Genomic DNA, 72089 nt, shown 5'->3' with positions numbered 1-72089 from the left:
CAGACATGGCAGAAGAAGGAACAAAATATAACCAAGCCAAATGAAAAATAGGCAGTCGCTGTGGACGAAAGAATAAACACTCGAGGAAAGACTGCTAAAGATGCACTGTGTCATAAATGTCAGAAAAAAGGACATTTTGCAGTAGCTTGTCGTAGTGAAGCAGCAGGTTTACGTGAAGTAACTGAAAATCTAAGTGATACAGACAGTGAAGAGCTTGTGTTCTTAGGGGAAATAGGAACAAACAGATCTGAACCCTGGGTTCAAAAGGTCAAGTTAAATGGGGAAAATGTTGAGTTTAAACTTGACACAGGGGCAGATGTTACTATTATGTTACTGTTATCTATTCCAGAGATACTGTACAGGCCAGACAGGGACAGAAAGCTGCAGAAGCCTAAAAAGAAACTACTAGGGCCAGGGAGTTACGTTCTTTAAAGTTAGAGGCTGCTTTGAGGCGCAGTTGGTAGTAAAAGGGCGCACTACGTCACAAGATGTCAACCTTGTGTCAGGTTTAGTACAGCCATTGTTAAGTCGACCAGCATGTGAGGCGTTAGGACTGGTGCACAGAGTAGACACAGTGAAACTGAGACAGATTTCAGATCAGCTCAACCTGATGTGTTTAAGGGTTTAGGCAAGCTGAAGGAGCCTTATCACATAGAGCTAGAGCAGGGTGCAATACCTGTGGCCCTGTCTGCCCCGGGATGTGCCCCCCTTCCGCTCAGAGATGCAGTTAGAACAGAGTTGCACAGAATTGAAGAAATGAGAGTTATTTCAAAAGTAACTGAGCCAACCGAGTGGCGTTCAGGCATTGTGGTGATTCCTAGACCAGCAAAGAAGCCCAGTATCTTCTTCTTGTTGACTTTTTCTCCAGGTACATTGAAGTAGTTGAACTCAAACACACATCAGCAGAAGTTACTATTAAAGCTGTCAAAGAGACTTTTGCGAGACACAGAGTTTCAGAAACTGTTTTCAGATAATGGGCCGCAGTTTTCGTCAGAGCAGTTCAGGCAGTTTGCAAAAGAATATCAATTCACACTTGTTACGAGCGGCCCCAGATCCCCCAACCAAATGGAGAGGCTGAGCGCGCTGTTCGCACCATCAAGGACTTGTGGAAAAAGGACAGTGACTACAACAGAGCGCCGCTGGCCTACAGGGCCACTCCACTGTAACATGGGTTCTCGCCAGTGCAGCTGCTCATGGGAAGAAACCTGAGTACCACCCTACCTCAACACACACCACCCTACCTCAACACACACCACCCTACCCCAACACACACCACCCATCCTCAACACACACCACCCTATCCCAACACACACCACCCTACCCCAACACATACCGCCCTACCCAAACACACACCGCCCTACCCCAACACACAGCGCCCTACCCCAACACACACCGCCCTACCTCAACACACACCACCCTACCTCAACACACACCGCCCTACCCAAACACACACCACCCTACCTCAACAAACACCGCCCTACCCCAACACACACCGCCCTACCCCAACACACACCGCTCTAACTCAACACACACCACCCTACCTCAACACACACCACCCATCCTCAACACACACCACCCATCCTCAACACACACCACCCTACCTCAACACACACCACCCTACCTCAACACACACCACCCATCCTGAACACACACCACCCTACCTCAACACACACCGCCCTACCTCAACACACACCACCCTACCTCAACACACACCACCCATCCTGAACACACACCACCCTACCTCAACACACACCGCCCTACCCCAACACACACCGCTCTACCTCAACACACAACCAAGCTGGATCCTACATGGCCGGATTTACAGACTTTTCGAAAAAAGGATGAGGAAAGGAGACGTGAGCAGGCAAAACATTACAACCATAGACACTGTGCAGACCACTCCCAAAACTATCATCTGGACAGAAAGTGTGGATTACCACTGAGGAAACCACTGGATCTGTAGTTAGACCTGCCAATGCTCCCAGATCGTACGCGGTAGAGACTGACAGGGGTTTCCTGAGAAGAAACAGAAGGCACCTCAGACCGACAAGGACTATTACTAGTCCACTCTGGTGAGATGCTTATGCTAAACTATGCTGTATATTCAAGTTTATGTGAGATGTTTGTGTTTACTTTAAAGAGTATAAATTTAGCAAAAAGGAGGAGGTGTAGCGGTAGACTACTGTTCCCAGAATGCATTGCATCTAGGTTGTTGGAACTTCCGGTTATTGGAATAAACTTGCTTCTAGACATAACACGCTCGTGTCCCGAGTCTTCTTCACACACTGCCAACTTTTAACTGGCAATCAAAAATAGATTTGTGGATTGTCAAAAAAAATCAACGACTGGATTCTGGAGGTTTTGGGCTTTAAAACGTGGTATGGGATATGTCTATATTGGTGGAGCTGCAGATAAGAATGTATTTGTATCTCGCAAATGTTTTGTATTATTAGCCTAACTTACCCCATTCAGCCACAAAGTGCTATTATTACAATACATTTAAAAGAAAATTTGTCTTACAAATATTTTAAAACATACTGTGTAAATGTAACTCATCACTACCAACGGTTTTGAGAATCTGACTGTACCTCAATAAAGCGCATAAACAGCAGTGCTTCTATTGTGCAAAAGCAGCTGCATTCACTCTCACAGCATTCTCTCTGGCTCGGAGTGGTAGGCAGGGCCCAGTCGAAAAGGCCAAACCAGGCCAAATGGTCCAGAAAAGAGCTTTTTAAAAAGGAACTTTCTCAGAATTCTAATGCGGCGCTCCTTTGTGTTTGTGTACTGGCTGTGTGCGACAACGAGAATGTCCTGCCACACAAAGCCTGGGAGAGCACAAAGCAGAAGAGAAGAAAAAAGGAAGAGGGGGAGAAGGAAGAATGAGGAGAGCAGAGGGAGAAGAACAGAGGAAAAGGGAAGCAGTATCATGGAAGACAAAGAGAGCGAAACGGAGGGAACAGAGAAGTTCATTTATTTATTTGAGACAGGGACAGTGGACACTCTACATTAACCTCATCAGGAGATATTGTTCCAGGTGTAGCTCAAGTGCTAATTTCTACTTGTAGTCTCTGGAAAGGCTGATGTCATTAAGTCCCACTGAAGGGTCCTCCCTATTGTACATGTTTTTAGTGGTAGGAGAAACCAGAGTACTCAGAACATGCAAACACCACACAGAAAGGCCTCACCGGGAATCGATCCCTTCTTGTTGTGAAGCGTGAGTGCTAACCACTGCACTACCATGCTGCAGAGTGAGGGCGAAGTTGAGCAGGGCATCACAGAGGAGAAGAGGCATACAGAAGACGGAGGGAGAAAACAAGAGAACAGAGGGAGAGGGGAGAGACAGAGGAGAGGAAAACACAAGGAATGATGAGCAGATAGGAAAGGAAAGAGGAAAAAGGAGAGCACAGGAAGGTGAGCAGAGAGGAGGACAGCAGAGGAGAAGGTTGGAATGGAACCAATGAGCAGCCAGGAGTGCAGGAGCAGACGAGCACAGGAAGCTAGAAGAGAACAGACGGACACAGACAAACGTAGAGGACAGAGAAGAGATGGTATTTTCTTTCTTTCTGGTATTTACTTACACATCATTGTCTCATTAAAGACAACAGTGTCAGTCTATCTCTCAAATCTCCCGCATAAACATCTGCAGTTGAGCAGACATATCCACTGAGGTCGGCAGTGCGACTCCGGCTCCCTCTGGTGAACACTGGCGTTGTGTCCTTAGGCAGGGCACTTACCTTATGTTTGTATACACTGGTGTATGAATGTGTGTGTGAATGGGTGAATGGTTCCATGGTGTAAAGCACTTTGAGTCCCTTGAAGGTAGAAATGCACTCTATGAATGTGAGCGTTTATGTCTATAATTACGTTGGTTGTAGCTGAGGTGTTTTTCTTCCCCTTCATTGGTCAGACTGGCGGTTTGTCATGTTACTAGAGCCGGTGTGTGTGCAGTGAGGTCTACAGTCTGTGCCAATTATGGACTCCTGCAGAGTCCATAATTGGAGCACTGTGCAGAGCCAGCCAAGGCTAACAATTCTCTGTCAGCTCCTGTCAGACTCTCTGCACCATTCACCCGACAACATACTCAGTCTTTTGTATTGTTTTCATTTTCTTAATTTTTTTTGCCTTCTCGTTGAAGAATGTTACTCTGGTCATTTTCACTCTACCACTACCGTTAGATCAACGTAAATTAGCTTTAGATCTGAGACGAGTGGATGACCTAAACATTGCCGTGCAGTCTGAAGTGAAAGAAAAAAGCATTTGATTCACACACAATATACATTATTGTAGACTTGTGTTGAAAGATGTAAAATACACTTTGGAGGATCAATGCCAGTCTGCTTGATGACCCTTTATTAAGAAAAACATTTCAAACGACATTTAGACTTGGGTGATCAAAATGACTAGGATGAAATGTTGACCGGACAGCCCTGAGCAAAGGGCCCCGGACTCCGTACTCCCGGAGCACCCCCCAAAGGACACCCCGAGGGACACGGTCAAAAGCCTTCTCCAGATCCGCAAAGCACATGTGGACTGGTTGGGCAAACTCCCATGAACCCTGGAGCACCCGATGGAGGGTATAGAGCTGGTCCAGTGTTCCACGACCAGGACCAAAACCACTCTGCTCCTCCTGAATCCGAGGTTCCACTCTCGGTCGGATTCTCCTCTCCAGGACCAGGAATAGACCTTATGGGAGGCTGAGGAGTGTGATCCCTCTGTAGTTGGAACACACCCTCCGGTCCCCCTTCTTGAACAGAGGGACCACCACCCCGGTCTGCCAGTACAGAGGCACTGTCACCCAACCGCAACACGATGTTGCAGAGACGTGTCAGCCAAGACAGTCCTACATCATCCAGAGACTTTAGATACTCAGGGCGGATCTCGGTCCCCAGCCTCCCCCGGGATATGAGAGAAGCTCTCCCGGAGGTGCGAGTTGAATACCCTACTGACAGAGGGCTCCGCAAGAAGTTCCCAACAGACCCTCACAATGCGCTTGGGTTTGCCAAGTCTGTCCGGCTTCCTCCTCCGCCAGTGGATCCAACTCACCACCAGGTGGGGATCGGTTGACAACTCTGACCCTCTCTTCACCCGAATGTCCAAGACACGCGGCCGGAGGTCAGATGACACGACAACAAAGTCGATCATTGACCTCCGGCCTGTGTCCTGGTGCCACGTGCACTGATGGACACCCTTGTGCTTGAACATGGTGTTCGTCAGAAGTCCAATAACTGAACACCGCTTGGGTTCAGGTCAGGGAAGCTGTTCTTTCCCGATCACCCCTCTCCAGATGTCACTGTCATTGCCCACGTGGGCGTACTCTGCACTGCTGTTTGGCCCGTAGGCCGACACAACAGTGAGAGTGTCCTGTCCCCCACACGAAGGCGACCCTCTCGTCCACTCCAACACGTGGCGGCTGAGCTGAGGGGTATAAGCCCACACCAGCCCCGCCTCTCCCCGCGGGCAACACCAGAGAAGTAGAGCGTCCAGCCCCTCTCGAGGAGATGGTTCCAGAGCCCAAACTGTGCGTGAAGGTGAGGCTGACTATATCTAGTCGATACCGCTCAATCTCCCGCACAAGCTCAGACTCTTTCAGCGAGGTGACGTTCCATGTCCCCAGAGTTAGCTTATGTGGCCGGAGATCTGGTCGCCGAAGCCAATGCCGTCGACTGCCGCCCAGATCACTCTGCACCGGCCCCTTATGGTTCCTCCTGCGGGTGGTGGGCCCACGGGAGGATTGAGCAGATCCCAGGAAAAACATCGGACATCTCGGTCCAGAAAAGTGCAGGAACAGCACTGTGTGTGTGTGTGTATGTGTGTGTGTGTGTGCGTGTGTCGCGCTTTATTGGTCTCTGTCCAATATTTTTGATGTTATATGCTACAAAATACAGTGTAGATGTGGTTTTTGATTGCTGGTAACCACTTCTTTATCATCAACTAGTGCAGGAAGCCCAATAATGACCTGAAGTGCCATTATTGAGCTTCCTGCACTACTATCAGTTCTTGCAACCTTCGCTTGTACACCTGAAAACCAAAAGCATTGTGTCACAGATGATTGTAGAACGATAAATACTAAAAGCCATGATGAATCGTATTTTTGGATTACTTGAGTACACTAAAACTAAGACTAATAAAAGCTTGACTAATTTGTATTTAGGCAGGACAAGATGTGATTTATTTTGCTGAACACTAAACTACTCTTTGAATACATGTGTGATCAAATCTAATCTAATAAAGAAAGAAGAAAAAGAAACAATCCGGCACACTGTCAGTTACGTTATTTGCCTGACGAAGGCCTAGTTTCCGAAACGTTGCCTCTCCACCTGCAAATAAAAATTCACCATGCAAGTAAGCGGGATGTGTTCAGTATAATGTGTTATAGTATCATGAACTAGGAAATATTAGACATTGTATTAAACGGTGGCAAAGGCGGTTAGCGCTCTTCCCTCCCAAGAAGATTCCCGGACCAGACCAACATCACATGATCTCTCTGGGTGGAGTCTGTATGTTCTCCCCGTGTTACCGTGGGTTCTCACCGGGTTCTCCGGCTCCTCCCACCATTCAAAGATAAGCATGTGGCCCTAGTGAATGGTTGTCTGTAATGGCTGAATGAACTCTTTACACTGTTTACTTTTGCCCAAGTTATTATTAATATATATTTTGAATTAGCGTTGTCAAAATGTCTCAGTTCCTTGAGACAGTTGATCTGTCAGATCTGCTGTGATCTGTCGTGATCTGCTGTGATCTCCAGGAGGACTACACAAAAACGTGTTAAATGTAAATAATGTTGACAGATTATAAATACACAGGTACTGCTTTTCCCAGTCATTTTTATAGCTAGTGCCAAAAGTTGTAGTTTTTATTATTATTATTTTCTTTTGCATAAGTATAAACCTAAGAATTTAAACATAATTGCCAGGAAAACATCTATACATATTCCATGGAAGTGGATCCATGACATTCATATAGAAATCAAGAATGAGCTTTGCTGTTTAAACACAGCACATTTATTACATTGTGGCTGCAAATGCAATCTCGAACTGTCCCTCAAATGCCCATGTGTGGACACAACTGTCAATCAAAAGTATACGTATTTAGGTTCATACACACATTCAGATCTTCGGATTATATTATCAACAAACATTCTTTTCACATTATTTCTCTAGTTTTCCTTGGGCTCTGTTTAACTTAAACATAAATAAAGTTTTATAAATAGTTTTGATGTGTTATACATTATACATTATGTCTCTTATAACATTTGAACAGAGATGCTTGTCCCCGAGGATCGTGAGCATGGCCAGTGCTCACCGTGACGTCAGGAAATTGAATAAGGATTTTATAAATAGTAAAAGACTAAAAGCACAGGCTGTCATTTTGCAAAGTCTTTTAGGCGTGAGTTTTTTAATAAGTTGTTTCGCTAGCGCGCCGACAAAAAACTGAGATCCAAAAAAAAAAAGTTTTTTTCTGTTTTCTATTAGGGCTACAGCTATCGATTATTTTAGTAATCCAGCAATCTACTGATTATTTTCTTTGATTTATCAGTGTTTCCATGGAAGTGTGAGCGGTTTGAAGCACCACAGAGGACAGAGCAGTGAAAGAGCACAGAGTATGAAACAGAAAGTCCACGATGACGGGGCATGACACGGAGGCTAAAGTGCGTTAACGGCACACGGAGCTAATGCTGCAACATGACTGCAAAGTTACAGCTCTAAACACCGAGCTCCTTCACTCTAAACTCTACTTCCCAGTGTAAAACACGCCGCTCTCTGTTGAGCTATTGCTCCTGGTGCTCCGGAACAATTTCTTGCGTGAAACAAAAGCACCTCAAGTCGTTCCGTGCGCTCAGCGTGCCACAGATTCACATGCTTTAAATCAAAAATGTAAATTAAATGACTCATCGAACCAATAGAATAATAATCAAAGGTTTTTTGTACTCGATTCACTTGAGTAATCGTTGCAGCTCTATCATGTCGGGATACAACACCTCAGGCCAATGTGTGGGCTCATTTTGCCACTAGGATTCTGGTGAGCTAAACGGACATCTCTTCACCCCTATTTCTCACAATAATTTCTCATTAATAATTTGTATCTCCCGCCTATATGTTCAAACTATATGTTTTCACCCTAAAGGGAGCGTAGGCAAAGGGAGCGTAGGCAAAGAGAGCGTAGGCGTAGCGCTAGCCCCATGTGACCAGAGACATCTATGAATGAAACCCAGGGCACTGGCTCTATTTGAGCCACTCCCCTCAGGCAGGAGGCCACTCCCCTCAGGCAGGAGGCCACTCCCCTCAAGCAGGAGGCTACGGTCCACAGTTTCTTTCCCTCTGCTGTTGGACTCATGAACACTGCCTAAGCACCTTACACTCACTGCACTGTCACTTCTTAATGCACTACATAACTTTATGTTCTATTTATGTACATATTTTGCCTATTTCTAACCTTTTTTAACTTTACTTACCTATTTTTATATATCTGGCAGCTGTTTTGTATTCAGTGTTCAATGTTTTGTTGTTTGTGTTGCACCGAATCACCAGGACAAGTTCCTATGTTTGCGAATTTTGTTCATTGACAAATGGCAATAAACCTTATTCTGATGCCAACTCAGCAATTAGCATAGCAGCTAGCTTAGCATTAGTGCACTGCATATTTCTAGTGTAACATACAATGTGCAATGACACAAAACGCACCAAATCAGGTAAAAACATCAACAGAAAATCTATATATAATCTATAATCTGACATAATACATGCATTCACGGTGATGTCATAGATCCGGGACTTCCCCATAGCGGCCATTTTCTTTACTACGGCATGATGAGCTACGAATACTTTGATTCTTTAGACAATAACGGCAGACTAAGGTACATGACACAGCTCTCATTCCTTGGTCCGACAACAGAGCAATGACCTTAGAGACGCAAGTTTTTGGCATTTTGGCCTCATAGATCCTGGATATCGTATGTAGTAGACGTGTTATTGTGCCCCTTTCAAAATGGCGGACTCGGTTGCTACTGTACAATTTCCCGGATGTGTGAAATTTAAAGTGAACCGTAAACATGTTGTACACTCACCTGGAGTGGTCACTTCACGATTTGACCATTTACTGGCTCTGCTCAGAACAGACTCGATGAATGTTCTTTATAATATATAAACCCTTATGACCGTGAACGTGTGGCAAAGCTCAAGCTTCTCAAAGGGCTAGAGCGCTCCTCTGTGGCCAGTGCTATCACTGCAATTTAGATTCCATACAAAGGCATAGTAACGCTCATAAGGGTAAGAGAGGAGTGGAGGAAGAGGAGAGGAGTGGAGGAAGAGGAGTGGAGGAAGAGGAGAGGAGTGGAGGAAGAGGAGAGGAGTGGAGGAAGAGGAGTGGAGGATGAGGAGAGAAGTGGAGGAAGAGGAGAGGAGGATAAGGAGAGGAGTGGAGGAAGAGGAGAAGAGTGGAGGAAGAGGAGTGGAGGATGAGGAGAGGAGTGGAGGAAGAGGAGAGGTGTATGAGGAGAGGAGGATAAGGAGGAGTGGAGGAAGAGGAGAGGAATGGAAGATGAGGAGAGGAGGATAAGGAGAGGAGTGGAGGAAGAGGAGAGGAATGGAGGATAAGGAGAGGAGTGGAAGAAGAGGAGTGGAGGAAGAGGAGAAGAATAAGATAAGATAAGATAAGATAAGATAATCCTTTATTGTCCACGAATGGAAGATGAGGAGAGGAGGATAAGGAGAGGAGTGGAGGAAGAGGAGAGGAATGGAGGATGAGGAGGATAAGGAGAGGAGTGGAAGAAGAGGAGAGGAGTGGAGGAAGAGAAGGATGAGGAGAGGAGGATAAGGAGAGGAGTGGAGGAAGAGGAGAGGAGGAGTGGGGGAAGAGGAGAGGAGTGGAGGATAAGGACAGGAGTGGAGGAAGAGGAGTGGAGGAAGAGGAGGAAGACGAGAGGAATGGAGGATGAGGAGAGGAGGATAAGGAGGAGTGGAAGAAGAGGAGAGGAGTGGAGGATAAGGAGAGGAGTGGAGGAAGAGGAGAGGAGTGAAGGATGAGGAGAGGAGGAAGAAGAGAGGAGTGGAGGAAGAGTGGATGAAGAGGAGAGGAGGATGAGGAAGAAGAGAGGAGTGGATGATGAGGAGAGGAGAGGAGGAAGAGGGGAGTGGAGGATAAGGAGAGGAGTGGAGGGAGAGGAGGAAGATGAGTGAAGGAAGGGGAGTGGAGGAAGAGGAGTGGAGGAAAAGGAGAGGAGTGGAGGATGAGGAGAAGAGTGGAGGAAGAGGAGAGTAGTGGAGAATTAGGAGAGGAGGAAGAATAGAGGAGTGGAGGAAGAGGAGTGGAGGAAGAGGAGGAAGACGAGAGGAGGAAGAGGAGAGGAGTGGAGGAAGAGGAGAGAACAATGAGGAGAGGAGGAAGAATAGAGGAGTGGAGGAAGAGGAGAAGAGTGGAGGATGAGGAGAGGAGTGGAGGATGAGGAGAGGAGGATGAGGAAAGGAGGAAGAGAGGAGTGGAGGATAAGGAGAGGAGTGGAGGAAGAGGAAAGGAGTGGAGGAAGAGGAGAGGAGGAAGAGAAGTGGAGGATGAGGAGAGGAGTGGTGGAAGAGGAGTGGAGGAAGAGGAGATGAGTGGAGGAAGAGGAGTGGAGGATAAGGAGAGGAGGGAGGAAGAGGAGTGGAAGAAGAGGAGAGGAGTGGAGGAAGAGGAGTGGAGGAAGAGAAGAGGAGTGGAAGGAGAGGAGGATAAGGAGAGGAGTGGAGGAAGAGGAGAGGAGTGGAGGAAGAGAGGAGTGGAGGATGAGGAGAGGAGGAAGAAGAGAGAAGTGGAGGAAGAGGAGAGGAGGATAAGGAGAGGAGTGGAGGAAGAGGAGGAAGACGAGAGGAGGAAGAGGAGAGGAGTGGAGGAAGAGGAGAGAACAATGAGGAGAGGAGGAAGAATACAGGAGTGGAGGAAGAGGAGAGGAGGATGAGGAGGATAAGGAGAGGAGTGGAGGAAGAGGAGAGGAGTGGAGGATAAGGAGAGGAGTGGAGGAACAGGAGAGGAGTGGAGGAAGAGGAGAGGAGTGGAGGAAGATGAAAGGAGTGGAGGAAGATGAATGGAGGATGAAGAGAGGAGTGGAGGAAGAGGAGAGGTGGAAGAGGAGAGGGGGAAGAGGAAAGGAATGGAGGATGAGGAGAGAAGGATAACGAGAGAAGTGGAGGGAGAGGAGTGGAGGATAAGGAGAGGAGTGGAGGAAGAGGAGTGGAGGAAAAGGAGAGGAGTGGAGGAAGAGGTGTGGAGGATAAGGAGAGGAGTGGAGGAAGAGGATATGAGTGGAGGAAGAGGAGAGGAGGATGAGGAGGATAAGGAGAGGTGTGGAGGAAAAGGGGAGAGGAGTGGAAGAAGAGGAGAGGAGTGGAGGAAGAGCAATGGAGGATGAAGAGAGGAGTGGAGGAAGAGACCCAGAGATACTTGAACTCCTCCACTTGGGGCAAGGACACCCCACCCACCTGAAGAGGGCAAGCCACCTTTTTCCGGTTGAGAACCATGGCCTCGGATTTGGAGGTACTGATTCTCATCCCAGCCGCTTCACACTTGGCTCAAACCGTCCCAGTGCATGTTCAAATCAATCAAATCAAATCAAATCAAATCAATTTATTTTTGTAAGGCCCAAAATCATGTTGCAGGTCCGGGTTTGATGGAGCCATCAGGACAACATCGTCTGCAAACAGCAGAGATGGAATCCTGTGGTCCCCAAACCGGACACCCTCCGACCCCTGACTGCGCCTAGAAATTCTGTCCGTAAAAATTAAGAACAGAACCGGTGACAAAGGGCAGCCCTGAGGAGTCCAACATGCACTGGGAACAGGTCTGACTTACTGCCGGCAATGCAAACACAGCTCCTGCTCCTGTCATACAGGGACCGGACAGCCCTGAGCAAAGGGCCCCGGACCCCGTACTCCCGGAGCACCCCCCAAAGGACACCCCGAGGGACACGGTCGAAAGCCTTCTCCAGATCCACAAAGCACATGTGGACCGGTTGGGCAAACTCCCATGAACCATCGAGCACCCGATGGAGAGGGTGTAGAGCTGGTCCAGTGTTCCACGACCGGGACGAAAACCACTCTGCTCCTCCTGAATCTGATGTTCGACTATCTGTTGGATTCTCCTCTCCAGTACCTTGGAATAGACCTTACCCGGGAGGACTGTGATCCCTCTGTAGTTGGAACACACCCTCCGGTCCCTCTTCTTGAACAGAGGGACCACCACCCCGGTCTGCCAGTCCAGAGGCACGGCCCCCGACCGCCACGTGATGTTGCAGAGACGTGTCAACCAAGACAGTCCTACAACATCCAGATACTTTAGGTACTCAGGGCGGATCTCATCCACCCCCGGAGCCCTGCCACCGAGGAGTTTGCCAACAACCTCAGTGACATCAGCTTGGGTGATGGATGAGCCAGCCTCCGAGTCCCCGGTCTCTACTTCCTCTTCGGAAGACGTGACTGAGGGATTAAGGAGATCCTCAAAGTATTCTTTCCACTGTCCGACGACATCCCCAGTCGAGGTCAGCAGGCCTCCACCCGCATCATAAACGGTGTTCAAACCCCTCCACCACGTTAAGGTGTCGGTTCAAGGAGAGGACCATGAAACATACAAAACTTTACAAGAATGTGTTCCTTATATTTCTATTTGGATCAGTTGTTGGATGTATGAAGTTATTAGAGCAGAATGGATTTATAAAGAAGTGCTTTGTGAATAAACAAGACATTTCATAAGTAAAAACATTTCCCATTTGAGAAATTTTTAAGACCCCTTTTTTTTTTTTTAATGTATCACGATACGTATCATAATGAGGGAATTGTATCGGAATATACATGTATCGGGATGTATATCGTATCGTGACCCCTCTATCGGGATACGTATCGTATTGCGAGGGTCTTCGCAATACCCAGACATAGTCTGAACGTAAGTAAAATGGTTTAGAACAAAGTATAATTGCTACAGTAGGAGGCAGTGGCGCTGTCATTGTCAGACTGAGCGTATTATGTTTTTTTGATCAGAGCACACGCACACACAGTGCAGAGCGTGTGCTCTGAACAAACCCTCAAGACACACCATGGACAAAATATTGAACAGGGATGAAAAGAAAGGCAGAGAGACAAAGATAATGAGACAAACAAAAGTCACGCAAAAGCTAATAAGACGAGGAAATATGAGGAAGCGTATGTAGCGTCACTGTGACTGAGGTGGAGACGAGGAAAGACCACCGTGTCTACTGTGTCTCAAACTGTTGGCAGCGACAGCATGAAGCCAAATAAATGACACATCAATAAAACACACACTTTGCTTCACTAACATATCGGGGATGCAGAGTTTATACGCTCACCGTATTTATAGTCGCGGCGGAGAGTAGGGGGGCGCAAAGTGTTTTCTTCTTCCTATTATGGCGGGGCTTATCAGAAAATACTTGAGAAGCACTGATTTATACAGTCAATGTAAAATATTCACATTTGGACATAAACAAAAACAAAAAAAAAAACACTGAGTAGTTTTCACATAATGTCTAATAGCCCCCCCTATATTATGCATCCCCACAGATTATAACCCGTCCCAACCCGGGAATTTCCTTTCAGCCAAACCCACCCTGCGCATCACTGTCCATGCAGCAGAGAGGACAGTTCTGACCATCAGACACTCACCAGTGAGCCAGGCTCTGGGCTGTCCATGGTCCTTGTCTTGTGACACTGTCTGACACTGTGCGCCTGTGACCCTCGCCTGTGACACTGTGCGCCTGTGACCGCCTGTGACACTGTGCGCCTGTGACCCTCGCCTGTGACACTGTGCGCCTGTGACCGCCTGTGACACTGTGCGCCTGTGACCCCCGCCTGTGACACTGTGCGCCTGTGACCGCCTGTGACACTGTGCGCCTGTGACCCTCGCCTGTGACACTGTGCGTCTGTGACCCTCGCCTGTGACACTGTGCGCCTGTGACCCTCGCCTGTGACACTGTGCGCCTGTGACACTGTGCGCCTGTGACCGCCTATATTGGTTTCACCATTGACAAAGTCATACACAACATCATTCGACAGCTGCAACATCTGGTGAGCGACGAGGTGTGTCTGCAGGTGGTGGATGTGTACTTAGCGGAGAGGAAGAGAGGAGCAGCTGGAGGAAACCTGTCCTCTCAGTGTGTCAGAGCAGCGTGGGAAACCAGCTACCAGTGGAAAGCAGAAAGAGTCATGGCTGAAGAGAACTGCTTCAAGGTGATGTTTATCCTGTGACCGCCTGTGACCGCCTGTGACACTGTGCGCCTGTGACCGCCTGTGACACTGTGCGCCTGTGACACTGTGCGCCTGTGACACTGTGCGCCTGTGACCGCCTGTGACACTGTGCGCCTGTGACCCTCGCCTGTGACACTGTGCGCCTGTGACACTGTGCGCCTGTGACCGCCTGTGACACTGTGCGCCTGTGACACTGTGCGCCTGTGACCGCCTGTGACCGCCTGTGACACTGTGCGCCTGTGACACTGTGCGCCTGTGACCGCCTGTGACCGCCTGTGACACTGTGCGCCTGTGACCGCCTGTGACACTGTGCGCCTGTGACACTGTGCGCCTGTGACCGCCTGTGACACTGTGCGCCTGTGACCGCCTGTGACACTGTGCGCCTGTGACCGCCTGTGACACTGTGCGCCTGTGACCGCCTGTGACACTGTGCGCCTGTGACACTGTGCGCCTGTGACCGCCTGTGACACTGTGCGCCTGTGACCGCCTGTGACCGCCTGTGACACTGTGCGCCTGTGACCGCCTGTGACACTGTGCGCCTGTGACCGCCTGTGACACTGTGCGCCTGTGACCGCCTGTGACACTGTGCGCCTGTGACACTGTGCGCCTGTGACCGCCTGTGACACTGTGCGCCTGTGACCGCCTGTGACCGCCTGTGACACTGTGCGCCTGTGACCCCCTGAGACACTGTGCGCCTGTGACCGCCTGTGACACTGTGCGCCTGTGACCGCCTGTGACACTGTGCGCCTGTGACCGCCTGTGACACTGTGCGCCTGTGACACTGTGCAGATACAATGGAATAGCTGCCTCACCAAACGCAAAATTTAGAGTGGTGACCAAAAAAAGCAAACTACTGGTTTAGATGTTTGTGTAATAGGTTGAAAAATTCGACATGTTAAGTTTGATGAAGAAACAGAAACCCTCTCTATTTTCTTTGTATTTGATTGTGTCTTTAATTTTGGGTACACCCAAACCAAGTGCAACTGAGGACTAGAGGGTCAATGCGCTGGTGCAGCTTCTCCTTTCGTATATCCCCTGGTATGAAAATGAAAGTTATTTTAATAACTGAAATTTGTCCAAATGTAATTCTGAGTTAAATGTAAAGATTTTGATCAAACGGTAACTGTCAGAAAGTGTTTAGCGGAAGTAAAATTTACTTTTGTACCTACGGTTTCATTTAGTCTCAATTTCATGACGAGTCCGCCATGTACAGTGTTAATACAGTAGTAATAACATATTTAAAGCTTTATTCAAGCATATTATTAAGTGTGTGTGTGTGTGTGTGTGTGTGTGTGTGTGTGCATGTGCGTGTGAGAGTGAGAGTGAGGGTGTGTGTGAAATGTAGAATATGCATATATGTAAAATAAGGTAATTAATGCACTTTAGTCCCCTCAAATATGGTTGAGTCAGTGTATAAGTTCATGTTTAATACGTCATTATAAATTGATAGTCACCAGGTTTACCACAGAAACAAGCACAACACTTTATTCACAGCATAAGAAAATATTCTACAGTTAGTACAGTAGAGAAAATATTAATTTGTAACATTACATCTGCCTGTAGGGTGGAGCACTGTAGACATGGGTGGGGTTTGTACACATTACATAACATTCCAAAGAGATTCAAACTGAGAATTATGCCCTTTCCTAATCCAGCCCTATCCAGTCACTTGGCAGTTCTTCTGCTTGGATATTCCTGTAAAAATAAAGAAACATGTATGTGGACCCTTTCCTTCCATCTCAAATATCGACATCAATTCTAGAAGATGAATCCATTCTATACTGGCTAACAGAGACAGGGATACTGAGAGAGACAGGACCCTCATGAACCGCTGGAGCTTCAGGCTTTGCTCTTTTTGGACTCGGCGTCTGGGCTTTCAGCGGCCCCTCCAAAGCGCTGGCTCAGCTCTGACGTAAGCGCGGAGCAGCATGACCTCTGCTGAACAATACACAAAACAGACACATGCAATATGGGAGTCAAGTTCTGCGATATCGATATTATTGTAATCATAACTCCTTATTTGTTATAAAGTATAAAGTTATAGTACAAGAGTTTAGAGTTTAGAGTTATAGGTACAAAAATAAAATTCCTCTTTTTTTTTTTGCCTTATGCGTGTATTTAATTGGCAGTGTAGTAAAGGTAGGCTACATTATATCTTTTATATCATCTTCTGCTGTGTGTTAAGTTGCGTCTGATTGGTCAAAAGTCAAAAACAACCTACACATGCAACAAATGCTAAATGAATACATAAAATTTAAAATTATTTTTTTAAAAAGGGATAGGCTGCAGTCACCCACGATCCCTAACGGGAACAAGCGGTAGAAAATTGATTAATTAAAGAATAAAAATGATCACGTAACTTTGCAATAAGAAGGCCTTATACCTCGTATACACTGACTCCACTGCAGGTGCAGGGCGGGACCTGTGTGTGTTACTTGCAGATTGCCTATTACACCAGCTCTAGTCCACTGCGGTCCGTTTTTACAAACACCACGCAGATTCACAAGATTTTGCGTGAGAACACTTATCTATCTTGTCTAAACCGCTGTGGTGTCTATCAAAATTAGACGTCTTGTGGATTCTTTCAACAGTTCCGTGCGGCTCCCGGACCCGCGGCTAACTACGGTCAATGTAAATGGTTTTATTGATTTCAGTCACTTTCAAAGTCTCGTGGCTCGTGGCCTTCACCTCCCCCCTGCTGGACCCCCTGCAGTTTGCCTACAGAGCCAACTTGGCTCTCCACTTCATCTTGCACTATCTGGACTCCCCGGGAACCTATGCCAGGATCCTGTTTGTGGACTTCAGCTCTGCATTCAACACCATCCTCCTGCTCTGCTCCAGGACAAGCTCTCCCAGCTCAACGTGCCTGGGGAGCACTGACTCCACCTGCAGGGGGAGCACTGACGCCACCTGCAGGGGGAGCACTGACTTCCTGACGGAACGGAGGCAGTGCGTGCAGCTGGCGAAGAATGTCTCAGACACTCGGACTATCAGCACAGGAGCTCCACAGGGCTGTGAACTTTGTCCTGGGGCAGCGGTAACAACCTTGAGTTCAACGCCCAGAAGACAGTGGAGATGATCGTGGACTTCAGGAAAATCACAGCCCCCCTCACTTCTCCACAAACACTCACACAAACCTGACAATGAGCCCTAAAGGGAGGGGATATCATCAATGCAAAATGACATGCATTTACACAACTGAAGATATAGTGTAAAAATGGGCTCATCATCCAAAAAATACAATTAGTTTCTCAATTGAAGCCAGAGCACTCATTAGCTAGATGTACATAAACATAGGATATTGCATGATTTATACTTAGGAAACTGGCAGGTTACAACATAGTGATTATAATGGGTGTCAATGGACAATTGAACAGCTGACCATATAAGGTAAAATTATGTCATCATCCCAAAAATATGCCAGAAGGTAATATGATCTCAGATGGCTCAGAAAATATCAAGACATGGAATATTGTGGGTAAATATTTCCTCTAGAACAGGACCAAGTGAAGTCTTTATTTGGACTAAATTGGGTTCCAAAACAGGACCAAAGTATGAATGCATTCAATTTGACTAGATCTCCCTTACCTTGCCATCCTTGGCCTGGCGGTGGGCTTTGGACAGTAGCTCAAGCAGGGCCAGAAGGACTCCCAGACTCAACCCCAACCCCAGAAGCACAAACAGCCCCCTTAGGTCATGTGCCTCCAGAGAGCCCCCCTCATGGTCCCCCATGCAGCTCCGAGCCCACCACTTATTCTTCAGGTGGGCCAGCGTCCCCGACTCACTTAGCTCCAGGATAGCAATGGAAAGGTTCTTCATCAGAGAGAAGCCTGGTATAGGAAGGATGAGTTATACATTTTCTATTAATAGTGATATTAGTATTCCAAGAACCTACAAACATTTAAAATCCTACAACTTGCTTTTTGACCATTTTTACATGTTCCTTCATCAGAAACATGGTTTCTTTCATGCTTCTTTTTTTAAACTGAACATTTATTGGATTCAATTCATGCTATTGTGTAACCATGGGTGTCACAACTCAAAAAGAATAGGAAAGGACAAATGTTCATATTCAAGGTGCGCTATGCAGCGACCTGCTGCTTGTCTATGGAGATCTTATTGCATTGCCTGGAATGTTCTACTGTGGCATTGGAGATATCTATCTTGAACTTATTGAACTACAGGGTTAGAGTTACCCTGAAACATCTGCATTCTTACTGTGAGCAGGGTAACCTCTCCATAGATATGACCTGTAACCTGGCGGGGTCACTGCTTGTCTTCAGGGGTCAACTGTAAGTAGACATGCACCTCCATCAGAGCAGTTACATTTTGTTCCTTTAGCCATGATAAAACATAACAGGTTACTTTTGGTGCTTCAGTCAATTACAACTTAATGGTAAATGTAATTTCTTTCATAGCTTTGGAGAACAATTTATCAGTACATTTGTCATCCAAGAGTAATTGTCAATCAACCAGTTGAAATGTTTTGCATTTCTAAAACAGTGTCCAGATGACTACAACTGAAGCTTTGTCTACTCTGGATCACTCCTGGACGAATGAGGGACTACATTCCCTTGATAGCCTTGGTTTTCAACATGGACCTGACAAGCGGTTATAACAAGGTACCAGTCACTGAAGCCGGCAGGCCCAAGACAGCCTTCTGCGCTCCATTCGGTCTTCTTGAATGGAAACGGATGCTTTTGGGCTATGCAATGCGCCTAGCACCTTCCAAAGGCTCAGGAAGAATCTTTGGAGACCTGCAGGGCCAGTCAGTGGTCAGTTTGCAAATGACTTTTGCACCGTCTCAGCGCTCCGATCCTTCTTGGGATTCAAAAGTTATTATCATAGATTTGTTGAGGGTTTTGCAAAGGGCCGTGGCTGCAGATCCACGTCGCGGTCAAAAAGCCCAGCAGTTTCAGGAGCCACGGCCAAATGGCCTCATGGCTAACCCTAACCCTAACCCTAACCTTAACCCTAACCCTAACCTTAGCCCTGACTCTAACCCTATCCCTAACCCAGCGCGGTCTAACCCAGCGCGGTCTAACCCCGGCGCGGTTAAATAGCCCAGCAGGATCTGTAGACACTCCATTTGCAAAGGTGGCTTCTCCCTTGCACCATCGGGTTGCAGCATCGTTGGGCAATCAAAGAAAAAGGCGCAAAATTATGGCTCTAAAAGAAAAACTATCCACTTTTCCTGGAGATTCCCCTTCAGACATTTGTGGTCTCCAAAAGTAGAAGATCGGCCCTAGTTATGAAGACCGACAGTGGCTGTCACGCTCTGTCTTGGTGTTGCTTTGTGTAGCGCAATATACTTTGCGTATGCATCCTCGCACGGGCTGTACCAGTATATGTAGGGTTATGAATGTCCTCCCACTTGTGAAAGAGGGCGGGGCATTCAAGGATGATAATGATTAATGAATTGTTCAAGAGTTCAAACATGACACACTGTATAAGTGTGGGTATGTTTGATATCATATTTTAAAAGTAAATTGGGGCACCAGCCGTATATTCAGCATTTAACAACTCTATAATCAATATCTAAATTAATTTATTTATTAAAATGTAATTTGCTCGTTGATCTGAAGGTTTGTGAGAATGTAACCGTGACATTGACCCCTTTTCTGGAAATGAATGAACACTTAACCAAATGTGGTAAATGAAGACTTAATGACCAAATAATTAAACAGATATGAATTAAGAATATGCAAATGAGTTGATAACAGATGGAAACACTAGACATGATTGTTCTAGATCTATCTAGTTGTGTGTTGGAGTTAATTCTAAGATGATATTATCAGCCTGTGAAGTGCATTCATATGAACAGAACCAGAAGCTGAGGAGATGGTCCTGTGTGGAGTCCAAAAGCCTGTGTGTCCTTGGCTCTGAGGCGATCCTCAGGAAAAGGGCCGTTGCACTGATTCACAGATGAGGCTGGTCTGAAAAGGCTCTCCTGGACTTGAAAAGTTGCAAAAAGGTCCTTTGCTTGATTTTGCATGATGCAGTATCAATCACGTTTAAAAACGGGTACAGAATTTTTAGTTCTGGGAGAGAAAGTTAGCTTGTGGCTCTGGAATGTCATTGTCCCGTAGATCAGCTTAGCATCGCTAGGCCAGAGGTGAGCCCTCTCCCAAGGTCTCCCAAGAATATATGTTTATATATACATAAATATATATATATATATATATATATATATATATATATATATATATGTATATATATATATATATATATATATATATATATATATGTATATATATGTATATATATATATATATATATTTATATATATATATATATATATATATTTATATATTTATATATATATCTATATCACCACCCCTTTCAAGCTCGGGAGTTTTTGTGTCTTAACATCTGTGGTCTGTATCTCCTCCTTTGGCCAACTGATTATTCCTGCAGGTGTTTATTGCCTGAGACTTGTTCTTGCCATTGAGCTGGCTTCTGAGGACTTGCCTCACTCGTTGTAGATATTTATTCGTAGCCGCTTTCCTTGTTACCTCTTCAAGAATCGTACGCCCATCAGTTAGCCATTAAGGGTGAGTTCCGTCCCTTAGCAGTGTGTTCATTTGGGCTGCTAGGCGCTCGTGGAGTGAGGTGAGTTTCTTAAGCCAGTATGCATGTATCATGTCGGGGACCGGTGCATGTATCATGTCGGGGACCGGTGCATGTATCGTGTCGGGGCCCGTTGCATGTATCGTGTCGGGGACCGGTGCATGTATCGTGTCGGGGCCCGGTGCATGTATCATGTCAGGGCCCGGTGCTGTTCAGTTTTTCATGCCCGAGACTCTTTCCTATATGTCTGCCGCAGTGATGGTAACTGGGTTCTGTTCAGGGATGTTGCTGTGGTCCTCTCTGCGAGCCATCAGCCACTGTGCATCTCGGTTGTGGGATGCTTCCCTTTCCCATGCGCCTTTCCAGTACTGTTCAGTTTCCAGCCTTGGTGGGTCTGCTCTGCTGTTATTACCCTGCCATTGAGTGTACACTTTCTGCCATTGAGTGTACACTTTCCCCGGTTGAAACGAGAACAACCCGTTTATTCTCCTGGCTTCATTCTCTCTCGTCTACCGCTTTAGGCGGCTGGCCAAGACTTGGAGCCTTTGTTTGGCAGTTTTGAGTGCTTCAGGTATGGGCATCTGGTTGTACCTCTTGCTTTTGCATTGCACTTTTCTGGGCCTCAGACAGTTTGCTCAACCTCCTTTCCCACGGTGGGTATTTCATCTCATGGTTGCTCTTACAATAGCCGAGTTTCTCAAGGATCACTGCTGCTAGTGATGGTTGCCGTAGGGATAGCTGTCAATGCTGCATTCACATCCTCGAGAAGAATTTCTGAGAGTACTTCACTTAGCCGCTGTAATGGGCTTCGGAGTTGCCGGTTGTTCATCCTCGCCATGATCTTATCTTTCAAGTCAGTTGCTGCCGTGCTCAGCGTGGTTATTTGGGCTTTGTACCCAATCTCTGGATGGGGAGTTACCGCTAACTCGCCCCTGACCTCTCGCACTGGCTTGATTCTCATCAACACAAAGGATACAAGCAGTTGCCGCTTGGGGATGTTGGAACGCTGAGCTACTAGTTGTTTGGTCGTTTGTGTTGACCGTGGGTTTCGTACTTGCCATTCATCCCACATTCTCTGTATGTAGCCCCTCTGACTAGGGTTACTAAGGTCTGACTAGGGTTACTAGTCAGAGGGGGTCCCGCTTGGGACATGGGGATAAACTGCCCAAAAATAGGCGTGCCAAACTTGTAGTATTATATTAAAGACTAAGGTTAAAACTTGAACTCTAGTTAGTGCCAAATAAGCTTCATCAAAGTATTGGGAAAAGGATGTGAATCCTGTGCAAATATTTCAAAACAACTTTTTCACGCTTTCATTATGGGTATTGTTTGTAGATTATTGTTTGTAGATTTTTGAAGCAAATAATGCATTTTATCCATTTAGGAAGACTGTAACATTAAAAAAAAAATCCTACTGTGAAAACCCAGATGTTACATTATGTGAAAAATATGTAAAAGAGGTTTTAAGAAAAAACTGATTTTTGAAGCTGTAGACCAGGTGAACATGATTCATTTTAATCAATAAAATATCTAGAACAGTGGTTCACAAACTTTTTCCTGCCAACCCAATTTTTCTTATCAGTCACCACTAACGACCCAACCCCCGTTTTTTGTTGTTGAAAATATATGCTTGTAGGCGTACAAAATATGCTTCTTATTGGTAAATTATATTATCTTTAATTATCTTTAAGTGACTGAACTGCTGTTAATTACAAACAAGCGTTTTACTTTGGTATTGGCTTAGGCTCATCTCTTAATTCAAAAAATACTTTCAGCATTGACAGTTTTTCAGAATTAGTAGATGTTTTATGTGTATTTGGAGGAACTGGACTTTGACGGCGGGAGTCCTTCATTGCGCTGAGCGCAAACACTAATTCGCTCTACAACTTCATGAGAACCAATCATCTAGAATACTGAATGTACTGATTCCTGGATGCAGCGCTCACTCACCCCGGGGTGCTGCAATGCTGTAAGCCCGCTCTGACACCACTTCCTCGGAGCGTGTCAGTGAGCAATATCGAGCCACTGCCAGGTCCAGAGACACGGCTTCCCCGATGAAGGCAAATTTCCCCTCTTGAGCCCGCCGCACACCCTCCCCAGTGTTGGCCACGAAGCTCCGCTGCTTCTCCATCTGCTCATACATGCGCTGGTATAGAGCAATCTTGGAGGTCTGCGCTCAGAGTGAAACAAAACATTTAAGAGCACCCCCGGAAAGAGCACCTAGACTGTGGACCGAGGTGCAAGTACCTTGAAGAACTGTGAGGTTGAGCCCCCCTCCACGGCTCCGTACTCGATGACGTCCTGGTTAGCCAGATCACTGAAGGTTCTGATGGATGCATGCTTCTTGTCCGTGTGGATCATGGCATAGAAATTGGCAAAGTAACAGGCCAGGAGCAGTAATGCAAACAGCCACCAGACTGCAATGATCACACGACCAGACACAGCTTTCGGGTGAGGGCCAGCACCTGAAGAAAGCAGGAGAAGACACTGTGAGGTCAGACACATAAACTAGTAAAGTTATTGACAAGTAAGCTAGTACTATTTTTTACAAGAATTGCAGAGAATGATTCTACACTCAAAAGCAGTTACAAAAAGACATATTATGCAAAATCACCTTATATGAGCTTTTAACCACGCTATTATAGTTTTACTTCATGCTTATTACAGAATCAGAATCAGACTGGTTTATTGCCATTTGTCAATGAACAAAATTCACAAACATAGAAACTTGTCCTGGTGATTCGGAGCAACACAAAACAACAACACTGAATACACAACGGCATGATATGTACATAATAAAATAGAAAGTTATGTTGTGAAATAAGAAGTGAACAGTGCAGTGAGTGGTGCTTAGACAGTGTTCATGAGTTCAACGGCAGAGGGAAAGAAACTGTTCCTGTGACGGAAGGTACTGGTCCAGATGGACCGTAGCCTCCTGCCTGAGGGGAGTGGCCTCCTGCCTGAGGGGAGTGGCTTAAATAATCATGTACAGGCCCTGCAGAGATGAAAATTTGCGGTCGATCACCTTCTCAGCAGAGCGCACAATGCGCTGTAGTCTCTGTTTGTCCTTGGCTGTGACTCCAGCGTACCACACGGTGATGGAGGAAGTGAGGATGGAGATGAGGACATATTACTCAGAGTTTAATTTTGAGTGATTCATGTTTGAGAAAACACAATTCTAAGCAATAGTGGCCATACTGACTGGTCAAATCCTGAACTTGTCAGATCTCAGAAAGTAAGCAGGGATGGGCCTGGTTAGTATTTGGATGGAAGACCGCTGGAATGCCAGGTTCCAGAGTAGGGTGATAGTGCGCACTGTTGTTATGTCCTTGGACAAGACACTTCAACCCTCCTTGCCTCCAGTGTCCATGTATGCTCAAAATCAGATTTTTTTTTTAGCCATTGTCAGTGAAAAAAAATCACAGACTAGGAACTTGCTTTGGTGATTTGGTGCAACATAAAACAGGTCAGCTGTGATCGGACATGTTCGTCCCAGAGCCCTGGGGACGTACAGGTCTTGCAGAGATGGAAGTCTGCAGCCGATCACCTTCTCAGCAGAGGGCGCTGTAGTCTCTGTTTGTCCCTGGCTGTGGCTCCAGCGTACCACGCGGTGATGAAGGAGGTGAGGATGGACTCAATGGTGGCTGTGTAGAACTGCACCATCATCACCGCTGGCAGCTTGACTTTCCTCAGCTGCCGCAGGAAGTACATCCTCTGCTGGGCCTTCTTGATAAGGGAGCAGATGGTGGGCTCCCACTTGAGGTCCTCTGTGATGATGGTGCCGAGAAAGTGGAAGTCCACATCCAATGTCTTCTGGGCATTGAACTTCAAAGAGCAGGTTTGGAGAGCTTCAAACTCGGATAGTACGTGGGGATCGGGTGAACCATGGCGTGATCTGAAGAGCCAACAGCAACTCGGGCACGGCACAAAATGCATTGCTGATTGTATAGCAGTGGTCAAGTGTGTTCTCCTCTCTTATTAGACTGTTTGTACTTTGGTAGTTCATGGCTGAGATTCCCCTTTAAAATAAAGTTAAAATAAAGGATGATACACAAGGAGTCCAGGGAGGTCCACTTCACACTCAGAACATGATTCGCAAGCGCGCGCTGTGTCTCTTGCACGTTCGCGCTCAATGGAATGTCAACAACGGCCAGAATGAATGAGGCGAACTCACTTGGAGAGTAGAATGGTTTGCAGTTAATGACAAGATATTCCAGAGAAGGAGAGCAGTGCTTAGCAATCACAGTCACATCTAAAGACCAGGCGTTGTCAATGTAAAAACAGCCCTCCAGATCGACGACGCAGTCTGCGACAGACTCGCTGAGTCACGTCTACGTGAAGCACAAAACAGGAAATTATGAAAAGTCTCTGTTTGGTCTCATCAGCAGCGCCAGTTCATCCAGTTTGTTGGAGAGTGAGTTCACGTTAGAAAGGAAAATCCCAGGTAAGGGCGCTCACTCTTTTATCCAAAAGAAGGACTTATTCTGCAGCAGATGCTAAAGAAAAACTGGTACTAGATCCATAAGAGTTGTGTTTCTGATGGTTAAGAGCTCCTCGGCGGGACCAAGTGTGCACCCTGGATCCCACCAAAATGGAGGAAAAATAACTGTACGACATGGGGAGAGTGAAAGGTAAATGCGCCCACTTGTGACACACGCTCATCTCGGCCGGCTTAAACATTCACGCGGTAGTGTGTGTGTGGGGGCTCAGCGCAACAGAGATACAGGAGCGCGCGGTGCCGTACCGTACCCTCAGTGCCGTTCAACCGGGAACGGGTTGAAAATGAGATGAAAAGGGCAGAAATATACAAGGTGGTCAGATGCAAGCCTTTCAACACCATGGAGTGCGTTTTCTAAAAAGGCCACAGACATTGACATTGAGGTTTTTTTGGGGATCAGGAACTAAACTAGTAACATAATTTAAATACTTGGATGCGTTGTTGGATTCCACACTCTTTCAAAAACATGTCGAAATTAAAATTAAAAATTTAATATTTCCAATTTTAATCACATTAGAAGGTCCCTCACAGATGAAGCCGTTATGACGTTTCTGCATTTTATGATCTTTTCCCATGTAAGCTATTCTATAACGAGCTGGTCTCAGCTCTGATGTTTTCCTTCTATTTTTTTTAACAATAAAATAAAAACAATAACAACAACAATAAACTAGATTCAATTACGCCCACTATTCGCCCTGAACACGCCCAAGCTGTAAAACTAGTGTCACATACAAGTCCATCAGTAAATATAGAAAGGTTCACAGCTGTTGATCAAGAGAGATAACTTCAGCCATTATGTCCTCTAAAAGCTCAACTTACATCCTAGACCCCATTCCAAGCTCCTCAAAGACATTCTCCCCCTAATTATAGACTCTATTCTTACTATAGTAAATACTTCACTAGAATGTGCTTATGTTCCACAGTCCTTCAAACATGAGGTCATTAAACCTCTTCTGAAAAAGCCTAACCTAGATCCTGACCTATTGGTAAACTACAGACCTATTTCAAATCTTCTCTTTGTCTCTAAAATCTTAGAAAAAGTTGTAGTTAAAGAGCTTTGTCGCCACCAACAGGACAATAACTTATGTGAAGTTTTCCAGTCTGGGTTCAGAGCCCACCACAGCAGAGTTCAGAGCTCACCACAGCAGGGTTCAGATCCCACCACTGCAGGGTTCAGAGCCCACCACAGCAGGGTTCAGAGCCCACCAAAGCAGGGTTCAGGGCCCACAACAGCAGGGTTCAGATCCCACCACTGCAGGGTTCAGAGCCCATCACAGCAGGGTTCAGAGCCCACCACAGCAGGGTTCAGAGCCCACCACAGCAGGGATCAGAGCCCACCACAGCAGGGTTCAGAGCCTGGTTCTGACCTCAGCGTTTGACACCATAGACCACAACATTCTATTGCTGAGGTTAGAATGTGATGTAGGTGTTAGAAGCCCCGCCCTCAGGGCTTTACTTCCTATTTATCTGATTGGTACCAGTTTGTTAATGTAGACCAGATCTCCTCACCTTGCTCTAAAGTAACTTATGGTGTGCCTCAGGGGTCAGTACTGGGTCCAGTTGTGTTTACTCTTTACATGCTGCCGTTAGGTCACATTATCAGAAAACACGGCATTAACTTCCACTGCTATGCAGTCACACTCAGCTGTATTTATCAACAAAACCTGATCAGAGCGATCAAGTAGACAGACTTAGTACTTGTGTGAAGGATATAAAAACCTGGATGACACTTAATTATCTGCTTCTTAACCCTGAAAAAAACAAGGTCATTGTGCTGGGCCCTAAACATCTGAGCAGATAGTCACACTGGACTATGTCAGTGTAGCCTCTAGTTCTACTGTAAGAAACCTCAGAGTCGTATTTGACCAGGAGCTCTCATTTCAAGCTCATATAAATCAAGCCTGTAAAACAGACTATTTCCATCTGCATAATATAGATAAAATCAGAAGAATCCGGCCTAAAAGTGATGCTGAAAAACGTAGGAACTAAAAGATGAGGGCACAGTACGCCGGTGCTGGAGTCTCTTCACTTCCTGTCGAGTTTAGAATCAAATTTAAAATCCTACTTCTGACTTACAGAATTAATCAGAAACATTAGCATCACTTTCTAAATACACAGAAGAACTCTTCAAATAACTAGGCACAACCTCATCAACCTTTCTGTCATCTTCTGACAATTCAATATGCTAGTTAATTTCTTCCGTAAAGTTTCTGTTCTGTCCTTCAATTTGTCAATTTTGACGTTGTTTTAGTGGATCCTTTCGCTGAGCATATGCATTAGGCTCCTTCTCCAAATCTTCTCTGCTCTGTGTCCTTTAACTGGTGATTTGATCTGTAGGCTCTTTGGGATCATATTGTTTTGTCTATATACATCTAAGATTGAACCTCAAATGGTTCCTGTTGTCTGCTAAATTTCTGGCTGTGGATTCGAGTTCCCGAACTAGATATCTAGTAGCCTTCAAGAGAGTGCTGGATTTTACACAGACAGCAAGAGAAGCACGGCACAGGAAGAGCAAAGAACGTCAAATCAAGAAGTTTAACATTCTTCTCAGCAGGACAGTAGGAAAGAGACAGACCAATTGGAGAGCAGCAAAAACAATTGGATTAAGAACCTATCAGACCGCGTCCTGTCTCAGGCAGAAAAGGACGGGCTCTCTAAAAGCTCTAAACTTTTCTATCACCTCTAAACACATCCCTACAGAAGACTATATCACAACCACAGAAACGGCCATTAGGAACAACAAAATGACAGAATCGGAGGCTGCAGACCTGAGGTTACGAGTCACATCTACTCTGAAGAGTGCCAAACCGCCTCCCACTAATATCACACCTGAAGAGAGGAAGGCACTTTCAGCACTACAAAAAGATCACAGCATTAACATCCTCCCAGCGGACAAGGAACGCTGCACTGTGATCCTCAACACACCTGATTATGAAGCCAAATTCCACAGCCTCCTCTAGGACACGCCCACAAACGAACGCTTAAAAAGAGATCTGACCAGTGGCTACAAGAAGAAAGTTATAGACTGTTTATAAAAGCTGGAGGAAGAGGAGGTGATAGACAGGCCTCTGTATTACAGACTGTATCCTGGGGAAGCTATTCCATGCATGTATGGCCTCTCTAAAATACACAAAAGAGATGTTCCACTCAGACCCATAGTGTGCAGCACAGACTCCATCACATACAATGTGGCCAAGCATTAACAACTATCTTGGCTCCATTGATGAGGAATTAGGAACATCATGTGGAAAACACATATAATTTTGTGGACAAAGTGAAGCATCTCCAATTGTACCCAGATGACCTCATGGTCTCATATGATCACGTGTCCCTTTTCACCTGCATCCCGACCTCTGAGGCAGTAGCAGCGGTGAGACCAGACTGAAGATGCTACCTACAGGAAAGGACTAAACTGACACCTGAACACATCTGCAAACTTCTGGACATCTGTCTGAACACCACCTACTTTCAATTCCAGAGACAATTTTACAGACAGATTCCCGGCTGTGCCATGGGCTCGCCCATCTCTCCCATAGTGGCCAACCTGTATATGGAACACTTTGAGAAGAAGGCACTGACCTCCTTTTCAGGCATTGTCCCAAAGCTTTGGTTTCGCTACCTTGATGATACATTTGTAACAATCAAGAAACAAGAGCTGGAGCCTTCTCAGAGTACATCAATGCTGTAGACCTGAATATCAGGTTTACAAGAGAAGAAGGCCGCTTGGCCTTTCTTGATTGTTCCACTATCAGAGGAGAGGACGGGAAGCTCCGAATAGAAGTATATAGGAAACCTACACAAACCGATCAGTATCTGTTTCTGCTCTTTGGCTCTAACCACCCACTACAGCACAAGCTCCCCAGGGAGGCGCCCAGGAGGCATCCGGAACAGATGCCCGAGCCACCTCAGCTGGCTCCTCTAGACATGGGAGGAGCAGCGGCTCTACTCCGAGCTCCCCCCGTGTGACTGAGCTCCTCATCCTATCTCTAAGGGAGCACCCAGCCACCCGGCGGAGGAAACTCATTTTCTCGATCTTGTCCTTTCGGTCATTAGCCAAAGCTCATGACCATAGGTGAGGGTAGGAACGTAGATTGACCGGTAAATTAAATTGAGAGCTCTGAGTCTTTAGACTCAGCTCCTTCTTTACCACAACAGATCCGCCTGTCAATCTCACGTTCCATCCTTCCCTCACTTGTGAACAAGACCCCGAGATACAGATAGGACAAATAGTATATCTGTAAAATCGCTTTATAAAATATAAAGTTGTCCTCTTGAAGAGGGGGGGTGGTGGTGGGCAAAAAAAAAGAAGAAGAAAAAAAGTAGTCCCCCATCAACTGATGAGCCTGCCCCTTTTACTGGACACCGAGAAAGGAAGGGAGGTCGTATGAAACCAGCTCATCCTTTATGTAGTCATTAAGACCAAGGAGATAAGCCTCAGTTTGGGCAGAAGAATTCCACTGGCTTTGTAGAGCCCGAGTCCGGAATTCAATAGAATAATTGGAGACTGTGCAACCACCCTGTCTCGTAAACCCAATAACCCTCGCAGAATCTGGACCAGATGACGTTACTCCAAAAACCTTGCCAAGTTCTTCAGCGAAAGCCTGAAATGAGGAGCAAGCAGGAGTTTGCCGCTCCTATTCAGCAGTGGCCCACAAACGAGCTCTCTCTGTGAGATGATTAATGGCAAATGCTACCTTGGCTTTCTCTGTGAAAAACGTATTGGGTTGTAAGGCAAACAAAATGGAGCAATTTATGGGAAATTGATTACACCCATCAGGATCCCCACCATAGCGCTCTGGTGTGCCTACTCGAGGTTCTTAAACTGATACAGGTGGTGTAAAAACAGCAGGAGGTGGAGGAGTAGATGGTCTGGTTTGGGTTGAACCAACTGCTGAGACTAGCTGGTTAACAGTAGCTGCCAGCTGTTGGATCGGAGCTGTCAAACTAGCCATGGTTTGTTCATTAGCTACTGCAGACTGCTAAACTTCGGATGTGGCAGAAAGAAGATGAGTCTGATGTTGCTCCAGACACTTATCTAGTCAATCCAACTGCTCCATTGGGCTCTCCTTCCGTGCAGCTGAGTCCATGCTGGCTTGATTGTACTATCACGCTGGTCAAACGGACTCAAACGCTACATGGAGTGAACTCAAAAGACAAAATGTATAACTAAAACTCCTGTGATGGATAATGAAACAGGAATACCAAAACAGACTAAAAGGTAACTAAAAGTGTCCCAGACAGGGTTCCTTTATTTCAGGAAAAAAACAAATGCAAACAGGTTTCAGATCTGCGATCAGATGGATCAAACTAAAAGTGTCTCCAGCAGAGTAACATGAAACATAAACTTCAGCAGTCTTCATTAAACAGATATTTGTACTAGGCAACAGGAGGCTGAAGGGAGAGAGGGAGCACATATACCCTCCCATAGACTAACAAGGGAAGGGCAGCTGCAGAGAACGGGAAAACAGGGCAGGGAGCGAAATACGAACAGGAGCCGAACAAGAGCTGAACCAGGGAAAACACAAACAAGAACAGACACAGGATCATGAGAAATCTGCTCAGCTTTGAAAACTTCATAACATCTAAAAATGCCTGCCTTATATATAAATGTTTACAAAGAGTGGCTCCACCACCTCTAAAAGATTACATAAAATACAGGAGCACTGAATCGAGACCCCCCAGAGCCATAAGCAGCGGGACTTTGAGGTTCATGCCAGAAAAACTGAGCAACCTTCAGAAGTCTCTTAAAAGAGTGGCTCAGATCATCTCAGTAAGCATTTCATCATATTTAATGCAATACACACTTTAGGGTATGTGCAATAATGGCACGTGCCATAAATACAGCACTTTGAGGTACGTGCAATACATATTGACCTTTATTTAAGCAGGAAAGTCCCACTGAAATTAAGAAACCCTTTGCAGTCCTGGCTCTAGAGGGGATGTTTTAAGTGGTAGAGGAAACCAGAGCACTCGAAGGAAACCTACGTAGACAAGGGGAGAAAATGCAAACACCACACACCCCATCGGGAATCGATCCCTGGACCTTCTTGATGTGAAACGAGCGCATTAAACACTGCACTACTGTGCATCATTTTGACTTTTAATATTGTACGCTCAATACTGTTTCCAGATGACGAACAAATGCGGGATTACACCATATTGTATACTGAAATGAATGATTTATGAGTTGTAAACTAATGTGTTCTGTCAATCATCAATCATGAGTTTGTGGTAGTGAATTGCTCCCGTCATATCTATTGCCCTCGAGGTACTATAGATGTGATGGCTTCTTTCCACTTGGATGGGTCTGAGGTTTTTAAGTGCCAAGTTAAAAGTAGTCAAAAGCATATTTTAGAGCTTTATACCACTCAGAGGTGAATCTATCACTCCTTGATTTATTGTTCTTATTTATTTATTTATTTTCTGTTTATTTTCCAGGCTATAAATAATTGACCCATTTTTGTAATAGGTCAATTTCTTCTTGTATCTTTTTAATTTCCTGTATTACCTGAGGATTACCCTTATTAGCATATTTTACTTCCAGATATGTTAGTTTTTGTTGCAGATCATTTCGCTTTGTATCCTTTTGTTTTTCTTGTGCCAAAGCAATAGCAATAATTTTTCCTCTCAAAATTGCTTTAGCAGCATCTCAGATGATGGAAAGGGAAATTTCAACATCCTCCCGTTAGGGGCGTGGCACTATTGTGCCCATTTCCATTTCAGTCATTTTTTTCCTGTTTTATTGCTCTCACGTTGATTAGTGAAGTGAGTGCGTTACAAGCACTAAGGTTCCTTTCCCTTCAGATATAAATAAGCCCTATATATTTTATAATTTTGCGGAATTTATTATATATTGTTTCTCCAATGCTTTTTGAGCTTGATACATCTGATGTGGGCATAAGTCACCGCCACGGATAAGGATTTCCACAGAGTGGTTTACAATCAGGTTTATGACATCAGTAAAGAAAGTGATAGCGCTCCCTGGTGGAGCAAACACATTTAATAGAGTGAACACCTTTGCATGAATAGCTTCTTTACCAGTAATAATATTTTGTATGTCATTGCAGATGTCTTACCCTGCAGAGTGAGTGCTCCGGTGATGTACCAGAAACTGTACAGCAAAGTAAAGGTTTGCTCATCCTTGTCCGGCTCCACCCACTCAGTTGGACTCATTCTGAAAACAATACACAAATAAATACATTCATAATAATAATAACTAAAACTGCAAGCGGCGATAAGGCCCTTGCCACCGCGAAGAGCACGCCTACATCGCCCTTCTCTCACCCCTTCCTCACAAACAACTCCATAGTACTTCATTCAACATTTTCATGACGGCTCGGCAGTGTTTGTCAGGTTGCAATGGCAACCTGCTTGCAGCTAGAGGCATGCTGTAATCCTTTTTTGTTGTTGTTCCTAATGGTATAACCCAGGTGATTTTCTGCTCCTGGTCCATCTCTGCCTTTATGTTCTGCCTGCGGAAAAGTTCCCAACTACCAAACTACTGCAAGAATTTGTGCATGTATCGTAAGACTTTAAAACGTCAAGCTCTTTAAAACATGGCTGCGCGCTGTTATTTAGTAGGAGTGTGTGTCTCGGGTGTGGTTTGGGTCTCGGGTGTGGTTTGGGTCTCGGGTGTGGTTTGGGTCTCAGGTATGGTTTGGGTCTCGGGTGTGGATTGGGTCTCAGGTATGGTTTGGGTCTCGGGTGTGGATTGGGTCTCGGGTGTGGTTTGGGTCTCGGGTGTGGTTGAGCTGCTGCAGGTAGGCGTTTATTCCTCTAAATGTTACCGTTCCACTGCTATTCTACTTTTTATTTACTGTTGTACTGCCAACCAGATGCTTCTGTGATGGAGCGTGGGGTTTTCTTTGACTAATTTGACTAGAGTGGACCTGGTGAACTTTGCTGTTCGGAGCTAACCTGCCACTGCTTTGATTTTATCATCTCACACAGAATGTCAGATGGTGCTGCACTCATTCATGTGAAACAATGTACCATTTTTATTGGAATGTTTTGACCTTTGATGAAGTCTGACTTTTTAAGGTTAAACTTACTTTGCCTATTTATGTTCAACCTTGGGAATATTTGTTGTAATGACCAGGCCATTGTGTATGCTACAATGGCAAGAAATTAAGAGATACATTTGTTATCTTAAGTTTTGGAACAGGACCACACCCATTTCACGCCCTTCCTGCGGCTTGACTATTTAGTCATCCAAATTATAAAATTTTAATTATTATTAAAACATTGAATTGCTCTAAACTATTAGTTTTCATAAAGTATGCTATATTTTCTGCTGTGGCTGTTAAGTATGGAGCCATCCTGCTGCTTTTGCAAAGACACAGACACTGGACTCTGGACTGGTTTTCAGTTGGTCTTCGTCACATCTGCATTCCTCATCTCTTTCCCTCATCTCTCATTTCCTGTCGAAGTGTATTACACATCCACAATGAATCACCTGTGTGATCTGTTTATCAACAAATGGCAATAAACCCTATTCTGATTCTGATTCTTTGATGCTATTCAGGGCCTTTTGTAATCCAAGTATTTCCATTTTAATATAGTAACTTCTAATTCTGATTCAAGTCCAGTTCACATCAATAACACTCCTCTTGAGTCTTTAGTGACAGCTGTAGGGGGAAGGTGCTGTCAGTGTGACAGGGGGGAGGGCTTAGCTCAATGGGATGCAAATGTGACTCGCCACCGGAATTGTCGGACCATGTCGGCCTCGGTGAAACTGAGAAAAACAGCATTTTACTTTTTTTTCCCCAAATTTGTGATTTTCGTTTTTTTGCAGAATGTGCTAGTTGAAGATATGGACCAGCCATTCGATGTATCAGATAACAGTATTTGCAGCATTAAAAGCATAAATAAAGCCGTTTAAAATGTGGTGTTTTCGGGCGCTCTCTGGACGTGCAGAGGGGTGTGACTGCATTTCCATATGAACAGCTGCGCTATTGTAGTCAGCCAATGGGCTGAGCCGCCAGCCGCATGGCTACTTGATAAGCAGCAACACAGGGAGCAACACGCGCTGTGTAACATCAGTTGAAAAATGGATCCTTCTGCTATCGCTCCGTAACTTTGACTGCAAATGTTACTCAAGAAGAAAAGAAAATTCTCTACTCTCAAGCAAATCGTGTAGCGGGAAACTCACTCCAGAACTCATGTACAAGCTACGGAGCGACTCATTAGCAGCAGAAAGAGAGTGGCAGGATATGAGGATTATCGGACATATGGAAGCAAACAGACGTTCTGTCGTAACTTCTGAGCTGACGACGTCCACGAAAAAGCCCCAGAAGAAGCGCAAGTTTGCCCGGACAAGCTTTTTCATAGGAGGCACGGAAGTCTGAAGAAGTACTTTCCTGTTCCTCATGGCGTAAGTAATGATTAATATTAAATACGCCTGTTTTAGTGTGCTGTTGTGGTCGTGTTAGTGTTGTGAGTGCCTGTTTTGTTGAGCCATCACAAGCTAGCTAGCCACGTAGCGCCGCTAGCCCCGGCCGTGTCCCGCTCCTCCGCGTTTCAAGTCTTAAATACGACGTAAACGTCATAATGTGAATAATGCAGAATAAATGGCATCACAAACACGCTTGAAAGTTATGTTTTGGTGTGCTGTTGTGGTCGTGTTTGTGCTGTGAGTGCCTGTTTTGTTGAGCCATCACAAGCTAGCTAGCCACGTAGCGCCACTAGCCCCGGCCGTGTCCCGCTCCTCCGCGTTTTAAGTCTTAAATACGACGTAAACGTCAGAATGTGAATAATGCAGAATAAATGGCATCACAAACACGCTTGAAAGTTATGTTTTGGTGTGCTGTTGTGGTCGTGTTTGTGTTGTGAGTGCCTGTTTTGGTCTAAACCTGGTGAGCCATGATATCACAAGCTAGCTAGCCATGAAGCGTGTTATTCCCATATTACTGTCAACCCTAATCCTTTTTTTCCCCCTTTTCAGAATTGGCAAAGACACCCTGACTGACATAATTAAACACTATGATGAAAATGGAGCAACACCACGGTTGAGGAAGAAGCGTGCACAGCCACGTTCACGCAGGTTCATCAGCCATGAAGTCATCCACACCGTTGTAGAGTTTATCAAAAACTATGCAGAAGTCCATTCCATAATGCTACCTGGTCGACATCCTGGTCATAAGGACTGGCATGTGAAGTTGCTCCCAACCCATGTGACTAAGGCCTCAGTTTGGCGTCTCTACGTGAAGTCTGCTAAGGAGCTTGGTAAGTGTAAAACATTATTTTGGTGATTTTCATGTTTTAATGATTAGAGTATAATTAACCATAAGCAACATCTGTTTTTTAGGTGAGCCTGCAGTTTGTAAATCAAGCTTCAGATCACTGTGGAAACAGCTTCTCCCACACATCAGAAGCTGCAGGCCACGCACAGATCTCTGTTGGCAGTGTCAGAGCAACAACGAGCAGCTGATACGAAGTACAAATGTCCCAGATGAAAGAAAATCTGAAGTTGTTTTTGTTTCTTCAACAACTTCGGGGTTGGAGAAAAATACGTGGATCTTCATTGTGACAACTGCAGTGGCCAAAACAAAAACAATTTCATGTTGTGGTATGCTGCCTGGCGTGTTGGACACAAGCTTCACCACACAATGGACATCCACTTCCTCATTGCTGGCCACACGAAATTCTCCCCTGATTGTGGCTTTGGACTTATCAAGCAAGCATACATGAAGACCAGGGTTGACACTTTGGAAGACATCGCTGAGGTTAGTTTATGTTATTTGACTACTGTAATGTGTAAACATTAGCCTGGCAAAACTTCAGTGCAGATATTTTTCTTCTGTTCTAATTTTTTTTTACATTGTCGCCCTTGTCATCAGGTAGTGGAAAACAGCTCTCCTGACAGTCACCTGTGAACCAGTGGAATTTCAGCTACTACGCACTACAGCTGTTCTGCCTCCGGTTGACAATCTCCATGTCCTGGTCCCACCTGGACTGAACATTGACAGGCAGACCTACCTGCATGAAAAAATCAGGCCTTTCTGTGCTGACGAGGCAAAAGACATCACATGCCCAGCGCCGAGAGTCACAGCACAGAAGACGAATGTGCAAAAGAGGCTGCGGACGTAATTGGACTCTGATGGTGTACCTATGATGTCTATTATCTCATATGTTGCAGTTCGTATACCTGGCCCTGGCATCTGTTTATAAGAGTTCTTCTATTGAGGGTGTTTTTTAAACTTCCTATAAATTATCTGTCCTTTCCCCCTGTATCTACTGCGTTGTAACATTAAAGGCTATCTTATCTTATCTTTTGTTGTTTGTGTTGAATCATTCAGTGCACCATTGTTGGTGCACTGAATCACCTGTGAATTATGTTTACCGACAAATGCAATGAACCCTTTTCTCATTCTGATTCTTTGATTCTATTCAGGGCCTTTTGTAATCCAAGTATTTCCATTTTAATATAGTAACTTCTAATTCTGATTCAAGTCCAGTTACCATCAATAACAACACTCCTCTTGAGTCTTCAGTGACAGCTGTAGGGGGAGGTGGTGTCAGTGTGATAGGGGGGAGGGCTTATCTCAATGAGATGCAAATGAGCCCCCCTGTGACTCTGGGCTCACTCCGGTGAGAAACTTTGGAAGCCGTTTTCTCAGTGAATGGGTTTGAGAGTTGTATACATTCAAATGACCACAACTTACTCAAATATTATCAGATCTACATGAGTGAGACATCATTGGAAAGCTTTGAATTCACACTTTCAGAATCTGTGAATAACTCAAAATGTCTCCGGGTAGACATGTAACTGGATTGGCCACGTTCAGTCACAAATGAGCCCCCCTGTGACTCTGGGCTCACTCAGGTGAAAAACTTTAGAGGCCGTTTTCTCAGTGAAAGATTTTGAGAGTTGTATACATTCAAATGACCACTACTAAAATATTATCAGATGTGCATGAGTGAGACATCATTGGAAAGCTTTGAATTCACACTTTCAATAACTCAAAATGTCCCCGGGTTGACTTGTAACTGGTTTATCCACGGTCGGTCACAAATGCACATATTTGATTAAACCTAAGGCCTGAATTAGTGTTGGTTAGACCCAGGATTATTTCTTTCATGGAACAATTTTAGGCTTAAGGTGGAGCTGGAGCCAGTTTCGCCCAGGATTTCTGGATAAGCCTTGACTTGTTAAGCGACTTGGATGGAAGACCCCCAAAGTCATAATTCTGGCAACCCAAAGTGTGAGGCTTATTCTGTTTTCTAACTGGATAATAAAAACATTTAATTTTTATTTTTTGATATCAACAACACCCAGCATTTAAAGGCTAAATTTAAAATCCCGGACTCACCTGGACACAAGGAAGATGCAGAGTCCGGTGAGGAGGAAGGCAATGAGCAGTCCCACCCACATGTCGGCGGTGAAGGGAGCCAGCAGGCTGAGGGAGCTCTCGTGGGACACTAGCTCTTTGTTGAGGAGGAAGCCCAGGCCCGTCTGGAGGAATGGGGTGCTCATGTCCACGTGATGCTCCCGGACAGAGGTGAGGGTGAGGGGGGCCACTGCCAGGTCGGCCTCCTGATGGGGGGGAATCATGTTGGATATAAAATGGCATCACATTTTTTTGTATTTATTTTTGGCATAACATTTCAGTTCAAAGTATAACACTCGTTACCATTAGATCAGTGGTTGGACTTCTGAGTGGGAGTAGGGCTGTGTAATTCATCTAGTTTTTATTCAATCAAGATTAAACCATTCGAAATGGAGAGGTCAACAGCCAATCGTCTGTCAGTAAAACAGTCATTTGGAGCAGAGGACAGACTTGGCAGATCAAATTGACTTAATCCCCCCCCTCAAATTACACATATTACATACTTATTTGTGATTTTAACCCTGTTCTAGATTGTTCCCTCATAAAAAAGTATAACTTTGCTTCATTCACACTAGTTTGATGAATCCTTGTTAGAAGAGTGTCAAAAACACTTTGTTCTGAATCTCTTTCATAACTGACATTTTCTTGATTTGTGGCTCTGAGAATCTGTTTTTTAAGTCTTTTAAGTTTTAAGTGTTTCATTTCCAGATTTGTTCTGTGAATTTCTCTCGTCCAATCACAATCTGCGCTCCGATGCCAGGAAGTAAACAGGCTGTGTGTAATCCCCTCTGCAGCCAGTAGATGGCGCCAAACACAGGTGGTCCCGAGGTAAATAGCAGTGAGGCTGCCCCAAATAAATCGTCTGTTTGCTGTAACCCGACCCAACATTTTTCAAGTGAGTCGGTCGGTAGGTAAATTATTATATTTGTTACTTTGAAGGCAAAAAAAAAAGATCAAAACTTTGGAGTGACCGCCAGGGGTCCAGGCTTCAACAGTCCAGGGGTCGGGCTTCAACAGTCCAGGGGTCGAGCTTCAACAGTCCAGGGGTCAGGCTTCAACAGTCCAGGGGTCGGGCTTCAACAGACCAGGGGTCAGTCAGGCTTCAACAGTCCAGGGGTCCGGCTTCAACACTCCAGGTGTCGAGCTTCAACAGTCCAGGGGTCAGGCTTCAACAGTCCAGGGGTCGGGCTTCAACAGTCCAGGGGTCTTAGGAAAGACCGGTCGGTGAGTCGGCGAAATAGTTGAGAAATAAAATAATTTGGGGTTGTTTGAACTAAATGGCTAGTTTTGTACCGGGTCGGTCGGGTTACGGCACACAGACATATTATTTTGCTCAACCTGGTCAAAAAGTATTTTTTTGTAAATTGTTTTGTAAACGTTCCAAACTAAAGGTACTCAAGAGCACCTTAGTGAACCTTTAGCATGTACTCAAGAGCACCTTATGAACCTTTAGCATGTACTCAAGAGCACCTTAGTGAACCTTTAGCATGTACTCAAGAGCACCTTTGTGAACCTTTAGCATGTGCTTTAAATGGCGATGTTTGTGCTTCATTCTTTTTCCAGAATGACAGGAATGTGTTAGGCAAAACAATCATGTCCTCCAAAAGATTGCAGTACAGTTATAATCAGTAGTACTATTAAAAAATAGTGATATTAACAATTTGGGACAGTAGTTAAACTAAAGTTATTACTTGTAAATTGGGGATTTAAAATATGAACTGTCCAGAGCTGAGTTGCATTTGCAAAGCATTCCAGTTTTGTTGTAATTAAGATGAAGATTGAAGGAGACAGGGTCAGCTTGGGTCAGACCTGGGTCAAAGATGCACATGCACGTTTCTACCTAGAATGTTCCACAGTCATTAAACTTACCTACACCTACCACTTCAAGTAAGATCTGTGAACGAGTGAGCTGATTTGCAGTAACAAATATATTTTGTACCAATAAAAAACACATGTAATTGAATAAATGTAAGTCAAGGTAATGTCCCCACAAAGTGTGGAAACTGGACCCACCCCTCTGACCACTTCTCCGATCATGCCGTTCCAGTGGCCGCTCTGGTCCATGACCCCGTAGCGTCCGTCCTTCACCAGGTGGATCTTGTAGGTGAAGCCCACTCGTTTGGACAGTTCAGTGAGCAGGTCCATGCAGAATCCCTCCAGCTCACTGCCACGGCTCATGGCGTACGGCTCCTCCTGCAACACAACCACCATCACCATCAACTGCAACATGTCATTTTACAATCAAAGGTTTGTATGGATCATTCTTTAAACTTTTGTTGAGTTTTACATGGAAGGAGAAAATAAATGTGACCATTTACTCTGAACAAGTGATGTGCCAAAAAGTCACATCACGTTTACCCGTGAGTCTAGTTATCTATTTAGTTTATCACAATTCTTGCACACAGTATCTATATGAGGTAACACCACAGCAGTGTCTGTGTGAAAAGCATCACATCACAGTTTGTTTTACCGTTTTCATTTCTAGGCCCATATTATAATTTGGGAAAAAAAGTAGATAATTTATGTCTAATAATAATATAGACCAGTGGCTCTCCAAGTACCAGCAGACTAATCAAGGTATTTTTAAGGTATTTAAACTGGGATGACCCAAAAGAACCAGTGAGGCAGTGAGTGCCCCACTGCACAGTGGGGCACATGTGCAGTGGGGCGGCACATGCGCAGTGGGGCGGCACATGCGCAGTGCCGCCCCACTGCGCATGTGCCCCACTGCACATGTGCCGCCCCACTGCGCATGTGCCGCCCCACTGTGCATGTGCCGCCTCACTACGCATGTGCCGCCCCACTGAACATGTGCCCCACTGTGCAGTGGGGCACTCACTGCCTCACTGCACATGTGTAGTGGGGCACACATGTGCAGTGGGGTGCCCATGTGCAGTGGGGGGCACATGTGCAGTGGGGGGCACATGTGCAGTGGGGGGCACATGTGCAGTGGGGCGGAGTGGGGCACCTGTGCAGTGGGGTGGCACATGTGCAGTGGGGTGGCACATGTGCAGTGGGGCACATGTGCAGTGGGGCACATGTGCAGTGGGGCACATGTGCAGTGGTGCGGCACATGTGCAGTGGGGCACATGGTTTGAGGCTGTGTTGTTCTCAGAGGGCATGTGCAGAGCTCTAAAACAAGATGCTGCTGCTGCTCTGGTTCTAAAAGTTCCTGTTAGAGAGTGGAACGTGAACGGGCCTCTGAACACGCCCACAGACTGAGCAGCTGCAGAAGAAGAACAATGATGCTTGCCACAGCGGCCTCTGGAAGCCACTAAAAGACACCGAGACTTCAGCTGCACAAGTTTGAAGAAAACAGGCTTCTTTGAATATATTTCAGAACAATTTAAATATAGTTGTGACACATGGACATTTTACTGCTGCTATTTTTGCCCCTTTCATTTTCATAAGACTTAAATGTTCTTAACTACAAAGTGTTCTAAATGGGACTGCAGTAAAAGAAGGATCTCCACTTTAGGGTTTATAATTCATGATAGGTAGTAATGTAGAACTAGAATTTGTAATGGCTGAAGCCATTGCTGGAGTGTCTGCATTCTTGCTAAAAGTGTATAATAGTACAACATGTGTGTAAGTACTAATTTGTTGAAGTGTGAAGTTGTTTGAAGTAGTTTAATTGTGTAAAATAGCCGCATTTGTGTAAGTCCTTTTTTGTGTAAAAGTCCTTTTTTGTGTAAAAGTCCTTTTTGTGTAAAAGTACTTTTTTGTGTAAAAGTACTTTTTTGTGTAAAAGTACTGCATGTGTGTAAGAGTACTACATGTGTGTACGAGTACTATGTGTGTAAGGTTTAATTTGTTGAAGTGTGAAGTTGTGTACAGTAGTTTAATTGTGTAAAATTCCTGAATTTGTGTAAAAGTAATTTTTTGTGTAAAAGTACTGCATGTGTGTAAAAGTACTACATATTTGTAAAAGTACTACATGTGTGTAAGAACCAATTTGTTTAATTCTGAACGTGTTGAAAGTGTTTTGAAGTGTGGAAGGGTTAACATTTGTTGAAAAACTGAATTGTGTTCAATGCCCCATTCATTTCAATGGGGAAAAAGTACTTTTGAAAATACTGCAAAAAGTACAAGTAGTACAAATGTCAAAAGTAATAGCAATAATGAGACAGTGAAAACGATCGGTCGAAAAGTGTCAAAATACTGATACTTTTGCAAATACTGCAAAAAGTACAAGAAGTATCAATGTCAAAAGTAATAGCACACGTAATACTGTGAAAGCAATCGTAATGAGGTATAACATGTTGAAATCGGTTAAAGCGTTAAGGAGTTGAAACGCGTAGAATGGAAAATACAATAATAAAAAACATTAGAACATATAGCGTCTGCGTGACATCACGCAGACTCTCAATAAGTCTATAAAAACAATGTTTGAAGAGTCAGTCCAAACAGAGTCAAGTCTATAAGAATCAGATTTGTTTCTGTTACTGCTGTGGCTCTGTGTTGTGAATGTTCAAATACGAAGGAGAAGAGTACCTTTATAGTGGTGATGGATAGCTCCTTAAAATCTGAAATGGAAAAACAAAGATGTGTTTAAATCTGGACAGCATTAAAGTCACTGTAATGAGGCGTGACAGTCAGAGGCGATTAAACACGCTCCTGTCTGGGCCAAAGCGCCTTTATCCGGAGTCTGCCATAAATAAGCCACTGCCTCACAAAGAGCAGCTTGTTGTTGGTTGTTTTTGGGGAGAAGGACCAGGGTTCTTTTGGGCCCCGTGGGGTGATCAAAGGGGCCCCTCCTTCAGGATGTTTTCCAGCTTTGTTTCTCAAGTATCAGAGCTGCGATGGATCCCACAGCCCCGCTTTTGTCTGCGGCTGGGACCAGTCATGTTCCCCAAGACTCTAGAGAGTGCCAGGATTGCTCCAAACCATGTCCAAACCCAGTCCAACCCCAGTCCAACCCCAGTCCAACCCCAGTCCAAACCCAGTCCAAACCCAGTCCAACCCCAGTCCAAACCCAGTCCAACCCCAGTCCAACCCCAGTCCAAACCCAGTCCAAACCCAGTCCAACCCCAGTCCAACCCCAGTCCAAACCCAGTCCAACCCCAGTCCAAACCCAGTCCAAACCCAGCTGACAGATCTGAATGGGTCACATGGGGGCTATGGCAGTCCATGTCCGAGCCCAGCAAGACTTTGGCCCCTCCGCTGGTGAGAACAGCCCAGGGCTCTGAGAGGGCTCCAGTGATGAGTGCTGCCAACATGGATGGAGTCAAGAGAGAGACGTGACCCTTGCTGTGGTCAGCCAAAGCACTGCATGGTCTGACACTGCCCCAGTGCACACAACAGGATCTATACTTGTTTTGATGGACATTCTGAAATAGTTTATTTGCAAAAACAGATACGGAATATGCGTTTGTATTGAATCCAAACTCTGCTGAGTTTTACCGATACCAAAATCCCTCGGGGGCGAAACAATAATTCAAACTCTTGCCGAGGGAATGGTTTGTGTTTTCTCTTTAGTTTTAGATTTGAAAAATAATAATGTCTGTAGAATTAATATCGATTCAAAGTAGTAAGTACATTTAAAGAAAGGTGGAATGATGGAAAGGTTTTGGCCGTTTTTGGTAAACTCAACAACACAAAGATGACAATATAATGTCAGCTTCTGAGGATTTGTCTTTTTTTTTTCATTCAAAGGGAAAAGTTTAACCAACTTTCTAGATGTTAAAACGTTGTTCTATTATCATTAGCTTACTCAGCGTTGTATTTTTCATTCTTGCATGTTTGATTCATCCTGTACTGTCCTGCATCTGAGGCTGGAGAGCACAGAAAATGTCTCCTCTGCTTTTACTGATTCTGGGTCAAACATGTAGCGTTCAAATAATGTCACATTAAAGAAATAAAAACACTTTTGAAAAGAAAGTCAATGATGTCTAGTCAATGAATTCTGTATTGAAGTCATTCTAGAATCTAGATAAATAATGTGGTTTACAATTAACACAATTGAAAATAATGATCTACACGTTATAGCTTAATACTAAATACCAGAAACAAGTATGTCTTATTTAAATGGCACTTAACTGTACACTTGCTGGTCTATAATGACCTTTGCAACAATAGAAAGAAAATGATAGGGATTGAGAAGATGCATCCAGTATCTCATAATATGTATTCAGTCATGCATGCATTGTAACTATTAGAAAGTGTTACCTGTAAAACAGATTCTATTCTGCTTAGCACAGAATGTAACCCACTCTGAAGAAAAACATTTTAATTGTTCCTACTTTTCTGCTTAACAGTAAAGACAAAACACTGACTGAAAATGGGAAGAATATGGTACCAAAAGTTGGTACATTATTACCTGAAATCTTCCTAAAGTATTTCAAACTACTTGGTCCTCTCTTTTTGAGGTGAATACAGTCAGTACATGTAGGATGTTGATGTGTAACAGCAGAACAAAAGCAGCAGATGGTTTAGTCAGACATGTTCCCAGCAGATTATTAGCATATTAGCATACATGAAGCTGTTGTCCACTATGGAGATTAGTATTAATATTTGAATAGGTATACTTATTAATTCATGCCGAGTTTGAGGCTTTGGTATGAAGCCATAGAAGAAAAAAGGTTTTTAGTCTAGTTAACCCCCATTTTTATACAACAAAACCAAAACAATAATGCTAATAATTAAAATATATTGGTTCTAGCAATAAACATGAAGTGATCTTTTTTCCCCCACAAAACTTGAAGCGACTCTTGGAACATGACCCTTACCTCCGCTTGTAGCCAAAGCGCAGAGAGCAGCCAGCACCAGACCCACGCAGCTCATCATGTTGTCTCGAGCAGAATGAGGTTTTGGGCGGTGGTCAGTGGTCAGCTCAGGCTCTTGGTCTGTGGTGTGGTCTAGTTCTCAGGCTGAGATCTCCTCCTCTGTGTAGGGCAGACTTCACAGCAGCTGCAGTGGAGACACGGGCCGAGTGGGGAGGCTTCTGAGGATGGGGCCTTAAAAGGGGGGCCGGGAGAAAAAGCATGTGACTTTTGGATCAAACCATTTTATCATGGTGATAAGCAAAATATAAGTTTGGAATTATATCTAAACAATACGGAACATAAGCCTACAGGTTCAAAAGTTAAGTATTTTACATTTGGGTAGTAAATTAATGCAGGCATGACAATTGTTTTGGGTGATGGTTACGCAACAGTGCATTTCCCATGCACTGTTGCGTAACCATCACCCAAAACAATTGGGTGGAGGGGGTAGATGTATGATGAGTGGACACTGACCATATTCTTTACATGGGTCAATCCTCCATTAGCAAGATATAAAGGCAACCTCAACAATTCTAAAAGCAGAAGAAAATATCCAATAATATACTGACAATAAAAGCTATTAAATGTAATGTTTTTTTTTTATATATTTTAATAGTACTTAAACAAATACTTATAGAGTTAGTACTTTTACAAACGTACATATAGTTACATAAGTAAATATCCTTATACAACAAACTCTGAAATGTATCGTGGAAATTAAAATAAGGACATTCTCGAAAATGTCGGAGTATGCGCAATAATTTCATCAAACACGGTGTCCCGGATGAACCAAGTGAGACCTATCAGAAAACGGAGGATTTGGCAAAAACTTTCATAACCACTCACCTGAAAATTGGTACGACAGCGGTACAATCCATCGGTTTGGACGTGGTCATCCGATTGGGAATAAGCAGAATAAACAAGGACAGGCTTGACTCCATAAAACTGATCAAGTTTGCGGACGACTCCACCCTCATCGGGCTCATCTGGGACGGGGATGAGTCTGTCTAAAGGAGGTGGACCGGCTGGTGTCCTGGTGCAGCGGTAACAACCTGGAGTTCAACGCCCAGAAGACAGTCGAGATGATCGTGGACTTCAGGAAAGTCACAGCCCCCCAGCCCCCCCTCACCATCTCCCATCTCCACTGTGGCCTCCCTCCGCTTTCTCAGCATCATCATCACCCAGGACCTCAAGTGGGAGCCCACCATCAGCTCCTCATCAAGACGGCCCAGTAGAGGATGTACTTCCTGCAGCAGCTGAGGAAAGCCAAGCTGTCAGCGCAGATGATGGTGCAGTTCTATACGGCCATCATTGAGTCCATCCTCACCTCCTCCATCACCGTGTGGTACGCTGGAGCCACAGCCAGGGACAAACAGAGACTACAGTGCCCTCTGCTGAGAAGGTGATCGGCTGCAGACTTCCATCTTTGCAGGACCTGTACGTCTCCAGGACTCTGGGACGAGCAGGTCGGATCACAGCTGACCCTTCTCACCCTGGACATGGACTATTTGAGCCACTCCAGCCGGGACTAGACCAGGAACAAAATAGGGACCCATTTGTGACAGTTCAGAGGGAACGAGGCGCTAAACGCTGAAACGTAGTGCACCGTGAGTAAGTCTACAATAAGTTTTCTCCCCTCAGCTATCAAATGCAATGGTATTTATTTATTTATTTGTCTATGGGAGTTTTTATTTATTTATAGGAGATCTTCTACTGAAAGTGTTTTTCAGACTTCCTATAAGTGATCTGTTCTTCTGTATCTACCTCTGTATCTACCTGCGTTGCACCAATGAAATTTCCCCATGTGGGACAATAAAGGAATATCTTATCTTATCTTATCACAAGCCCGCTGAATGGACTCGTGACACTCTAGTAATTGGAATTTCTAGCGTTAGAGACGTGAAGCTGATCGTGATTCACCCAGGCAGAATTCTTGTCCATGTTATTCATCTAGTGTCATGCTTGTCCATGTTATTCGTCTAGTGTCATGCTTGTCCATGTTAGTCATCTAGTGTCATGCTTGTCCATGTTAGTCATCTAGTGTCATGCTTGTCCCATGTTAGTCGTCTAGTGTCATGCTTGTCCCTTGTTAGTCGTTTAGTGTCATGCTTGTCCCTTGTTAGTCGTTTAGTGTCATGCTTGTCCTATGTTAGTCGTTTAGTGTCATGCTTGTCCTATGTTAGTTGTTTAGTGTCATGCTTGTCCTATGTTAGTCGTTTAGTGTCATGCTTGTCCCATGTTAGTCGTCTAGTGTCATGCTTGTCCATGTTATTCGTCTAGTGTCATGCTTGTCCATGTTAGTCATCTAGTGTCATGCTTGTCCATGTTAGTCATCTAGTGTCATGCTTGTCCCATGTTAGTCGTCTAGTGTCATGCTTGTCCCTTGTTAGTCGTTTAGTGTCATGCTTGTCCCTTGTTAGTCGTTTAGTGTCATGCTTGTCCTATGTTAGTCGTTTAGTGTCATGCTTGTCCTATGTTAGTCGTTTAGTGTCATGCTTGTCCTATGTTAGTCGTTTAGTGTCATGCTTGTCCCATGTTAGTCGTCTAGTGTCATGCTTGTCCCATGTTAGTCGTCTAGTGTCATGCTTGTCCCATGTTAGTCGTCTAGTGTCATGCTTGTCCCATGTTATCCGTCTAGTGTCATGATTGTCCTGCAGCGCCCCCTGGAGAGAGAGACGCACCATGTGACTTCTCTGCTCTACCATATTTGTGCTTTAAGTTTAACTTCCATTAGAATGTTAATGTATTAAGTTTTGTTGCATCAATGAAAATATAGAAACACAATTAAGAAATCAGATTTTCTGTGTCATTTTTATTTTGAGGATTCAAAAAGAAAAACCCTCAGTCCTCTTCAAACCTTAAAAACAAAACAACCCTCTTCTCTTTCCCGTATCCGGGCAACAGCAGAATGTAACACTGCAGTGATATATTTGATCACTTCTTCTTGATCACATTCCTGCAGAACAGCTGCATGTTCCATATCGATCACGTGACTCTTCAGAGACACTTGAGTTTGTTGGAGCTGAATTCATGTCCTTTAATGTCCTTGATTTGCTGATTGGTGATGTTGCCATTTGAATGTATCTTTCCTTCACTGTCTTTGAGGAGAATACTTCATGTCCTGGAAATGTCTCATTAAATAACTCTTTTTATTTTTTGATAACTTCTCATTCCAGATCAAACATGGAGATGATCCTTCCGCATTGGCAATGAAAGCAAATGATTCGGTCCATTCTTCCTTGAATCCTCTGTTCTCATCGTTTCTTTCATTACAGTTTGTTTACAAAGGCACCTTCCTGGCACAGCTCCGCCCATGTGAGCCCCGCTGTAAGAGCATCGCAGGTTATGAGAGGAGTTGTATGGATGATGGCGTGTGGCAAAGGACCAAGCGTCAGGAGCCGTCTTCTCCCTGTGTCCTGGGGGTCCCGTCTTCTCCCTGTGTCCTGTGGGTCCCGTCTTCTCCCTGTGTCCTGTGGGGGCCGTCTTCTCCTTGTGTCCTGTGGGGGCCGTCTTCTCCCTGTGTCCTGTGGGGGCCGTCTTCTCCCTGTGTCCTGTGGGTCCCGTCTTCTCCCTGTGTCCTGTGGGTCCCGTCTTCTCCCTGTGTCCTGTGGGGGCCGTCTTCTCCCTGTGGGTCCCGTCTTCTCCCTGTGTCCTGTGGGTCCCGTCTTCTCCCTGTGTCCTGTAGGGGCCGTCTTCTCCCTGTGTCCTGTGGGGGCCGTCTTCTCCCTGTGTCCAGTGGGGGCCGTCTTCTCCCTGTGTCCTGTGGGGGCCGTCTTCTCCCTGTGTCCTGTGGGGGCCGTCTTCTCCCTGTGTCCTGTGGGTTCCGTCTTCTCCCTGTGTCCTGTGGGGGCCGTCTTCTCCCTGTGTCCTGTGGGGGCTGTCTTCTCCCTCTGTCTTGTGGGTCCTGTCTTCTCCCTGTGTCCTGTGGGGGCCGTCTTCTCTCTGTGTCCTGTGGGTCCCGTCTTCTCCCTGTGTCCTGTAGGGGCCGTCTTCTCCCTGTGTACTGTGGGGGCCGTCTTCTCCCTGTGTCCAGTGGGGGCCGTCTTCTCCCTGTGTCCTGTGGGGGCCGTCTTCTCCCTGTGTCCTGTGGGGGCCGTCTTCTCCCTGTGTCCTGTGGGTCCCGTCTTCTCCCTGTGTCCTGTGGGGGCTGTCTTCTCCCTGTGTCCTGTGGGGGCTGTCTTCTCCCTCTGTCTTGTGGGTCCTGTCTTCTCCCTGTGTCCTGTGGGGGCCGTCTTCTCCCTGTGTCCTGTGGGGGCCAAGGCCACGATAAAAGTCAATGTAATCCCTCATTCGTCCAGGAGTGTGGCAATGAGGAATGGGCCATTCTCTCCTCAGTGTTTGGTTGTATGGGCCATTCTCTCCTCAGGTTGTATGGGCCATTCTCTCCTCAGTGTTGGGTTGTATGAGCCATTCTCTCCTCAGTGTTGGGGTTGTATGAGCCATTCTCTCCTCAGTGTTGGGGTTGTATGGGCCATTCTCTCCTCAGTGTTGGGGTTGTATGGGCCATTCTCTCCTCAGTGTTGGGTTGTATGGGCCATTCTCTCCTCAGTGTTGGGGTTATATGGGCCATTCTCTCCTCAGTGTTGGGGTTGTATGGGCCATTCTCTCCTCAGTGTTGGGGTTGTATGGGCCATTCTCTCCTCAGTGTTGGGGTTGTATGAGCCATTCTCTCCTCAGTGTTGGGGTTATATGGGCCATTCTCTCCTCAGTGTTGGGGTTGTATGGGCCATTCTCTCCTCAGTGTTGGGGTTGTATGGGCCATTCTCTCCTCAGTGTTGGGGTTGTATGGGCCATTCTCTCCTCAGTGTTGGGTTGTATTGGCCATTCTCTCTTCAGTGTTGGGGTTGTATGGGCCATTCTCTCCTCAGTGTTGGGGTTGTATGGGCCATTCTCTCCTCAGTGTTGGGTTGTATGGGCCATTTTCTCCTCAGTGTTGGGGTTGTATGGGCCATTCTCTCCTCAGTGTTGGGGTTGTATGGGCCATTCTCTCCTCATTGTTGGGTTGTATGGGCCATTCTCTCCTCAGTGTTTGGTTGTATGGGCCATTCTCTCCTCAGTGTTGGGGTTGTATGGGCCATTCTCTCCTCAGTGTTGGGGTTGTATGGCCATTCTCTCCTCAGTGTTGGGGTTGTATGGGCCATTCTCTCCTCAGTGTTGGGTTGTATGGGCCATTCTCTCCTCAGTGTTGGGGTTGTATGGGCCATTCTCTCCTCAGTGTTGGGTTGTATGGGCCATTCTCTCCTCAGTGTTGGGGTTGTATGGGCCATTCTCTCCTCAGTGTTGGGGTTGTATGGGCCATTCTCTCCTCAGTGTTGGGGTTGTATGGGCCATTCTCTCCTCAGTGTTGGGGTTGTATGGCCATTCTCTCCTCAGTGTTGGGGTTGTATGGGCCATTCTCTCCTCAGTGTTGGGTTGTATGGGCCATTCTCTCCTCAGTGTTGGGGCTGTATGGGCCATTTTCTCCTCAGTGTTGGGTTGTATGGGCCATTCTCTCCTCAGTGTTGGGGTTATATGGGCCATTCTCTCCTCAGTGTTGGGGTTGTATGGGCCATTCTCTCCTCAGTGTTGGGGTTGTATGGGCCATTCTCTCCTCAGTGTTGGAGTTGTATGGGCCATTCTCTCCTCAGTGTTGGGTTGTATGGGCCATTCTCTCCTCAGTGTTGGGGTTGTATGGGCCATTCTCTCCTCAGTGCTGGGGTTGTATGGGCCATTCTCTCCTCAGTGTTGGGTTGTATGGGCCATTCTCTCCTCAGTGTTTGGGTTATATGGGCCATTCTCTCCTCAGTGTTGGGGTTGTATGGGCCATTCTCTCCTCAGTGTTGGGGTTGTATGGGCCATTCTCTCCTCAGTGTTTGGTTGTATGGCCATTCTCTCCTCAGTGTTGGGTTGTATGGGCCATTCTCTCCTCAGTGTTGGGTTTGTATGGGCCATTCTCTCCTCAGTGTTGGGGTCGTATGGGCCATTCTCTCCTCAGTGTTGGGTTGTATGAGCCATTCTCTCCTCAGTGTTGGGGTTGTATGGGCCATTCTCTCCTCAGTGTTGGGTTGTATGAGCCATTCTCTCCTCAGTGTTGGGGTTGTATGGGCCATTCTCTCCTCAGTGTTGGGGAGCCATACTACAAACATAAGTTTGGCCCGTATATTATACGTGCAAAGCAGGAGATGGGACATTAGGCTCTGACTTAGATGGCTCGACATAAAGGCTGAGCAGAGAGAGGAGTATAAGACGGTTAATTCATTAGATTAGATATCCTTTAATTGTCAAAAAATGGGGAAATTCTAGTGTTGCAACACAGATTAGGCACAGAAGTATGATGATAAAAAAACTCTTATTTAAAAAAGCGTGTATTTTTTGATAGTCCCACAGGAGACAGTGTGCGTCTTGTGCAGAAGAGATACAATCTCAGAAACAGACAGATTTTGACCTGCAGCCCCCAACTAAAGAGCACCTCGTGAAACCAGAGTCCAAGGCTGACATACGTCCATATGTCTGATCAGTGGGACAACAGATCGTCCTGCCCCTTTGTCCTCGTCCTGCCCCTTTGTCCTTATAGTGACACTTCCATGTCCGCTGCTGCAGGACTGAACAGTGTGTAGAGCCTAGAGCTGCATCACCAGCGTGTTGGAGGAACTGCTCATCCACCGAGGAGTATAAGGCTGACCCGGCAGGCTAGCCGCTATGCTAGAACCCCCAGGAGTTCTAGCATAGTGGCTCTCTGAGAAAACTTTGAAGGAAATCATCATTGATTGAAGCCAGCGATTCACAAAGAGAGACGAATAACTCCCCCAGAGACATTTGATTTTTTACACTCTACAGATTGGCCAAAGTGGATCAGACGTTTTGAAAGGTTTCACATTGTAACAGCCGTCGACAGCAAACCAGAGGAATATCAGATGAATTCACTCTTGTTTGCAATGGGTGTTGCAGCAGACAAGTTTTGGCTGTTTTACCACTGAGTGAAGACAACAACTATTTTGCAGTCAAAGCAGCATTTGATCAACATTATGTGGGAAAACGCAACGTCATTTTTGAAAGAGCGCAATTCAACTCCAGACGTCAACAAGATGGTGAGAGTTTAGAATCCTTATATCACAGCTGTACACAAACTTTCAGAAAACTGTGCATTTGGAATGCTTAAAAAGGAACTTATAAGGGACAGAGATGTAGTCGGCAGAAAAGATAAAAGGTTGTCAGAGCAACTACAAATGGACTCAGAATGAACACTTGCCAAAGCCAATCAGAAGGTCAAAGGTCAGGCAGAGTGAAACTGTAAAGAAACAATAGACAATTTTACACAGCAGCGTTGCAGAAGAAAAAGCACTGAACATGGACATTATATGAACAAATATTAAAAGAGGCAAGTCTCAGACATGGCATAGACTTCAATAGACGGTATCGGAGCCGTACTCTCTCAGAAATAGTCGGACGGTTCGTGGCGGCCGGTGACCTACATTTCAAGAGGACTAACAGACACTGAGATGCCCAAATAGAAAAGGAGGCACTCGCTGCAACATCAGCATCTGAAAGACTTTCTTCTTACCTCATGGGACTACAGTTCACACTGATCACGGACCACAAGCCTTTGGTCCCTCTTCTGAGCACAAGAGGCCTGGATGACCTACCTCCACGCATCCTGAGATTCCGGCTCAGGCTGCTACGATTCTCATTCAACATTGTCCTTTTTAAGTGACCTCCAGCTGGATAAAGAGTTAGAGGTTTTTGTGGACTGTGTAGTGTCTCATGTCCCGGCCACAGAAAAAAGGCGGGTGGAGCTAAAGGCAGCACAAGAAGTAGACAAACTGTGTAAAAAAGTAACTGACTATTGTTTGAGTAGCCAGAAATATGTAAACTAGATCCAGATGTAAAAGGGGTCTGGCAACACAGAATGTACTTTCACGTAGCTCAGGGTTGTTACGGCAGTTTCCTGTAAACAATGATCAAGTAAAGAGTAACCAGGCAATAACTTGAAGCAGAAATAGAGTCTCTCGGTCTCTCTCAAAAGGTGGAAGTTTATTCACGTGCACAGTGGATAAACACCCTCTCTCTCCCTAAGACAAGTTCGTTCTGTCCCTACCTAACTTTACAATTTACAAAGTACACCTTTTATAGGTGGTAACAAACATAACATAATCACAACCCAAATCAGCTCAAAAAGAGATAGACCAGACTATCACGTCTGTGACGGTTCCAGCCATCTCTTCAGAGGTTTAATCAAAGACCATTTCCACACCGAATCCGGTCCTGACGCATTAATTGATGATTAAGAGGCGCCGGACAGTAGATATTCAGTATAATCAGGACCTCATAGTCTTATCCCATCTGCACACAGGAGAACAACAAAGATATTAATTCCGTGACATGTCATGGCCTAAAACAACATTAGAATGACATGACATGACCCATTTTCTGCCATTACAGGGTCTTCTCATGAAAGGGGAGAGACTTGTGATACCACCTTCAATGAGAGTGGATAATATACAACGTCTGCATGAAGGACACCAGGACATTTCAAAGTGCAGGGCCAGAGCAAAACAGGCCGTTTGGTGGCCTGGCATCTCATCACAAATGGGTCAGATGGTGGACAATTGTGAAACATGTCAAAAACACAGGTTACAGAATCGTGAACCTCTGTTGGCAACACCTGTTCCTGAACGCCCATGGCAGAAGGTCGGCATGGATCTGTTTGAATGGTCAAAGAAGCAGTATCTTCTTCTTGTTGACTTTTTCTCCAGGTACATTGAAGTAGTTGAACTCAAACAAACATCAGCAGAAGTTACTATTAAAGCTGTCAAAGAGACTTTTGCGAGACACAGAGTTTCAGAAACTGTTTTCAGATAATGGGCCGCAGTTTTCGTCAGAGCAGTTCAGGCAGTTTGCAAAAGAATATCAATTCACACTTGTTACGAGCGGCCCCAGATCCCCCAACCAAATGGAGAGGCTGAGCGCGCTGTTCGCACCATCAAGGACTTGTGGAAAAAGGACAGTGACTACAACAGAGCGCCGCTGGCCTACAGGGCCACTCCACTGTAACATGGGTTCTCGCCAGTGCAGCTGCTCATGGGAAGAAACCTGAGTACCACCCTACCTCAACACACACCACCCTACCTCAACACACACCACCCTACCTCAACACACACCACCCTACCTCAACACACACCACCCATCCTCAACACACACCACCCTACCTCAACACACACCACCCTACCTCAACACACACCACCCATCCTCAACACACACCACCCATCCTCAACACACACCACCCTACCTCAACACACACCGCCCTACCCCAACACACACCGCCCTACCCCAACACACACCGCTCTACCTCAACACACACCACCCTACCTCAACACACACCGCCCTACCCCAACACACACCGCCCTACCCCAACACACACCGCTCTACCTCAACACACACCACCCTACCTCAACACACACCACCCATCCTCAACACACACCGCCCTACCCCAACACACACCGCCCTACCTCAACACACACCACCCTACCTCAACACACACCACCCATCCTCAACACACACCACCCTACCTCAACACACACCGCCCTACCCCAACACACACCACCCTACCCCAACACACACCGCCCTACCCCAACACACACCGCTCTACCTCAACACACAACCAAGCTGGATCCTACATGGCCGGATTTACAGACTTTTCGAAAAAAGGATGAGGAAAAGAGACGTGAGCAGGCAAAACATTACAACCATAGACACCGTGCAGACCACTCCCAAAACTATCATCTGGACAGAAAGTGTGGATTACCACTGAGGAAACCACTGGATCTGTAGTTAGACCTGCCAATGCTCCCAGATCGTACGCGGTAGAGACTGACAGGGGTTTCCTGAGAAGAAACAGAAGGCACCTCAGACCGACAAGGACTATTACTAGTCCACTCTGGTGAGATGCTTATGCTAAACTATGCTGTATATTCAAGTTTATGTGAGATGTTTGTGTTTACTTTAAAGAGTATAAATTTAGCAAAAAGGAGGAGGTGTAGCGGTAGACTACTGTTCCCAGAATGCATTGCATCTAGGTTGTTGGAACTTCCGGTTATTGGAATAAACTTGCTTCTAGACATAACACGCTCGTGTCCCGAGTCTTCTTCACACACTGCCGACTTTTAACTGGCAATCAAAAATAGATTTGTGGATTGTCAAAAAAAATCAACGACTGGATTCTGGAGGTTTTGGGCTTTAAAACGTGGTATGGGATATGTCTATATTGGTGGAGCTGCAGATAAGAATGTATTTGTATCTCGCAAATGTTTTGTATTATTAGCCTAACTTACCCCATTCAGCCACAAAGTGTTATTATTACAATACATTTAAAAGAAAATTTGTCTGACAAATATTTTAAAACATACTGTGTAAATGTAACTCATCACTACCAACGGTTTTGAGAATCTGACTGTACCTCAATAAAGCGCATAAACAGCAGTGCTTCTATTGTGCAAAAGCAGCTGCATTCACTCTCACAGCATTCTCTCTGGCTCGGAGTGGTAGGCAGGGCCCAGTCGAAAAGGCCAAACCAGGCCAAATGGTCCAGAAAAGAGCTTTTTAAAAAGGAACTTTCTCAGAATTCTAATGCGGCGCTCCTTTGTGTTTGTGTACTGGCTGTGTGCGACAACGAGAATGTCCTGCCACACAAAGCCTGGGAGAGCACAAAGCAGAAGAGAAGAAAAAGGAAGAGGGGGAGAAGGAAGAATGAGGAGAGCAGAGGGAGAAGAACAGAGGAAAAGGGAAGCAGTATCATGGAAGACAAAGAGAGCGAAACGGAGGGAACAGAGAAGTTCATTTATTTATTTGAGACAGGGACAGTGGACACTCTACATTAACCTCATCAGGAGATATTGTTCCAGGTGTAGCTCAAGTGCTAATTTCTACTTGTAGTCTCTGGAAAGGCTGATGTCATTAAGTCCCACTGAAGGGAGGAGCCTATTGTACATGTTTTTAGTGGTAGGAGAAACCAGAGTACTCAGAACATGCAAACACCACACAGAAAGGCCTCACCGGGAATCGATCCCTTCTTGTTGTGAAGCGTGAGTGCTAACCACTACACTACCATGATGTAGAGTGAGGGCGAATTTGAGCAGGGCATCACAGAGGAGAAGAGGCATACAGAAGACGGAGGGAGAAAACAAGAGAACAGAGGGAGAGGGGAGAGACAGAGGAGAGGAAAACACAAGGAATGATGAGCAGATAGGAAAGGAAAGAGGAAAAAGGAGAGCACAGGAAGGTGAGCAGAGAGGAGGACAGCAGAGGAGAAGGTTGGAATGGAACCAATGAGCAGCCAGGAGTGCAGGAGCAGACGAGCACAGGAAGCTAGAAGAGAACAGACGGACACAGACAAACGTAGAGGACAGAGAAGAGATGGTATTTTCTTTCTTTCTGGTATTTACTTACACATCATTGTCTCATTAAAGACAACAGTGTCAGTCTATCTCTCAAATCTCCCGCATAAACATCTGCAGTTGAGCAGACATATCCACTGAGGTCGGCAGTGCGACTCCGGCTCCCTCTGGTGAACACTGGCGTTGTGTCCTTAGGCAGGGGACTTACCTTATGTTTGTATACACTGGTGTATGAATGTGTGTGTGAATGGGTGAATGGTTCCATGGTGTAAAGCACTTTGAGTCCCTTGAAGGTAGAAATGCACTCTATGAATGTGAGCGTTTATGTCTATAATTACGTTGGTTGTAGCTGAGGTGTTTTTCTTCCCCTTCATTGGTCAGACTGGCGGTTTGTCATGTTACTAGAGCCGGTGTGTGTGCAGTGAGGTCTACAGTCTGTGCCAATTATGGACTCCTGCAGAGTCCATAATTGGAGCACTGTGCAGAGCCAGCCAAGGCTAACAATTCTCTGTCAGCTCCTGTCAGACTCTCTGCACCATTCACCCGACAACATACTCAGTCTTTTGTATTGTTTTCATTTTCTTAATTTTTTTTGCCTTCTCGTTGAAGTATGTTACTCTGGTCATTTTCACTCTACCACTACCGTTAGATCAACGTAAATTAGCTTTAGATCTGAGAAGAGTGGATGACCTAAACATTGCCGTGCAGTCTGAAGTGAAAGAAAAAAGCGTTTGATTCACACACAATATACATTATTGTAGACTTGGGTTGAAAGATGTAAAATACACTTTGGAGGATCAATGCCAGTCTGCTTGATGACCCTTTATTAAGAAAAACATTTCAAACGACATTTAGACTTGGGTGATCAAAATGACTAGGATGAAATGTTGACCGGACAGCCCTGAGCAAAGGGCCCCGGACTCCGTACTCCCGGAGCACCCCCCAAAGGACACCCCGAGGGACACGGTCAAAAGCCTTCTCCAGATCCACAAAGCACATGTGGACTGGTTGGGCAAACTCCCATGAACCCTGGAGCACCCGATGGAGGGTATAGAGCTGGTCCAGTGTTCCACGACCAGGACCAAAACCACTCTGCTCCTCCTGAATCCGAGGTTCCACTCTCGGTCGGATTCTCCTCTCCAGGACCTGGAATAGACCCTATGGGAGGCTGAGGAGTGTGATCCCTCTGTAGTTGGAACACACCCTCCGGTCCCCCTTCTTGAACAGAGGGACCACCACCCCGGTCTGCCAGTCCAGAGGCACTGTCCCCGACCGCCACGCAATGTTGCAGAGACGTGTCAGCCAAGACAGTCCTACATCATCCAGAGACTTTAGATACTCGGTCCCCAGCCTCCCCCGGGATATGAGAGAAGCTCTCCCGGAGGTGCGAGTTGAATACCCTACTGACAGAGGGCTCCGCAAGAAGTTCCCAACAGACCCTCACAATGCGCTTGGGTCTGCCAAGTCTGTCCGGCTTCCTCCTCCGCCAGTGGATCCAACTCACCACCAGGTGGGGATCGGTTGACAACTCTGACCCTCTCTTCACCCGAATGTCCAAGACACGCGGCCGGAGGTCAGATGACACGACAACAAAGTCGATCATTGACCTCCGGCCTGTGTCCTGGTGCCACGTGCACTGATGGACACCCTTGTGCTTGAACATGGTGTTCGTCAGAAGTCCAATAACTGAACACCGCTTGGGTTCAGGTCAGGGAAGCTGTTCTTTCCCGATCACCCCTCTCCAGATGTCACTGTCATTGCCCACGTGGGCGTACTCTGCACTGCTGTTTGGCCCGTAGGCCGACACAACAGTGAGAGTGTCCTGTCCCCCACACGAAGGCGACCCTCTCGTCCACTCCAACACGTGGCGGCTGAGCTGAGGGGTATAAGCCCACACCAGCCCCGCCTCTCCCCGCGGGCAACACCAGAGAAGTAGAGCGTCCAGCCCCTCTCGAGGAGATGGTTCCAGAGCCCAAACTGTGCGTGAAGGTGAGGCTGACTATATCTAGTCGATACCGTTCAATCTCCCGCACAAGCTCAGACTCTTTCAGCGAGGTGACGTTCCATGTCCCCAGAGTTAGCTTATGTGGCCGGAGATCTGGTCGCCGAAGCCAATGCCGTCGACTGCCGCCCAGATCACTCTGCACCGGCCCCTTATGGTTCCTCCTGCGGGTGGTGGGCCCACGGGAGGATTGAGCAGATCCCAGGAAAAACATCGGACATCTCGGTCCAGAAAAGTGCAGGAACAGCACTGTGTGTGTGTGTGTGTGTGTGTGTGTGTGTGTGTGTGCGTGTGTCGCGCTTTATTGGTCTCTGTCCAATATTTTTGATGTTATATGCTACAAAATACAGTGTAGATGTGGTTTTTGATTGCTGGTAACCACTTCTTTATCATCAAGTAGTGCAGGAAGCCAAATAATGACCTGAAGTGCCATTATTGAGCTTCCTGCACTACTATCAGTTCTTGCAACCTTCGCTTGTACACCTGAAAACCAAAAGCATTGTGTCACAGATGATTGTAAAACGATAAATACTAAAAGCCATGATGAATCGTATTTTTGGATTACTTGAGTACACTAAAACTAAGACTAATAAAAGCTTGACTAATTTGTATTTAGGCAGGACAAGATGTGATTTATTTTGCTGAACACTAAACTACTCTTTGAATACATGTGTGATCAAATCTAATCTAATAAAGAAAGAAGAAAAAGAAACAATCCGGCACACTGTCAGTTACGTTATTTGCCTGACGAAGGCCTAGTTTCCGAAACGTTGCCTCTCCACCTGCAAATAAAAATTCACCATGCAAGTAAGCGGGATGTGTTCAGTATAATGTGTTATAGTATCATGAACTAGGAAATATTAGACATTGTATTAAACGGTGGCAAAGGGGGTTAGCGCTCTTCCCTCCCAAGAAGATTCCCGGACCAGACCAACATCACATGATCTCTCTGGGTGGAGTCTGTATGTTCTCCCCGTGTTACCGTGGGTTCTCACCGGGTTCTCCGGCTCCTCCCACCATTCAAAGATAAGCATGTGGCCCTAGTGAATGGTTGTCTGTAATGGCTGAATGAACTCTTTACACTGTTTACTTTTGCCCAAGTTATTATTAATATATATTTTGAATTAGCGTTGTCAAAATGTCTCAGTTCCTTGAGACAGTTGATCTGTCAGATCTGCTGTGATCTGTCGTGATCTGCTGTGATCTCCAGGAGGACTACACAAAAACGTGTTAAATGTAAATAATGTTGACAGATTATAAATACACAGGTACTGCTTTTCCCAGTCATTTTTATAGCTAGTGCCAAAAGTTGTAGTTTTTATTATTATTATTTTCTTTTGCATAAGTATAAACCTAAGAATTTAAACATAATTGCCAGGAAAACATCTATACATATTCCATGGAAGTGGATCCATGACATTCATATAGAAATCAAGAATGAGCTTTGCTGTTTAAACACAGCACATTTATTACATTGTGGCTGCAAATGCAATCTCGAACTGTCCCTCAAATGCCCATGTGTGGACACAACTGTCAATCAAAAGTATACGTATTTAGGTTCATACACACATTCAGATCTTCGGATTATATTATCAACAAACATTCTTTTCACATTATTTCTCTAGTTTTCCTTGGGCTCTGTTTAACTTAAACATAAATAAACATAGTTTTGATGTATTATACATTATACATTATGTCTCTTATAACATTTGAACAGAGATGCTTGTCCCCGAGGATCGTGAGCATGGCCAGTGCTCACCGTGACGTCAGGAAATTGAATAAGGATTTTATAAATGGTAAAAGACTAAAAGCACAGGCTGTCATTTTGCAAACTCTTTTAGGCGTGAGTTTTTTAATAAGTTGTTTCGCTAGCGCGCCGACAAAAAACTGAGATCCAAAAAAAAAAAAAAAAAATCTGTTTTCGCGGATTTTCGACAGTTATTTTGGCCAAAACCTCAATAAAAATAAAAATGTATTCTGCGCCAGCAACTCCAACACAGAGTAGATCACTTGCGTCAGAACGTCTTTAAAGAGCTTTAAAACTCTCGACACTCACGGCTTCCTAGATCGACTGGCAGATTAACTTAAGGGACGCTGGGTGGGCCTCGTGTTCGAACGAGGAAATGAATAATTCACGTCTTGACCCATTCTATCTGAATAATTTTGTTGTTGCCTTTAAGTTGCACAAGCCCTCCTCATGTGGACATGTCCAGCTCGTCTGTGGAGTCATGTGGACATGTCCAGTTCGTCTGTGGAGTCACGTGGACATGTCCAGCTCGTCTGTGGAGTCACGTGGACATGTCCAGCTCGTCTGTGGAGTCACGTGGACATGTCCAGCTCGTCTGTGGAGTCACGTGGACATGTCCAGCTCGTCTGTGGAGTCACGTGGACATGTCCAGTTCGTCTGTGGAGTCACGTGGACATGTCCAGCTCGTCCTCGTGTTGAGTCACGTGGACATGTCCAGCTCGTCTGTGGAGTCACGTGGACATGTCCAGCTCGTCTGTGGAGTCACGTGGACATGTCCAGCTCGTCTGTGGAGTCACGTGGACATGTCCAGCTCGTCCTCGTGTGGAGTCACGTGGACATGTCCAGCTTGTCTGTGGAGTCACGTGGACATGTCCAGCTCGTTTGTGGAGTCACGTGGACATGTCCAGCTCGTCTGTGGAGTCACGTGGACATGTCCAGCTCGTCTGTGGAGTCACGTGGACATGTCCAGCTCGTCCTCGTGTGGAGTCATGTGGACATGTCCAGCTCGTCTGTGGAGTCACGTGGACATGTCCAGCTCGTCTGTGGAGTCACGTGGACATGTCCAGCTCGTCTGGGGAGTCATGTGGACATGTCCAGCTCGTCTGTGGAGTCACGTGGACATGTCCAGTTCGTCTGTGGAGTCACGTGGACATGTCCAGCTCGTCCTCGTGTGGAGTCACGTGGACATGTCCAGCTCGTCTGTGGAGTCACGTGGACATGTCCAGCTCGTCTGTGGAGTCACGTGGACATGTCCAGCTCGTCTGTGGAGTCACGTGGACATGTCCACCTCGTCTGTGGAATCACGTGGACATGTCCAGTTCGTCTGTGGAGTCACGTGGACATGTCCAGCTCGTCCTCGTGTGGAGTCACGTGGGCATGTCCAGCTCGTCTGTGGAGTCACGTGGACATGTCCAGCTCGTCTGTGGAGTCACGTGGACATGTCCAGCTCGTTTGTGGAGTCACGTGGACATGTCCAGCTCGTCTGTGGAGTCACGTGGACATGTCCAGCTCGTCTGTGGAGTCACGTGGACATGTCCAGTTCGTCCTCGTGTGGAGTCATGTGGACATGTCCAGCTCGTCTGTGGAGTCACGTGGACATGTCCAGCTCGTCTGTGGAGTCACGTGGACATGTCCAGCTCGTCTGTGGAGTCACGTGGACATGTTCAACTCGTCTGTGGAGTCACGTGGACATGTCCAGCTCGTCCTCGTGTGGAGTCATGTGGACATGTCCAGCTCGTCTGTGGAGTCACGTGGACATGTCCAGCTCGTCCTCGTGTGGAGTCACGTGGACATGTCCAGCTTGTCTGTGGAGTCACGTGGACATGTCCAGCTCGTTTGTGGAGTCACGTGGACATGTCCAGCTCGTCTGTGGAGTCACGTGGACATGTCCAGCTCGTCTGTGGAGTCACGTGGACATGTCCAGCTCGTCCTCGTGTGGAGTCATGTGGACATGTCCAGCTCGTCTGTGGAGTCACGTGGACATGTCCAGCTCGTCTGTGGAGTCACGTGGACATGTCCAGCTCGTCTGGGGAGTCATGTGGACATGTCCAGCTCGTCTGTGGAGTCACGTGGACATGTCCAGTTCGTCTGTGGAGTCACGTGGACATGTCCAGCTCGTCCTCGTGTGGAGTCACGTGGACATGTCCAGCTCGTCTGTGGAGTCACGTGGACATGTCCAGCTCGTCTGTGGAGTCACGTGGACATGTCCAGCTCGTCTGTGGAGTCACGTGGACATGTCCACCTCGTCTGTGGAATCACGTGGACATGTCCAGTTCGTCTGTGGAGTCACGTGGACATGTCCAGCTCGTCCTCGTGTGGAGTCACGTGGGCATGTCCAGCTCGTCTGTGGAGTCACGTGGACATGTCCAGCTCGTCTGTGGAGTCACGTGGACATGTCCAGCTCGTTTGTGGAGTCACGTGGACATGTCCAGCTCGTCTGTGGAGTCACGTGGACATGTCCAGCTCGTCTGTGGAGTCACGTGGACATGTCCAGTTCGTCCTCGTGTGGAGTCATGTGGACATGTCCAGCTCGTCTGTGGAGTCACGTGGACATGTCCAGCTCGTCTGTGGAGTCACGTGGACATGTCCAGCTCGTCTGTGGAGTCACGTGGACATGTTCAACTCGTCTGTGGAGTCACGTGGACATGTCCAGCTCGTCCTCGTGTGGAGTCATGTGGACATGTCCAGCTCGTCTGTGGAGTCACGTGGACATGTCCAGCTCGTCTGTGGAGTCACGTGGACATGTCCAGCTAGTCCGTGGAGTCACGTGGACATGTCCAGCTCGTCCTCGTGTGGAGTCATGTGGACATGTCCAGCTCGTCTGTGGAGTCACGTGGACATGTCCAGCTCGTCTGTGGAGTCATGTGGACATGTCCAGCTCGTCTGTGGAGTCACGTGGACATGTCCAGCTCATCTGTGGAGTCACGTGGACATGTCCAGCTCGTCTGTGGAGTCACGTGGACATGTCCAGCTCGTCCTCATGTGGAGTCATGTGGACATGTCCAGCTCGTCTGTGGAGTCACGTGGACATGTCCAGCTCGTCCTCATGTGGAGTCATGTGGACATGTCAAGCTCGTCTGTGGAGTCACATGGACATGTCCAGCTCGTCTGTGGAGTCACGTGGACATGTCCAGCTCGTCTGTGGAGTCACGTGGACATGTCCAGCTCGTCCTCGTGTGGAGTCATGTGGACATGTCCAGCTCGTCTGTGGAGTCACGTGGACATGTCCAGCTTGTCTGTGGAGTCACATGTTCTCTTCTGATCGCATTGTAAAGACGCTACTTGTCCCGATGAGTTGATCTGGGCTGTGTGTCCACGACTCAAGCGTGTGATAGATTCCTACGCCACAGTCACTGTGGCCAAATTTAATCTAGCTCAATAAGAGATTTTCATTCATTGCACACTTTGTGTTCCAGTCAAGACTCAATAAAGTTTATCAAAGCGACTTGTTTGGTCACGGGATGATTCAACTTCTGAGAAGCTGTCAGTCTGGGACTACTTTCTGTCTGTCAGTCTGGGACTACTTTCTGTCTGTCAGTCTGGGACTACTTTCTGTCTGATCACTGTGAGTTCCACTTTCCATTAAACAGTTACTTTATGATCTCTGAAACCTGAGGAAGGAATGTTTACTTTAAAACAAAGTACAATGGATGTAAGTGTGTTAAACATGAGGCCATCATAGTACTCCACAGTAAAGGTGAAGGTCATTCATTCACCAGGCTCAGGGTTAAGGTTAAAGGTCATTCACCAGGCTTAGGGTTAAGGCTAAAGGTCATTGACCAGGCTTAGGGCTTTTTGTAGACTATAGTTTATTGTGCAGTTGGCAAACATGTAATCATAAATATAGTGAGCAGGCTGCACACCAGTGGTGCTTTTATGATCTTACATCATTGACATTTTTGTACCGCTCAGTATAATAAGGGTTATTTTCAATGTCTTGCATTGATAACTGTAATTATGTAGATAATGTAGAGAGGTGGTGGTAGGGCCTATATTCTAAGAATCTAGAATAAAATGTTATTTTTAAATTCAACTCCAACTTCTGGATGGTAGAAATGTGATTTGATAAAGTGTAAATAAAATTGTATTTTTATTTTGTCTTAAAAAATTCCAAGGAAAGTCTGTGAAACAACTTAAAAAAACTTTGGCCTTAATGGTGGCCTCCTTTCTGGGCCGTGAGCGAGTGGTCACTACTCCATTTGGATCGTGGTCAGAGAGGGCGTGGCTTGTTCAGGCAATGGAATACATTGAGTTTACCCAGGGATTCTTCACTTCCTCCTGTACATTGAGCTTCATATTCTGTAGTGTACATTGAGCTTCATATTCTGTACTGTACATTGAGCTTCATATTCTGTACTGTACATTGAGCTTCCTCCTATTTCTTTTGATAATTGTAGAGTTTTGAATAGGATTAGATGTTTCTTGCCTTGTCATACAAATTTGAGATTATTTTATTGCACTCATCAAACAGCCGCTTCGGGAGGGCGACTGGGTGAGTCTGAAACAGATGCAGAGACATTTAGGCAAAACATTTATTTTTATAGTTTCAATCCTTTGATTAAGACTTTAGTATGGGATTAGAGATCGTTATTTATTGTAAAGCAAAGAGGAGTGTTGTGTTTCTCTATGATTGCTGATAGTTCTTTATGGAGGACCAGACCTATATATTATAAGAGATATTAAAGAGATTCCCTTTGCCACCTAAACGTGACAGGGGGCGTCGCCTGTAAGACAGAATTGATATGAAGGCGTGCGTAGTGCTTTATGTATTATGTATTAAAAAAAAGTCCTGCACACCTTCTTGTGGCAGGGACAAAGGCTTAGTTGCCAAAACGCTGCCTCTTGACCTGTAAATACAAGTTCACATTGCAAGTAAGACGGTGCGTGGGATTTTTTTTCAGTGTAATTTGTACATTCAATTTGTTTCCAGACATTGGACCAATATCATGAATGAAATGCATCTCATTGGTTATGGAACTATTCTGGTTTGGTCAAATATAGCAGGACATCATCTGCGTAGCAGGTAACTTTATGTTCTGTCCCATCAATTGTGACACCGTAAAATTGTTTCCGATTTGTTTCCGATCTAATATATTGAGCCAATGGTTCAAGGGGAACGACAGGGAGACCAAGCACAGCCCTGTCTCACCCCTCTCTCCAAAGTCAGTGAATCTGTCAAGTGAGCATTCATTTTTATTCTTGATGTTGGGCCATCGTTATTAAATCATCTATGTTACATTTGCTAAGCACCTTAAATAAATAAGACCAGCTACAGAATCAAAAGCTTTCTCAGCGTCCAGACTTATTATTACTACTTTGTTTGGTTTGTTTTTGTATATGATTCATTATGTGTAGGGATCGTCTTATGTTGTCTTATGTTTGCCGTTTGTTAATAAATCCTGTCTGATCAATGTGAAATACATTTGGAAGGATGTGTTCCATTCTTTTGGACATAATTGTGGTGTATATACAATAGTCCACATTCAGAATTGAAACGGGTCTATATGAGGCACAGTCCAGCCGCTCCTTCTCTTCTTTAGGTATTAAAGGATATGATGGCTTCTTTCCAACGTGCTCGCCCACTTCTAAACACCCACTATCGCACTTGTCCACTCATGCAAGTTCCGTGCATTATAATTAGTAATGGGAAAATTGAACATTATCGTTGTAAACAGGCGAAGGCCGTGAGAAAGTGTGCACTAAACGAGATGGTTGTCAACCCCAGGTAAAGAGCTCATTTGCTCTAAGTAGCTCATTAATGCGTGCTCGTCAGTGACCGGGGGCAGACACCATGATGAAGAAAAGCTTTCCCAAAATCTATAGTTTATGGTGTTTGAAAGATGGGAAATATTATTTTTGCATCAGAATATATATATATATATATATATATATATATATATATATATATATATATATATATTTTTATAGCTTTCACAGTCTCTGTGCGGAGGAGTGGAGGAAAAGGAGAGGAGTGGAGGAAAAGAAGAGAAGGGGAGGAAAAGGAGAGGAGTGGAGGAAAAGGAGAGGAGGGGAGGAAAAGGAGAGGAGTGGAGGAAAAGGAGAGGAGGGGAGGAAAAGAAGAGGAGGGGAGGAAAAGGAGAGGAGGGGAGGAAAATGAGCCCCTCTACCACTTCTTCTTCCTCTGCTCCGCCCACTTCCGCCTCAGATTGGGCTCTTGTCGACGCCCCATCCTCCTGTCCTCAGGTAGTCTGCATTTCCCGCTTCAATCATTTAATTCTACATCCACGAATGTGTTTTTTACTCTTGTGTCGTGGCGAGAATCACGACACACATCTATTAGGGCTACAGCTATCGATTATTTTAGTAATCCAGCAATCTACTGATTATTTTCTTTGATTTATCGGTGTTTCCATGGAAGTGTGAGCGGTTTGAAGCACCACAGAGGACAGAGCAGTGAAAGAGCACAGAGTATGAAACAGAAAGTCCACGATGACGGGGCATGACACGGAGGCTAAAGTGCGTTAACGGCACACGGAGCTAATGCTGCAACATGACTGCAAAGTTACAGCTCTAAACACCGAGCTCCTTCACTCTAAACTCTACTTCCCAGTGTAAAACACGCCGCTCTCTGTTGAGCTTTTGCTCCTGGTGCTCCGGAACAATTTCTTGCGTGAAACAAAAGCACCTCAAGTCGTTCCGTGCGCTCAGCGTGCCACAGATTCACATGCTTTAAATCAAAAATGTAAATTAAATGACTCATCGAACCAATAGAATAATAATCAAAGGTTTTTTGTACTCGATTCACTTGAGTAATCGTTGCAGCTCTATCATGTCGGGATACAACACCTCAGGCCAATGTGTGGGCTCATTTTGCCACTAGGATTCTGGTGAGCTAAACGGACATCTCTTCACCCCTATTTCTCACAATAATTTCTCATTAATAATTTGTATCTCCCGCCTATATGTTCAAACTATATGTTTTCACCCTAAAGGGAGCGTAGGCAAAGGGAGCGTAGGCCACTCCCCTCAGGCAGGAGGCCACTCCCCTCAGGCAGGAGGCCACTCCCCTCAAGCAGGAGGCTACGGTCCACAGTTTCTTTCCCTCTGCTGTTGGACTCATGAACACTGCCTAAGCACCTTACACTCACTGCACTGTCACTTCTTAATGCACTACATAACTTTATGGTCTATTTATGTACATATTTTGCCTATTTCTAACCTTTTTTTAACTTTACTTACCTATTTTTATATATCTGGCAGCTGTTTTGTATTCAGTGTTCAATGTTTTGTTGTTTGTGTTGCACTGAATCACCAGGACAAGTTCCTATGTTTGCGAATTTTGTTCATTGACAAATGACAATAAACCTTATTCTGATTGGCCAATTCAGCAATTAGCATAGCAGCTAGCTTAGCATTAGTGCACTGCATATTTCTAGTGTAACATACAATGTGCAATGACACAAAACACACCAAATCAGGTAAAAACATCAACAGAAAATCTATATTTAATCTATAATCTGACATAATACATGCATTCACGGTGACGACTTCCCCATAGCGGCCATTTTCTTTACTACGGCATGATGAGCTACGAATACTTTGATTCTTTAGACAATAACGGCAAACTAAGGTACATGACAAAGCTCTCATTCCTTGGTCCGACAACAGAGCAATGACCTTAGAGACGCAAGTTTTTGGCATTTTGGCCTCATAGATCCTGGATATCGTATGTAGTAGACGTGTTATTGTGCCCCTTTCAAAATGGCGGACTCGGTTGCTACTGTACAATTTCCCGGATGTGTGAAATTTAAAGTGAACCGTAAACATGTTGTACACTCACCTGGAGTGGTCACTTCACGATTTGACCATTTACTGGCTCTGCTCAGAACAGACTCGATGAATGTTCTTTATAATATATAAACCCTTATGACCGTGAACGTGTGGCAAAGCTCAAGCTTCTCAAAGGGCTAGAGCGCTCCTCTGTGGCCAGTGCTATCACTGCAATTTAGATTCCATACAAAGGCATAGTAACGCTCATAAGGGTAAGAGAGGAGTGGAGGAAGAGGAGTGGAGGATGAGGAGGGAAGTGGAGGAAGAGGAGAGGAGTGGAGGAAGAGGAGTGGAGGAAGAGGAGAGGAGTGGAGGAAGAGGAGAGGAGTGGAGGAAGAGGAGTGGAGGATGAGGAGAGAAGTGGAGGAAGAGGAGTGGAGGATGAGGAGAGAAGTGGAGGAAGAGGAGAAGAGTGGAGGAAGAGGAGTGGAGGATGAGGAGAGGAGTGGAGGATGAGGAGAGGAGTGGAGGAAGAGGAGAGAAGTGGAGGAAGAGGAGAAGTGTATGAGGAGAGGAGGATAAGGAGGAGTGTAGGAAGAGGAGAGGAATGGAAGATGAGGAGAGGAGGATAAGGAGAGGAGTGGAGGAAGAGGAGAGGAATGGAGGATGAGGAGAGGAGTGGAAGAAGAGGAGTAGAGGAAGAGGAGAGGAATAGAAGATGAGGAGGAGGATAAGGAGAGGAGTGGAGGAAGAGGAGAGGAATGGAGGATGAGGAGGATAAGGAGAGGAGTGGAGGAAGAGGAGAGGAGTGGAGGAAGAGAAGGAAGAGGAGAGGAGGATAAGGAGAGGAGTGGAGGAAGAGGGGTGGAAGATGAGGAGAGGAGGATAAGAAGTGGCGGAAGAGGAGAGGACTGGAGGAAGAGGAGAGGAGGAAGAGGAGAGGAGGAGTGGGGGAAGAGGAGAGGAGTGGAGGATAAGGACAGGAGTGGAGGAAGAGGAGTGGAGGAAGAGGAGAGGAATGGAGGATGAGGAGGATAAGGAGGAGTGGAAGAAGAGGAGAGGAGTGGAGGATAAGGAGAGGAGTGGAGGAAGAGGAGAGGAGTGGAGGAAGAGTGGAGGAAGAGGAGAGGAGGATGAGGAAGAAGAGAGGAGTGGATGATGAGGAGAGGAGAGGAGGAAGAGGGGAGTGGAGGAAAAGGAGAGGAGGATGAGGAGAGGAGGGAGATGAGTGAAAGAAGGGGAGTGGAGTGGAGGAAGAGGAGTGGAGGAAAAGGAGAGGAAGATGAGGAGAGGAGAGGAGGGAGAGGAGTGGAGTGGAGGAATAGGACAGAACAATGAGGAGAGGAGGAAGAGTAGAGGAGTGGAGGAAGAGGAGAGGAGGATGAGGAGAGGAGGATGAGGAAAGGAGGAAGAGAGGAGTGGAGGATAAGGAGAGGAGTGGAGGAAGAGGAAAGGAGTGGAGGAAGAGGAGGAAGAGAAGTGGAGGATGAGGAGGAGTGGTGGAAGAGAAGTGGAGGAAGAAGAGATGAGTGGAGGAAGAGGAGAGGAGGATAAGGAGAGGAGTGAAGGAAGAGGAGTGGAGGAAGAGGAGAGGAGGAAGAGGAAAGGAGTGGAGGAAGAGGAGTGGAGGATAAGGAGAGGAGTGGAGGGAGAGGAGGATAAGGAGAGGAGTGGAGTGGAGGAAGAGTGGAGTGGAGGATGAGGAGAGGAGGAAGAAGAGAGAAGTGGAGGAAGAGGAGGATAAGGAGAGGAGTGGAAGAAGAGGAGAGGAATGGAGGATGAGGAGAGAAGGATAGCGAGAGAAGTGGAGGAAGAGGAGTGGAGGAAAAGGAGAGGGGTGAAGGAAGAGGAGGAATAGGAGATGAGGGAGAGGAGTGGAGGAAAGGGAATGGAGGATGAGGAGAGGAGGATAAGGAGAGGAGTGGAGGAAGAGGAGTAAAGGAAGAGGAGTGGAGGAAGGGGGAGAGGAGGAAGAGGAGTGGAGGATGAGGAGAGGAAGATAAGGAGAGGAGTGGAGGAAGAGGAGTGGAGGATAAGGAGAGGAGTGGAGGAAGAGGAGTTGAGTGGAGGAAGAGGAGAGGAGGATGAGGAGGATAAGGAGAGGAGTGGAGGAACAGGAGAGGAGTGGAGGAAGAGGAGAGGAGTGGAGGAAGAGGAGAGGAGTGGAGGAACAGGAGAGGAGTGGAGGAATAGGAGAGGAGGAAGAGGAGAGGAGTGGAGGAAGATGAAAGGAGTGGAGGAAGATGAATGGAGGATGAAGAGAGGAGTGGAGGAAGAGGAGAGGTGGAAGAGGAGAGGAGGAAGAGGAAAGGAATGGAGGATGAGGAGAGAAGGATAACAAGAGAAGTGGAGGGAGAGGAGTGGAGGATAAGGAGAGGAGTGGAGGAAGAGGAGTGGAGGAAAAGGATATGAGTGGAGGAAGAGGAGAAGAGGATGAGGAGGATAAGGAGAGGAGTGGAGGAACAGGAGAGGAGTGGAGGAAGAGGAGAGGAGTGGAGGAAGAGCAATGGAGGATGAAGAGAGGAGTGGAGGAAGAGGAGAGGAGGAAGAGGAGTGGAGGAAGAGGTGGAAGAGGAGAGGAGGAAGAGGAAAGGAATGGGGATGAGGAGAGAAGGATAACGAGAGAAGTGGAGGAAGAGGAGTGGAGGATAAGGAGAGGAGGGAGGAAGAGGAGAGAGGAGGAAAAGGAGAGGTGGAAGAGGAGCTCGTGTGGGACGCAGACTCCGGAGCTCGTGTGGGACGCAGAGGTGAAATAGAGACACAAATGGCAGGATGGTCAAAAGGACTATGAGCAAAAAAGTGAATTCAGTAAAACCAAATGTAAAATGTGCTTTACAATCGTTGTGAGGGTCCGCACAGTCACATGGGCTCGCACAGTCACATGGGCGGGGCTCGCACAGTCACATGGGCGGGGCTCGCACAGTCACATATTTGAAAGTTTTCCTTCATTGCTCCTCTGTTCAGATGCCCTCCCTCAATGTCACAGATCCTTCTCTGAGGCTCTGTCCCCCGCTCACTTACCTGACGCACGGGGCTCTCGAGGTCGCCGCACCTCGTCTGTCGTCTCATGACAAAGGATTTCATTTAGCGTCCTTAAGAGATATTGTTCTGATGGTTTACCAGTACATTCTTTCATAGGATTTAGGTTTAGGTTGATCACTTTGTGCACAGAGGATTCTTACGCCGGGCCGTGTAGGCTAGTCTGACCTGTGCACTTTTGTCTGACCTGTGCACTTTTGTCTGACCTGTGCACTTTTGTCTGACCTGTGCCCTTTTGTCTGACCTGTGCACTTTTGTCTGACCTGTGCCCTTTTGTCTGACCTGTGCCCTTTTGTCTGACCTGTGCACTTTTGTCTGACCTGTGCCCTTTTGTCTGACCTGTGCCCTTTTGTCTGACCTGTGCACTTTTGTCTGACCTGTGCACTTTTGGCACGATCAGGCTCAGATATGACAGATTACTGATAGAGGAGAGAAGACCATCAAATTGCATTTGGGTCCTGAGTTTTTGTGTATTGTTTTTAATAATCCGCTACAGGCCACGTCCTCAGATCAGCGCCTTGTGAAGGTTTCCGTTTAAAGACTTGACTGGTGTCTCCACCTCCGTCTCTGCAAATTTCTTCTTTTTCCGCCTTTTCTCGTCCGTCTGCAGCACAGCGTCTCGCTCTTATGAAGACCTATGAATATGTTCAATTCGTGATTTGCATAGCCATATATGGTATATCAGGGCAGGCTCAGGGCGGGCTCAGGGTGGGCTCAGGGTGGGCTCAGGACGGGCTCAGGACGGGCTCAGGGCGGGCTCAGGACGGGCCCAGGGCAGTTTGGACGAGCAGTGCGTACAGGTGCTGCGCAGGATTAGGTACTCTTTTATGAGGCCCCAGGTGCTTCTGTTTTGATGGTGAGCTGAGACGTGCTAGGAGCCTATAATCTTCACCCTTGGGCCTACGGGCCTGGTAGGAGGCTGACATGGACCGTCCGGAGCTCAAAGACCTGGAGATGGGTCGGCCCCAGGGGCCCTAGTTGAAGGTCAGGCCAAATGCAGAGGACACATTTACACTAAAGGCTAGTCTAATATAAATAAAAGAACAGCACTTTTTTTATAATTAATCTTATTTGATTTATTTCAGTCATACGCAACGAGTTTGTATTTCTCATTGTATTTAATTTGCACAAATCACTGGCATCAAAGTGCAAATGATGCCGCAGATTGACAATAACATGCTTTTAAGTGGGATGAATGCCAGGTTTCATCACAACGGAACAATCGCAGACACTAGATACTTTTAAACAGTTTCAATATTAAGAAATCTTATAAAAAAGCCCTGCAGAGACATGCAGCAGACTAGCGGCTAACAGTACACTAGCTTTAGCCCAACCGGCCCTTGGGAAGTGTTGCTGATGAAAAAGCAGATTCAATCTGAAACGTAATAGAACATAATAAAATCACAGAAAAAAACACCTGCTCTATTGCTACTGTTGCTTATGTTAAGCAGCACAAACATGAGTGCATCATTTCACACAAACAGTACGTTCTAGTATCTAACAGTAAAACATTGCTTTTATTCAGAAAATAACCACCATGTCAAGCACCTCTTACAGTTACTTTCAGGAGAATAGTTCCATCATTGTAATTCCAGCCAGTCCAAATGAAGTGAGCTTTTAGGTTCAAACATCATTTCAATTTTGCAAGAACAGTACATTATTTGCATTATTTGTTTATTGTGTCTGTATTCTTGTGTGCGCACAGACAGACTAGTGACTGGTGTGTTTGCTGCATACAGTTTGAACGGGACATGTTGTGGAAGCAGGTTTAGGGAGGATTCAGCAGTGGAGTGTGACATACTCCACTGTCAGAAT

General features: G+C 45.9%; 2 protein-coding genes across 2 annotated transcripts in view; both read right to left on the bottom strand.

The window, feature by feature from the left end:
• Window positions 1–15683: 15683 nt before the first annotated feature.
• Window positions 15684–44526, bottom strand: LOC140363036 (glutamate receptor U1-like). The gene is made up of 9 exons (XM_072449350.1): window positions 44351–44526; window positions 42117–42148; window positions 39636–39815; window positions 37605–37828; window positions 32370–32467; window positions 23043–23260; window positions 22746–22965; window positions 17814–18055; window positions 15684–16160 (listed from the first exon to the last, which is right to left on the bottom strand). Exons 1-9 carry the CDS (start codon window positions 44406–44408, stop codon window positions 16065–16067), a joined length of 1368 nt encoding a protein of 455 aa, XP_072305451.1. The 5' UTR covers window positions 44409–44526; the 3' UTR covers window positions 15684–16064.
• Window positions 44527–72042: 27516 nt separating this feature from the next.
• LOC140363582 (uncharacterized) overlaps window positions 72043–72089 on the bottom strand; it is a 123318-nt gene continuing 123271 nt past the window's right edge. Inside the window, 1 exon segment of the mRNA XM_072450216.1 lies at window positions 72043–72089. This exon segment is cut by the window's right edge and continues 194 nt beyond it. Coding sequence (XP_072306317.1) covers window positions 72043–72089 — 47 coding nt within the window.

The sequence above is a fragment of the Eucyclogobius newberryi genome, unplaced genomic scaffold (assembly GCF_026437365.1).
Source record: "Eucyclogobius newberryi isolate DKJ021-1_F unplaced genomic scaffold, fEucNew1.0.hap1 SCAF_17, whole genome shotgun sequence".
Classification (NCBI taxonomy): Eukaryota; Metazoa; Chordata; class Actinopteri; order Gobiiformes; family Gobiidae; genus Eucyclogobius; species Eucyclogobius newberryi.
Note: the sequence above shows the minus strand (reverse complement) of the source record. Positions and strands in the feature narration are given on the sequence as shown.

Bases quoted from the DNA above. Each gene is read 5' to 3' on its own strand.
- LOC140363036 (XM_072449350.1), bottom strand. From the start codon at position 44,408: ATGATGAGCTGCGTGGGTCTGGTGCTGGCTGCTCTCTGCGCTTTGGCT. The intron at 42,149-44,350 runs GTAAGGGTCATG...TTTCCATTTCAG, and splicing joins CGCTTTGGCTACAAGCGGAG to ATTTTAAGGAGCTATCCATC. The intron at 18,056-22,745 runs GTGAGTGAGCGC...TTCCTATACCAG, and splicing joins CAGCATTGCAGCACCCCGGG to GCTTCTCTCTGATGAAGAAC.